The following is a 72,089-nucleotide window of genomic DNA, read 5'->3' on the forward strand; positions in this document are numbered from 1 at the left end:
ATTGTTTCACAGTGAACACGAATTAATTTTCTTTAGAAAATCCTCCCCGAAGGTATTTCTTCCTTTAAGCGAGATAATCCTCAAGTGCTTTTCTAATAATTGATATAAAAAATAAACAATCTTCTTTCTTTTAGAATAAAGAATATTGCCTTAGAATTACATTAAATGTATTTCAAATGAAATTTTTAGGAATTCGAGACATGGAGTATTATTATTACAGATATCCACGGAAGTTCTGTAATCAAATTTCTAGTATCATTATATAAAAATACTTGCATTTGCAGGGGGGGGCAATGTGACAATTTTTAACTGTAAACAATAAGATTCGAATAAACTTCCAAATAATAGTAACAACAATAAATTGTGATAAAATAACAACAAATAGATGAACTACAATACTCTCCCTAAAACTATGAATAAACAAATAACGAATAAGTTGCCTCAAAAATTAAAGATTCACTTTGTAAGGATTTATTTATTTTTAACCAACCAGTTGTTCAATAGCTTTACTGTCATTCTTCTTTTCCGTTTTTCTGCCAGAATGCAAATTTTAGTTCGCGCGTTTCCATGGGAGGTAGAAAGAAACAGTATTTAAAGGAAGGTTTTAGATGATTGAATTAGAGCGTGTTCCGCCTGCTGAAGGCCGCGTTACTAGTTGAATCCATTGATTGCAGTCTGTCTGCGGGGCTGCGTTTTTCTCACCACTAGGTTTGTCACCCTGGTATTAGATTTGAGCCAATTTGTTAGTTATTCATTCTGTGTAGCCTTTGGCTACTTACGACTTAACTTAGCTTTACTTTGAATTCATTACTTTTTAAGTTACGTCATGAATACCTGCTGGTTTGTAAGCATAAGAAGTGCTTTCTGTTAAGTTATCCTGCCACACCCTTCGTACGTCTCTGTCTGTTTACTGGACATAGCGATAAGTCTCTTTTGTGAAGATTTGGTCTCAAGTTTAGTTTATGCTTCCAAAGAAAGTGAGACTTAATTTCATTGATACTTTGTTACGAAAACACTTTTCACAGAAGCGATTAAATGTTCCAGATTCTGTTAGCCACATAAAAGTAAGATGGGCTAATAATCTTCTCATTTTTATGCGTCTGATTATATATGGATAAAATATTTGTATGAATCTGTAGAGTCATTAGGATATTTTGGAGCAGGAGACAATGAAGAATGTGCAATGCTCTCGTCGGGACTCGAACCTGGACCCCTTGAATACGCGCTCAGTGGGCTACCGTTACATCGCAAAGGCATGCAGAAAGGAGGGAGAAAATACCTCATATGCTCCTCCTTTTAAAGGGCGACTGAGGATTAGGTGACGCAATCACGGGTGGTTTAAAATCATCATCCACCACCTTTTAGTTCGGGCGCCACTTCATAGTCATTAGATTATTTTGATGCTGGAGACGTGAAAAATGATCAATGCCCTTGCCGGGACTCGATTGGAGTCGGGACTCGCCGGCGCGTTTGGAATTCTCCAATACGCGCAGAGTACGCTACCGTTACTCCACGAAGTCATGCTGAAAGGAGGGAGAAAATACTTTATAAATGCATAAAAATGTCAGACATATAGAAATGAGAAGAGCAATGCATTTCTATGACTCACCCCGCCCACATCCTATCTATGTGATGTGAGAGTGTGAATGGAAGTAGTTTTAACTAACTACGTTGCAAATTCTGATTTTACTTTTTTTTAAAATAGAAGTTTCAGTTTTTATGAAGTTTTTCTGTAATTGTGAGAATATTTACAGTTATTAGTCCAAAAGAGCTTTGTAAATGTGGGATTACTGCTTTCGTTTTGCATTTTGCGTTGAATCACTATACATGTTCGTTTCACTTTTCAAACTGTTGCCACCAAATATTATAATCCTGCATTATATTTGAAGAAATTAAATAATGAAACATCTGCATAAATGTATGTATATTTCTCGCATTGTGATAAAACAACGGTACCTAGAGCCATCGAATTTTGAATGACGTAAGCCTTCTGCGAATGTGGGCATGTAGAAGCCCAAATTTGAAATTTGGAATTTGTTTTTATGATCGATTTCATATTTTGTAAAACTTTAACGAATTTTTGATTAATAAACTCAAGGATTTCAAAGCAAGCAATGGCAACACTCTACGGGGGGGAGACCTTTCTATCCCTAGCGCGCGGAACTGTGTATCGGAAATTCTAAAATTACACGCTCATTTTAAAAATACTTTGCGACATTGCTATTGAACTGAATTTTATGGTTAAAGTACGAATAACGTGATATTTAATAAATAAAGGTAACACACAAAACGTTAAAAAAACGCCCCTTTGGACGTAATTTAAATTCTAAAGACTTTTTATTTTTTTATTTTTTTATTTATTTATTTATTTTTTATTTATCTTTTTTTTTTATTACAGTTCATTTGCGATAATATGAAGCATGGAATTCCGGAATTCTAACGGAAGGTAGTGTTCTGAGGTCGCTGGTTAGACTGTATACTAAAGACAACTTTACAACAACAACAATCAATTTTATTTCGTGGACTGTAAGGCGCCGTCCCCACTGGAGTTTATATGAGCTAACGGAGTCGGTTCCATGTGTCGACTAGCTCCGCTGTGCCTGGAGCGCCTGGAGTTCAGATTTTTCAACTTGCTGCCCTATAGGAAAAAACTGGTTTTTGAGATGGGTCGACTACGTTAGTTGGGTTCGGTAGCTCAGATAAACCCCAGTGGGAACGGCCCTTAATATAACTAAAAATCTAAATAGAAAATGATAAATTCCAGACCATACGGGATCAAAACAAGTACGCTACGCTAGGAGTTCAAATCTTAACTAACTAAAATTGCGCAGAAACAATGCGCTGTACATAACTTTCATTGCCGCGTAGGAGGCAACATACCACCCGACGTTGCAATATCTATGATATGCAAACTAAATCTAAGCATACGATTCAATATCAAATGCTAACAATTCAGCTATTCATTTTTTAAGCAATAATAAAGACTTAAAGTTAGTAAATCATTTACAGAATGAAATAAACAATTCAGAAAATTCCATAAAGGTTGAACATTTGGCAAATTTTTTTAATAATTATGGTAAGTATATCAACATTTCAAACAGTAAAAAATATTGACATTTTTCATCAAAATTACCAAAATATAAGTATAATAAAGAACAATGTATATTTTATTAACAATGAAACTTAATCCTTGAAGTTATCCTCAATAGGCAATAAAAAAATTTTTCATATTGATCTTTTAATTGGACCAAACTTTGTGTTAATGACTGCTACTCGTATCTTACCATCTTTACGAGGAATTGTCTGATCAATTCTTCCTAGTAACCATTTAAATGGAGGTAAATGATCATCTTTAATAATAAGCATTCTATTTTTCTTTATATTGTCCTTTGAAAAATACCATTTCTTTTGCTGTTGCAAGTGATTAAGATAGTCAGTTATCCATCGTTTCCATAAAATCTGTATCATTTTAGTTAATTTTTGCCATCTTGACAATCTGCTTTCTGACAAATCTAAAATTTGAGGTTCTACAATTGAGTTTATGGGACTACCTATTAAAAAGTGACCTGGTGTCAAGGGTTCGTAATCTGAAGGTTCAGACGATAAAGGAGAAAGAGGTCTCGAATTTAGTATTCCTTCAATTTGATCAATTACGGTTAAAAATTCTTCATAGGTTAGTTTAGCATCGGAAATTGTTATTTTAAGATGAAATTTGAAAGACTTGATTCCGGCCTCCCAAATTCCACCAAAATTGGGGGCACGAGGAGGAATGAATTTCCATGAGATATTTTCAGATGCCAAATACTTGCCCAAAAACTTCAGCAGGAACAGTAACTAAAGAAGCAAGTTCCTTTAACTCTTTGTGAGCTCCTACAAAATTAGTTGCATTGTCACTAAACAGACATGAGCTTTTACCTCCACGCGAGAAAAATCGTTTTAAACATGCAATAAAGGCTTGAGATGTTGAGTCAAATACTATTTCTAAATGAATCGCTTTTGTAACTAAGCAAACAAAGATTGCTATATAAACTTTATGTAAACTACCTTTCCTCTGATTTCTATATTTGATTAGAAAAGGGCCTGCAAAACCTATCCCTGTGTTATGAAAGGTTAGATTTGGATTTACACGTTCAGGATGTAAATCGGCCATTAATTGATCTGAAATGATAGGTTTATGACGAAAACAAATTACACATTCGTGAACTGTTTTTCTAGCTACGTCCTTGCCACCAATGGGCCAAAACCTTTCCCTAACAAAATGTAACAATGCTTGAGGACCAGCATGAAAACTTTTCAGATGATAATGAATAAATATTAGCTTGATAAGCTTATGGTTTTTTGGCAGTAAAATATGTTGTTTAGAGTCATAATTAATTGTGGCATGAGTTAAGCGACCGCCCACACGTAATATATCTTTTCCATCTAAAAAGGGATTTAAAGTTTTTACCTGACTTCTGATTGCTCTCTGATCTTGAAATGATTTAATTTCCTCAGCAAATTCTATTACCTGAACCATTTTTATCAAGTGCATTTCCGCATCTTGAAATTCAGTACTACTAATGGGGCCTGTTTTCTTCACTGGACATTTCAGATTGGACAGAAACCTGAAAATAAGACTTAAAATTCTAATTAGTTTAACATAATTATTTGTTAATTCAAAAATGGTATTCCAAAACAAAATTGCAGTTCAAATTAACGTCTAAAGGTTTTTTAAGTTCATCCTGATAAGCAGAAGAATCTATGAGAGTCTTGTCAAGTTCAAATAAAGAAGCATCACTAAGTTCGTTCTGTTCAAGACCATTGCACCACAAGGAAGATGTCACAAGTTCATGAGAATAAACACCACGAGAAATCAAATCCGCCGGATTATTTGCTGATGATACGTGCTTCCAGTGTCGCGGCTCTACTAGTCTTTGGATTTTGGAGACTCTATTTGCAACAAAGGTCTTTAAAAGATGAGGAGAAGTCTTCAACCATGACAGTGCTATCGTTGAATCAGTGCACAGAATGATGTCATCTAAATGCATCTTCAATGAGTTGCTAACTTTCGAAATGAGCCAATAACAAACATGCACAAAGTTCCAATCTTAGATAAAGTTTTCAATGGAGCTACACGAGATTTGCTGGCTAGTAAATGAGATGACGAGCTTGATCTTCATCGACACAAATCAAGTAGACAACTGCACCATAAGCGGCTTCCGAAACATCTGCATATCCAATAAGTGAAATCTTGCTTACATGATTGGAGAGGATGCAACGATTAATTTTTATGTTTCCAACAGTCTTTAAATTTGAAACTATTTGTTGTCATTCGTGAGCAATAGTTGCAAAAAGTGGTTCATCCCAACTCAGTTTTTGAACCCATAATTTCTGTAAAAAGATCTTGGCTTTGGTAATTACCGGACCAATCAGTCCTAAAGGATCATAAAGTCTGGCAATTGTCGATAAAATGTCTCTTTTGGTATATGATGATTTTTCCTTGATTGAGACTTTAAAGCTGAATTCATCTTTCTGAGAATTCCATGTAATGCCTAAAGCTTTAACCACATTATCACTTTTGGAAGAGAATGAAAGCTCAGAGCTTGTAGAAGGGCTATCCAACAGTTCAGGAGAATTAGAGTTCCATTTGTGCAAAGTCATTCCACAACTATGAAAAAGCTGTATAAGCTGATTTTTCAATTCCCTTGCTGAGTCTAAATTTGATAAACCAGAGATTACATCAACATAACAGTCTGACAAGACAGCTTTGGCAGCTTCAGGATATTTATGCATTTCGTCATATGCAACTTCCTTTATGCATCTAATGGCTAAAAATGGAGCACTTTTAGTACCATAAGTCACCGTTTTGAGTCTAGTATATGTCACAGGTGAGTCGCTAAGGTTTCTCTTCCATAAGATTCGAAGTAAGTCTCTTTGGGATTCATCAAATAAAATTTGCCGGTACATTTTTTGTATATCCACAATAACTGCAACTTGATGTTTTCTAAATCTCACAAGAATATCAAAAGTATCTTCTTGGACTGCTCCCGCTAAAAGTAAATCATTCAAACTTAAGCCATTTGAGCTTGAGGCACTACCATTAAACACAACTCTTAATTTTGTACTTCACTTCTCTGGTCTATATACTCCATGATGGGAGAGGTAATATTCAAGTTCCGGTTTTGAATTATCATCGACCCTTTACATATAGTCCAAATTTTCATATTCTGTTATGAAATCTTGATATAAATGTTGCAATGTAGCGTTTTTGCTAAGATGTTTAACTAATTGATTGAGTGTAATGTTGGCTATGTGCTTTGAATTTCCTAATTGTTCGTCTTTCATAGGCATTTTTACAATAAATCTGCCATCTTCATTTCGTCCGTAAGTGTCTTTGAAATGTTGTTCACAGAATTCTTCTTCTTGGCTAAGCATTGGCTTTTCTTTACCAATATTTTCCACTAACCAAAATTTTTCTACCAATCTATCAATATTATCAACACTACCGAGAAGTCCACAATAATTCTGACAATTTTCAAGGAATGTTTTCAAAGAACCAGTAGCTATATAACCAAACACAGAATTTCTGAAAACGAGTGATTTCGTAGAAGATTTAAATTGTCCATTAATAAAAATGTCATAAAATATTTCTGCTCCTAAAAGCAGATCTATGCTAGATGGAGTTACAAATTCTGGATCAGCCAAACTTGATGTATTAGGAATATCTATATTTTCTATATTTAATTTTGTAGAAGGTACTAAATCTGTGATTTTATTTACAACTAAAAAATTTAATGAAGCAGAGAACGAGTTATTTCCATTAAAAATAGAAGCAAAAGTACGATATTTAATGTTTGAAATTTGCCCATTTAAACTAGAAACAGGAATATTTATTCTTTCCTTTCTTTAAAATTTGCACGCTCACAGAATTCATTAGTAGCAAAATTTGACTGTGATCCTGAATCCAGAACCGCTCTTGCTTTAACGAATTGGCCATAAATATTTCTAACCCAAACAATTGCAGTTGAAAGGAGAACAGTTTTATTTTTCGAAAAAAGACACGCCGATAAGGCTTTTTCTGTTGATTCATTGCTATTCAAAACAGCTTCGGTTTTGCAGTTTTCTAGGAAGGGCGTGGCTTCACTTTGCTTTCCCCCCACTTGTTGCAGACGACATGGAGGTTTCATTCCGATGAAGAAGTGAATTATGTTTTGATTTGCAAACCGAGCAAAAGTGTCTAGACTGACAGGAAGCTACTTTATGATTTGACCGTAAACAATTAATGCACAAAGAAAGCTTTTTAATCATTTCGTATCGTTCCATTGGATTTAATGCTAGAAATGTTTCACATTTAAAAATTGCGTGATTATCTTTGCAAACCGGGCACATATTTATTATGATTATTCGTTTTTGTCACTAGCGATCGAACCTTATGCGGAGGAATGTTTTGTTTTGGTTTTGAAAATACAGTTTTGTTTTGCATATTTTCTAACATCTGGCATCGCTTTTGAAGAGATGTCGTGAAAAATTCCCATTCACATAAATCATTACTATTTAATGACATTACAAATTGCTTACGCGATTCTTTATCTATTTTACTAAGAATAATATTAATCAGCAAAGTTTCGCTTAATTTATCCATATTTAATTCCATAAACTATAATGCTCTTAAATGTTTCTGAACTTTATCAATTAATGAGCGTAAATCATTAGGATTTTCATACACTATTTTTTCAATAGAAAGTAATTCATTGATATGAGAATTTACAACCAGTCTCTTATTATAATATCTTTCTTCAAGTGCCTTAAATAAGGAAGAAAATGTATCACCTATTGTTTGTATCTGCTTTGCATTACCAATTAAACAAGATTGTAAATAAAACAATTTCTGAGAATCTGTAAAATGTCTATTAGATGAAATTAAAGCTACAAATTGGTTTTCAAATAAATTCCAGTCTTCGAAATTACCAAAAAATTTAGGTAATGTTATTTCAGGCAATTTATAATTCAATGAATTACTTCTTGTTTCTGGGATACTATTATTTGCATACTCATTATTTGCATTCTTACTACACAATGAAGTATAAAGACATTTCAGGCTTATCTCAACGTTGATAATATCCATCTTGATTCCTTCAAAAGTAGCTTCGATGTCTGATATTTCTTCATCTCTGCACACTTTGTAATAATTCAAGCGAAGTTCATCAATTTGTTTATTTAACTTGCGCACTTTTTCTTGCAATACTTCTATTTGTTCGAAACCAAAATCATCACTGGCATCGCTTTTTTCCACTGACAGACGACTTTAATTTGGTTATTTGCGCTTTAATACCGCCACGTTTTCTGTTCAACGTAGTTATGTCTTCATTAGCCATTTTTTATTCTATTTAACTCCGGCTCGACGGACCAATGTTCTGAGGTCGCTGGTTAGACTGTATACTAAAGACAACTTTACAACAACAACAAGCAATTTTATTTCGTGGACTGTAATATAACTAAAAATCTAAATAGAAAATGATAAATTCCCGACCATACGGGATAAAAACACGTACGCTACGCTAAGAGTTCAAATCTTAACTAACTGAAATTGCGCAGAAACAATGCGCTGTACATAACTTTGAAGTTGCGCACAAACAATGCGCTGCACATAACTTTTATTGCCGCGTAGGAGGCAACAGGTAGCATACAAATGATTCAAATATGTAAATCTAAAAGTAATAACAAAGATTAAAAATAATCGAGGGGGGGGGAATCCCCAAAGAAAATCTATGAGGGTCAATAATTTATTTGACCCTCGTAGAAAAATTTGATACATATGGAATCTTAGAAAATCTCCTAAAATTCTCAAAAATAATCGCAGAAATTCGCGTCGCTGACTTAATAGCAATTGATACGTGAAAAAACTGGGAAACTTGATAAGTATACGTTCTTGATAGTATATGCGGTAGAAAACTTGTAAGTATTTCTTTTGTGGCTTTACTGGTCGGTCGACATGCATAAAAGCAAAAATCAAATCCTCATCTACTTTGCTTAACATGACTATCCAGGTCTTCCGATGTAACGACATGGCACAACAACAATGGTAGAACTCAGACAAAGCATCAGATGTGTTGAGCGTTGGCTCACTGCTACTTCGATGTGTGTCATGAGACATATATCGAAAATTTGTAATGTATGACAAAAAACTGTTGAGTTCTAGTTCTTTTCGTGTATCAATTATTATTATGGTAAGTATAATACTTTTAAAAATCAATGCTTTGAAATTCTATAAATTATTTTTAGTAGCCTTACATTTTCTGCCTCTTCTTTTTTTCCCCTCCCCCATTTTTTCTGGCATAATTAATTCTACCATAAATTTGATCACAAATTGTAGCCATTTATTGAAAGTGAATGCTTGCGTTGTTAAGTGCTAGAAAAACCAGTCCTTATTCTTCGACTCTTTCACTTCTCCCACTTATATTTTCTGAAATATGGCTAACCTTCGATAAATCCACATCCTTCTTCCCTAGCTTCAACAACAATTTGTTTATTTTGGCATCACTCTAGGGACATACTCCACATTCCGGCAGTGACAACTTTCCCATAATTCACTGCGAGGGACGAAGGGAAAGTTGTCATCACAGGTGCAATGGATCTCTCACTTCCTGGGCAGGAATTTGTTCTCCCCTTTTCGGCTTGCAGCTGTTTTCAGAGTAAGTGTTAGAAATTGTAAGCCACTGCCTAAATGTCGTCAATGAAATAAATAAGAAAAAGAAAAGCACGAGAGAAAAGCAAATGATTCTGGAATGAGATATGTAATTCATAGCGTTAGAAACGTCTTGCATTGTTGAAAATTTCGCTAAAATCGACATAATGATTGTCAATTTAATGTATTATAATTAAAATATATTTAAAATGTCATCTATTGCATGCATTATTACTATTAATATTAAATGTAAAATAATTTCGAACTGAGTTATTATTGCCTTGAAATTCATCAGCTTGTTAATCAATGCAGTTATGATTTGGAAGATAAGTTAAAGATCTTATTTCGTGTCGAATGGCAACGTTCTGCGGATTACACTGTTTGCGATGCTGGGAAGAAGACAAATTAAATGTCTTATATTTCGTGAATTATCGACACTTGGCAAGTTATGTGGATGACAAATGCATGGTAGCGTAACGTAACAGGCAAGGGAAAAAAGTTTGGTCTCTAGGTCTCTAATCCATATATCATGTATATTTGTTACCATCCGTGTATATATGCTATCCATGTATATCAATAGAAATCCATGTATATTTGTTACGATCCAATTTTTTGAAATTGTAGGAAACTATTTTATTTTTAACCGGCCATCAAGCATTTGGTGAAGCAGAAATTTTTTGGGACATACGATTCAATAATAACTGGGCAAATGACCGGTCTCGATATTTCGTAAATATTCTCAATCTAATACCTTTTTCTTATGTAACGATATTTATTTATTTATTTATTTTTTAAACCTTATCACATCGTCGTTCGCTTCTGATCATGTGATCAATTCTGCAAGACAGCGATATTTGGTAAAAGTTTTATTGTCCATCTTATTATAACGGTACATTTTTACAGCAGACAGCTATTTTTAAGCAGCAAACATACTTCTGAATAATATTATTAACATTAACATTAGTAATATTATCAATAAATATCGCTAACTCCTATTGCATTATGTACCATTACTACAAAATTTTACTTACCAGTACAAAATTTCCTTTTTTTCTTTTTTAATTAATGACTGGCAGCATTATTTTATTTACATTTTCACGGCTTTGCTTAAGTAGGGGTAAAATGTGGCATAAAGCATAAAATGTGGCGTTAGAAATTCTTTTATTAATTACAGTAACGCTACAATGCTCATAAATATAGTAGTTCGATATACAGACATTAAATGCATTGCATATTATTATATCAATTTTTTAAATCCGGGTCTCTCATACTTTCGAACTGGGCGATCCATATTCCTATAGTTGAGATTAATGCGAGACACAAGTATATAGTTACTCTGAGGAGGGGAAAAAATAGAGCGATTCAAAACTGTGGTAACGCGAAGAAAAAAGTGTAAAAATAAAATAATTTTAAATAAACATGCTCTACTATTAATAATTCATTAATAATTGTAAATTAATTTCCACTCTTACTGCAACTGCCGCATCTTTAATGTACTACGAATCGCAGTTGATACAGCCCACTTTTTTCTCCTTAAATACTGAAGAGATGCCAGACAAATTTCCAAACTGAATTAATCATGAAATGAAGTAATAATGCCAAATTTTATGTTACTGAACGTGAGAACGTTTGAATCCGCAGATGAAGAAACGTTATGAAATGATGAAGAAATGTAGATAAATATTAAATTAGAGATTCCGCGCACAAATTAATTCATGCTGTCAGACTTGATGAAATAATTCAGAAATTGTTGTAGATACATGTTGAAGCGTGAATGAAGAAGCTTGCATTTGTGTCCCAATTTTAATATTCCTTTTTATTTCTTGTTGACACAATTTTTTATTTTATACCCAATACAAATAAATTAGTACGGTAAAAACACTTGCTCAAGAACTGTTACATTTTTAAAGATAGCTGGAAAAGCAAATGCAACGTAGTCCAGTATGGAAATTTAGTTGAAAATGAATAGTTTTGATTTACAATTTTGAATTATCAGTTCCGAATTAGTTGCGACATCGATGTTATGTATAAGATGAAAAAGGGAAATATCCAGATTAAGTTAGAAAGTTAAAACACTGTCTCAAGTTAAAGTTAGTTTTGATTTGCATATTTATCTCAGACACACATACACATATATACATACAATGATAGAAAAGTAAAAGGTTCTTCAGAACTTTTTATCAGATCGTCTTCCGACTCATGCTTTGGGACCTAATAAAGTAAATGATTAAAAGTACAAAATAAAGTTTAAAATTATTAAGAAGTATGTTCATTGCTTCAAATTGTTTAATTTCAGTGGCGTAGCTAGGGTAGGGCAAGGAGGGACAGCTGGTCCCCGGGCGCAGCATCCAGGGGGCGCCGAATTGATGCTATGAAATTTTAGAATTAAATGTTTTACATTTTTGGTACACAGAAAGAGGCGCAAAATCTTCAGTTGTGCCCGGGCACTGAAAACCCTAGCTACGCTTCTGTTTAATTTGCTGGCAATTACAGATTGCTGAAATTTCAGCAATAAAAAAATTAAAGGACTTTACGAATTAACAAAATTAAACTTTATTTTAGTATTAGATAAATTGAAGAATTTTCCATTCAATAGACCTTGAGAAATCTCGTAGACGATAAATGTAAGGTAACGAACGTAACGTAAAGTTGTAGAGACATTAGATTTTTTGGAAGCAGGAAGAAGTGAAAATTGAGCAACCCCTTCGCCGGGAATCGAATCACGGACCTCTGAAATACACGCCCAGCGTGCAGACCACCATACTACGAAGGCATGCTAAGAAGGCGGGAGAAATACCTTATAAAGTAAGTCTCCAAAAAGTTTGAACAAATTTCATTAAAAATATCATAAATTAATAACAAATTTAATTTTATTTAGCCTGGAACAGACGATATAGATATCGGTTGTGCCTTAAGGTAAATCTTCCGTTTCTGCGCCATTTCGAAAATGTGCCATTTCTGGCATTTCCTATCGTCATGAAGCAAACCTCTCACGGTGTTCCGCGAACTTCGAATATCCGTCTGCGGGTGGGGCGAGTAGTAGAGAACTTCCACATTCCGCGAGATTAGTGGCAGGGATTAAAGTTTCGAGCCTCCTTCTGTTTATGCCGTTCGTTTTTCACGGTCTTTGTAGGAGCAGGTCGAGGGAGGGAGGAATTGAGGAGCGCTCTTTCCATCCTGTCAAATATAAATCCTGTCTATACATGCAGACGGATAGAATTCTGCTCGTGGGTCAGATTACTTATGAGTTTCTTGTGTTTACCGATGCATTTTGAGTGTCACTCAGGATAATAATTATGTGATTAAGATATGCTATAAATTATATCATTATAAACTACACCAATTGAAGAGAGTTTTCATGAGCTAAAATCCAGTTATACATTATTAAGAAGTATGCGCGTTGTTTTTAAATAAATCACTTGCTTAAGCAATATGTAATTTTAATTTGAATGTAAATGAAAAGATCCAGGGTTACGTCGAATAAGACATCTGAAAATTGGCGATCTACAAACCCCCGTGAGTTGTTAATTAGTTGGTTAATTGATTAAATAAAAGCATACGAGGACTATTTGTTTGAAAATATTTTCTTTATGGAGAGCTCTATAATGAAACTTCTTTATGTGCGTTATATGTGCCGAAACCACGAACCGTTCTCCGGAATTTTAATCTGTGCCGAATTACCAGTGTTCAGCATATTTATCCACTTTGCAGATGATCAATGATCAACCCAAGGTTGCACGGGAGATAAATCAATAACTGTATGTCGCAGAGAGTGGCAAAATTTTACCCATTCCTTGGCCCTCATATGCGGATGATATATGTCTTAGTGACATAACATAATGTGACACAGTAAACAGACTTATTTAGCATATATGGTATTTTCTCCCTCCTTTCTGCCTTCCCTTCGTGGCCTAACGGTAGCGCACTCGACGCATATTCGAGGTTCGAATCCCGGTGAGGGCACTGCTCATTTTTCGTGTTTCCTACTTCAAAAATACTAATGGCTCTACAGGCACCAAAAAGAAATTACTGCAAAAACTAATGCTTAATTGACTTACTAGTTTACTCCAAGCGAAGCGCTGTCACTTCAAAATATGCCTTTGGGACGATGTCCGAAGAATATCGAGAGCTCTCTCCATTGCCTTCGAGAATAAAGTCGTGAAGTACTTCCAGGCAAGAGTTTAGATCAAACGATTATCTCTTTATAACATTTAAAGTAAATAAGTTCTCTCCCAAGGAGCGCTGTTCTATTTGAGTGATCAAAATCTAAATTAAATCTTTAGAAGAATATACTAGTAGGATCGTTCATAATGGCTTATATTAAATTCAAATAATTATGCAAAATTTATTTTAAATGGATACTGGCAGTTTAAAAAAGCTCTACGCATTTTGGCATAGAGTTTTTCTCTGCCTTTTCTCATTCAAAAAAGAAAATATATCTACTGCATTTTATTGAAGATATATCGTAAGTTTGTTAGTTTTGCAAGCAAACTTTCATTTTTATTTATTAAGAATTATATATTATTATTAGTGGCAGGGAAGTCGTAAAAGTTCAGATAAATAATAAGTGATAAGTACATGTTTTGAATCAATATCCACTGAAATATACAGAAAATTTTCTTATCAAACTTAATCTGAAGTGTACTTCCACATATGTAATGTGAGTAGGAATTAAACTTTTTTAGAGCGCTTTCCTTATCCATACCCCCAGTTAGGCCAACGCCACCTAGACTACAAAGCCAGAATACTGGTGCGAGAATGAAGCTATGAGTCATCACATTTAGGCTGAGCGCTGAACCAACGCCACCTAGACCAAAGAATCTGTAAGGAAAAGAATGAAAGCTTCCATAGACGCAATGTAAACTTGTTTCGCCTCAGCGCCGCTATATCGAGGAGCCACGGCTATACAGTGAAACAGCAGCGCAGGGTGGAATTTAAATAGCGCAGTCCGAGGAGATAGTAATTTTTTTTTCCTTTGAAATTCCTCAAAATGTTTTATTTTCATACATTTCAGATAAATTGTGTAGCTGATCTTTTATCTTCTAATCTTTAATCGTCTAGATGTTTCGCATAGAACATCCTAAAATTCAATTGCAAAATAAATGAATAAATAAATAAATTTTATTATTTTTATATTCCTTATTTTACCCCTTAACTCTTCTTTCTGTAAACTCACAGAATTGTTATTCTTTTGATATAATATCTAGCATTAATTTATAACTAACATCAGAATTAATAGAAAACAAAATTAACTACTGCCGTGATGTTAGATTTCTAACAAATCTGCAATTAATTACATAAATAACGCTATTTTTCTTTTCATATCAAGCATATTATTAAATATTAAAACAAAGAATAACACATTTGAGGTAAAAAAAATGATTTTTATTGACATTTCTCAAGTTTTAGAATATACATATGCAAAATAATTTTAAGCATCTTCACAAATACCAAGAAATTTTTTAGACAATTATTTGGAATGACCATTATGAAAACAATGAGCAAATTTTGCAGCCAAGAACCAAAAGCATTTCACTTAAATTAACAAATACAAAATTACACTTAAAAGGTCTTTTAAAGAATTTCACATAAATTATTAAAATAAGTGATTTCATTACTTTTTCATAAAATATTCAATACTTCTTACATTTATTAATACAAGATTAAATACTGAACTTGAAAATCAAACCTTCCAGGTGTTATTAAAACCTGGGAAGAAATTTTATAAATAATCCACTGAATCAAATAAATATTGTTGCATCTCATCCTGATGAAGATTATTTCAAATTATGAAATTAGAAATTGATTTTTTTAAATAGCAATTACAAAAATGACTATTTTCCATCTTCACTATACATATAATAATTCTAAAAATGCTGTAGCTTGGATTTTACATAATTTTAATTTTGCAAAAATCTATTTAATCCCGAATTATTCGACCAATGAGTACATTTAATTCTGTAAGCTTCAAAAAGAAGAAACACATACCATATAATTCATAATAAATTTTTATAACTCCATATTTAAAATTTTATGAGCAAAATTTGCATGATAACTAACTGAAACAAAAAAAATAATTAAAAACAATTACAAGTACCCCTAAATAAATTGAAAACACTGAATTCATTATAATTATCTGACCTCAAAAAAAAAAAAAAAAAAAAAAAAAAATTACCAAGAAATTTTAATTATTTGGAATGACTATTATGAAAACAAAGAGTCAAAAGCATTTCACTTAAATTAACAAATACAAGATTACATTTAAAATGTCTTATAAAAGTTGCACAAAAATGATTAAAATAACTAATTTCATTTTCTTGGTCCATAAAATATTCAATACTTCTCACATTTATTAATATAAGATTAAATACTTAACTTGAAAATCAAACCTATAGGTATTAAGAAGTTTTGTAAATAATCCACTGAATCAAATAAATATTGCTGCAGCTCATCCTGATGAAGATTGTTTCAAATTATGAAATTAGAAATTAATTCTTTTAAATAGCAATTGCAAGAAATGCCTATTTTCCACCTTCACTATACATATAATAATTCTAAAAATGCTGTATGCTTGGATTTTACATAATTTTAATTTTGCCAAAAATCAACAGTCAATATTTCGACTAATAACCGTCAATTTTGTTGTACAGCATTCTTTGAGCATAACATGACAGGCGATCCAAACCATCAATTTTGTTGCACAGTATTCTTTGAGCATAACATGACAGGTGATCCACTATTATTGACGAGTTATTTCTTAGATGGCACCATTGTTAAGCATATTGAAATAATAACAGTAAACACTGAAGATACCTGTTTGTTCAAATTTTGTCGGCACTGCACAGGAATGTAAATATCGCATCTTTGGTGAACAGTAATCATGATCTTTGGAGTGTGACGAACATATTAGTGCAATTTTATATAAATTAGTTGGTGATATATTTAACAAGTCTTGATTACTGCATGCGGGAGCCCATTGTTTTGATCTATAAAAATGAAAACATTAATTTTATATTTCAATAAATCCATTTTCAGTGTTAGTAGAAAAATAGCAAACTAAAAACATTCCTTATACATTAGTTACACAATCTCGAGAAGGGTTATATATTTTTTAAGAACAAACATTAAATTATAATTTAAGGAAAAATTCATGTACATAATATGATTTATTACATTTCTGACATATTTATACTAATTCTCTATTATTTTGATCTATGAAAACAAAAAAACAATTTTATTTTCTTTAATTAAAAGAACCTCTTTTCAGTGTTATTAGAAATTTAACCTTGTTAAAAAATTTCTTTTACATTAGTAAAAAATTCTGAAACGATTGCATTTCATCTAATTTTATTTTGATGTACGAAAACCAATAATTTTGCAGATATTGTGTTAAATTGTAGTTACCGGTCATAGTATCTAGTTAAACAATTTAGCATTTCTTTGTACAGTTTTGTTAACAATATGATTAAAAAAGGATAAGGCACCAATAAAAAGTACACATTGTTCGTAAAGTGCATCTTTAAAATGTTTCCTTCCTTATTCACACTAATATGTAGTGGTTCCCTAAAGTGTTCGTACACTTATGTTTCAGTGAAATAGTGCTGTGAGAATTTTTTAATATCTATAAATTTATCTTAGCAAAACTCTATAAAAGTATTATAAGAATACAGTAAAACTTTGGGGGGGAATTAATAATTAAAAAGTAACAAAAAAGTTACCTCACAAAAATCTTCGTGCACTTTAAAGAAATCTGCAGACACTATTACGAAATATTGCAGTTAAATTTCTGTCAGTTTTTGTAGGATATCCTGCAACATTCAAGCTTGTAATACATAAATTACAAAAATTATCTTCTAAAATATTAGAAGAAAAAAATTTTTAAAAAATTTGGTTTTATTCAAAATCACTTCGAGATATGAGAAAATATTGGGCTTTATAATCAAATTCAATTCCAGGCTACAGCGCATTTTTTACAAATTCTTAAAGTGTATGAACACTTTTGGGAGCAACTGTATCACAAGCACAGTTATCTTGAATATTTACAGAAGAACACTGAACTATTTGTCCATGATGAGGAACACTTAATGGAAAAAAACAAGCTATTTATTTAAATTATTCCAAATACATGAAATATTTGCTTCTCTATCAAAAATTGAGATATATATATATTATTAATTATCAAAGCTTAGTTTCTTTTAAACTTAGAAATGATTTACCTAATAGGATCCTTAGGAAATCTGAAAAATTTCCTGTCTGGTGTTTTTCGAGATGTTGTCCCACAAACACTACAGCGATACCAGGATTTGGGTTGTTTGCTAAGTAAAAGATAGATTGAGTTAGTCTGTTATTCACTAAACCACATCAAATATTGAGAGAAATCAAAATTATATTTTTATAATAATGAATATAAAATTTTCAAAAATAATCATAAAATACGAAAAATTGTATATAACTATCAATATACTACATTAAAAATAGTCTTCAGTGGCCACTAATATTAAATAAGTTTATAAATTTTCTCAGATAAATTATTTGGTAATCTATAGCATAAATTTAAAGCTGAAGCATAATACAATTTATTAATAAAATTAATTTATGCAATCATACATGCCATTAGTTGCCGCATTATTATAAATGGCAAATTTATTCCTGATCGCTCGTTTTGTCGTAATATTATTATTAGTTGACTTTAAAGCTTAAAACTCAGTAAAAAAATTTGGAAAGAAATAGCAATATGCCTGCAAAAACTATAGTATTTGTTTGCCATATGATTAATTATATAAATTGAGATTCATATGCTAAAATGCAAAGTTAATATATTAAGAATGAAAATCTAGCTGCTGTGTGATACAATGAGACAAAATATTTTTGGAGCTTGGGAATCAAAATTAATGTACTATACAAAATCAATTTTTAAAATCTATGATAGGTTTTCGAATTAAAAAAGCAAGCTTACCTCACAGAAAGAGAATCGGGTGAATTCCGGTGATCGTCCTTGCGAAACATCCATCTTATGATCAGCTTAAATAACCAGAGAAAAGAACTGAAAAAAACTTTCAATGAACCTCTTCGAACAACGTGGTAAAAGATTGCTAATACGGCTGACGACATGCCGGTTTCTTGCCTGCTATTTCGCACATGCGCAGAAAGGTACGGAGGGTGGATGGATTGCCCCTTTAAAATAAGCTTCAGGGACATACACAGTGTCTCTTCAGTCTGACGGAGCCACATTTGCCTCGGGAAACCTTTACTTCTTCTCCTTACAGATTCTTTGACCTAGACTACAAAGTCAGAAAGCTCCACTTATGAGTCATGCCAGTTAGGCTATCGAAATTACGATAGCGCAACGAGCATATAGTTTCGGAAAGAACTTACAATCTATTTTTTTACTGTTGACGTTTTAATTTAATATATTTATAATTACTTTCCTCCTTTAAAGCACTTTCAATCTTGATTTTTAAATTTAAATCGAATTTTCTTTAAAATAAATACTAATCAAAGTTACATTTCAGCATAGCAAATGTTAAACTATTTTTTTCTAAAAGGTGTTATAATTATTATCAAAATTATATTATATATTTTTAAATAATGTGAGAACTTTTATTTTGATAACACAATTTTTTTTTATTATTCACAAAAACAGAAATACAAACTACTACTCAGAATCGCAAAACTAACAGAAGGATGAATACAGTTTGAAAAAAATAATGCAACATACAATTAGTTTTAAGCAAAGGATCTGATTTAATAAGAAAGATTAAAAATGTGGGATTAAATCAAAATTATTCGATTTGTGGGAATTTACACACATTTTCTACAGTGATCTCATAGGAAGAACAAAAACTGAAAAACATTAAATTACAATTCAAAACATAAATTACAATGATAAAAATAGCTCGTTTTGAAATTTAAAAAAAAATTACAAGAAATAAAGTTTTTGAATTCATATACAAGAGCTGGGGTAAAATATATCTATAAAGAGCTAATTATAATTAAAAATAAATTATAATACAACATATATTGTTATGACGAGTCGAATGATTAAATTAAATTCGGAAGGGATATTGAGTTCTCTATCAATAACACGTTATTTTACAAAATTCACATGGATGTTTTTTAAAGGTAGAATAAAGGCAATAACCAGCTATATAAGTTAATATAGGAACATATGGCTGAGCTTCTATCATGTCATTTTCAGATACTACAATACATTTAGAGATTTGAACTGCTTCAGTGGTTATAAAAATTATTCATTTAATCAGAATTTAGTAGCAATGTCTCTGTTCATAAAACAGACTAATGGTTGAAAGTGAATTATATAAGTTATGACTTAAAAAATTTAGAATGGAAAAAAAAAATCTGTTTTGAAGCTATTAGAAAATTGCAGACATGTCTTTAAAGCTCAGGAAGTTACTACTAAACTTTTATATATTTTTGTTGCATTTTTAGACATTATTATTAAAACAAGTTAGATACTTTTTAAGACTAACTGTAAATTACTTTTTTATTTACTTTATCAAAGTTGATAATTTTCTTTTTTTACAAGCAGGTTTTTTTAAATCGTTTTTTTTTTTTTGTTTACAATAGTTGTTTAACATCGTGTTTGTAGAGGATTTGATTATATTTTCAGCTATGGGATCAAAGGAATGGCCTTTTACACATGGTTCAATATCCAAATCCTCATTTGACATCTAAGCATTCAGAGTTAAATTTACAGCTAAATATCTTTGAGCAGGGTGTTTTAAAAACTTACTTTCAAACTCTTGAGATACAAGTTTTTGTACTGCAATAAAATTATATAAAACAACATTTAAAACATGAGGCATAGGGTACAAAAGGACACCCCTATCTCATTTTCTGATTGAATTAAATTCGGAAGGGATATTGAGTTCTCTATCAATAACCCAAGTTATTTTACAAAATTCTCATGGATGTTTTTTAAAGGTTGTTAATAAATGGTTAATAACATGGATGTTTTTTAAAGGTTGTTAATAACATGGATGTTTTTTAAAGGTTGTAAAGAATAAAGGCAATAACCAGCTATATAAGTTAATATAGGAACTTATGGCTGAGCTTTTATCATCTCATTTTCAGATACTACAAGAGAAAAAGTTTCCACAAGAGATACATCAATGTTTTCCCCCTCACGATCATTCCTTTCATTTATTTCGATAGCAATATTTCCAAAAGTACTTGAATTAAGCTTTAAAGGTAATAAGCTTTGCATTCGTAATTTTGACTCAGATTCATAAACCTGTCTAATGGAAATACAGTATTGCGAACCAGAAAGTTGGCGATACTTGCCAAAACGATCTTCTAACAAATCTGTTTGTATTTAACCAGGTAAAAAAAAAAATTCATGCCTAGCTCTTTAATGCAATACTTGCCCAATTCAATAAGTGCATATGTTGTGTTCCTCAGAGCATCATGAGTTTCTTTTGACAAGCAACCAGTAGTGCATTTTGCATCTTTCCATTTGTCCAACCAATTTACAAAGTTATTTAAATACTCAACATTTGAGTCTACATTTGAGAATGTCAGTGGTTCTTGAAAAGAACTTTTCAGTCGTTTGCCATTAAGAGGTGTTTTGGTATTTACTATACACCACCATTTATAAATTATATCTATATAATTAGCTGTTGATTCAAAACTATCCAAATTGTGTTATTACCTAGTTCTGTTAAGGCTGTGATTACCCAGTTATTAAAGACTTGTAAAACTAATTTAACATTCTACCTTTCACGATTTGAAGGCCATAAAGCTTTAAGACTTAAACCATACCCATATTTAATTAAACTATCAAATTCAAGATCATGTAGTTTTTTTAAAGTATTAAATGAGGCTGCATTAAATTCTTCACTGCCAACAGCATTAAATTTAGGAAAATACATAAACAAGCCATCATTTTTTTGGCCAATCCAATTGTTACGAATACATTTTAACAAATGAACAGAATCAATGACAAAAAAAAGGGGTCTGAGTGGTTCATATGGATTTTGATACATAATTTTAATTTCATCCTTCTCACTAAAGAAGGACATGGCTTTCCTGTTAATGCTATTATTATCACTAACCACACAAACTACCTTAAGACCTATCTTTTCAAGACCTACAATTACATCTCTTAAAATTTCAAACAATTTTTCTGCACTAAATGATTTTATTGGCAGGATGTAAGCAACATCTTTGTAAGATGATAATAAGCTTCTAATCATAAATGTATATGCTGAAGAAGCAGCAAATGCACTGTCATATGCAGAACCAACAATATTGCCACCTTTAAAATGATAAAAAGGTTTTAGATGAATTTCATCCATCATTAATATTACATTGTACTCACATTCTTTTAAAGTTTTAAATTTTTGTTTAATATACCTTAAGAAATGAGAGTGCTGCTGCTCTTCAGACACACTGACATTTAGATTAGAACACATGTTTCGTAGAGTAACAGTGTGAGGCATGATCAGATTTCCAGAATTTCGCATAAATTTATAGACGTGGGGTGAAATCGAATTTAAAATACAGGCAAAAATTAAGAAATGGGGGGAATATCTTAAACGTTGTTTTGGAAGGCACAGCAAATTCAGTTGCTCTTTTGAAAATGTTAAAACACATTTTTTATCATCTAAAACAATGGCATCCAGTTTATCTATAAATATATTAATAAAATTAATTATATTTACAATACTTTCTGGAGCTCCTGCTTCTAGAAGTTCAAGTGCATTTAAAATATTATCAATTTCATGAATACTTTTAACATGCATGGGTAACTTACTATCATTCAACACTTTTAGTTCTGCAGATTGGTGAAATGCTGATAACTGCATACTATTATTGATAGAAATACAGTATTTAAATACTGGAGAAGGACATATTTCAAAAATTCCAATAACAACTGTATTTGATCTCATGACAACAGTAAATTTTTGAGTAAAATTGTTGTAATTTAAACAGTTCTGTAATTCACTGAATGTTGTAAACACTGATTTTGAATCCTCATATTTTTTTGACATAATGCTTTTGGAGATAGCCATTTGTAGTTGTCGGTTTTCAAGGATTGTTTGTCGTTCTTTAACACTTTCTCTTATGGATACATCAGTGGATAAATATGATGGAGCACTAGGAAGTTTTGTTGGAACTGCATCTTTCCTTAGTCTCGGGATTTTTAATGGAGTTGATAATGTTTCACCAGTTTCTTCAAGATACATATACGTCTCCTTTTCAATTTCACAAGGGCTATAAAATGAAGTTCACACACCTGTAAAAAAATTATTTTCACTTAAGAATCTGTTATACATAAACATACAATTTACAAGATTGAAATCCGTTTAAAACCAATTCATAACTGTATTTTAAAACTCATAAAACTGAACTTACAGAATAATTTTCTTTTAATTTGGATGTTAATACTAATTCAATGGTTACAGCCGAAAACATCGCGGCAAAAACATCGCGGACGAAAACGTCGCGGAGAAAACAACGCAAGGCCAAAACGTCGTGCTACAAAACATCGTGGGAGAAAACATCGCAGTTCTAAAACATCGTGGTACAAAACATCGTCGTCGAAAATAAAGCGGTTCAAAAACTTCGCAGTTTAAAAACATCGCCGTCGAAAATATCGTGGTAAAAAATAAAGTATCTACAAATCATCGCATGACGATAACATCGCAGACATGCCTTTTTCAGGCTTTAATAACTGTAAATGGATATTCCCATAATGATTTGTGAGCGCAAGTGATGTAAGGAAGGATAATTTTTACTTTCACATTTTTTTATTAACTAATAAATTTTTGCTGAAAAAATAAGAAGGAAACTTAAGCATAGAAAATTAAATGCAACTTAATAGATTATACTTTTTATGAAAAATTACCTGTAAAAACTTTATAAAAAATGATTTATTAATGGTCTTTGTTAGTTAACTATGTCGGTTTAAAATTCTATTAAGTGCTATAAGTTGCATTAATTTTCTATGCTTCCTTCTTATTTTCTCAGCAAAAATTTAATATTTAATAAAAAATATGAAAGTAAAAATTATCCTCCTTTACATCTTGCGCTCACAAATCATTATGGGAATATCCATTTACAGTTATCAAAGCCTGAAAAAAGCATGTCTGCGATGTTATCGTCATGCGATGATTTGCAGATACTTTATTTTTTACCACGATATTTTCGACGACGATGTTTTTAAACTGCGAAGTTTTTGAACCGCTTTATTTTCGACGACGATGTTTTGTACCACGATGTTTTAGAACTGCGATGTTTTCTCTTTGCGATGTTTTCTCCCACGATGTTTTGTAGCACGACGTTTTCGCCTTGCGTTGTTTTCTCCGCGACGTTTTCGTCCGCGATGTTTTTGCCGCGATGTTATCGGCGGACACCAATTCAATATCTGAATGTAGCCTGTTATGCACAAAACAACCAGATACAATTACAGTTTTAAACCCAGAGAATCAGTTTTTTGCCCAAAGACAAATAGACAAATAGTTTTAGCAAAGAATTAAGGTGATAAAATATTTATGAATTCAAGAAATGAGTTTATAATGCATCACAATTTCTCCTTTCGGAAGAAAAAAGAACCTCACCAAAATGAGAATCGAAGTACATTATAACACAATTTGCAATGTTTGCGTAAACAAAAATAAAATAAAATACGTAATTTCTCTGATAAGTTAAAAATTTTGTTATTTTTGATTATTTTACGTCGTGCTTTGGCTACATATTATGATTTATACATCATGTAATACAACCAATAGTACAATTAGTAAAATTCCGCTAGGAAGGTGAGAGATCCTTTAGAAATACCTTAAATAACGTTTTTAAAAATATACAAGAAAATCGTGTACTATAAGAAATTTAAGCAAATAATGTGACAAAAGTAGTTATTACAGCAGCATATAATTTTACAAAAGAATATCGTTATCTTAAATAGGTAAGTAAGTACTATTAAAAATATTAACATTAGTAATAATGAATATAAATTAACTTACCTTAGAATTTTTGGTTGGCTCAAAATTGTCTCGTTTTATTGAATAAATGCATTTCTTCTTCAATTCATTGAATAAATCCATTTCTTCTTCAATTCAGGATCTCTTGGGAAGGAAAATACGTGGACACGAGGTCCACCATTATAGTTTCCTTTACATAGGGGTACACAACATTTAAACACCATACTGAAGTAATATAAGTGCCTTAAAATATAATAATACTATAAGAATAATTGACGACGATTTTAAAACACGTGCATGTGCAACGGTTATGCCACACATCGACGAATTCACACCTGCAGCTTCGTTCAGCGCTCAGCCTAAGTGCGATGACTCATAGCTTCATTCTCGCACCAGTATTCCTTCTTTGTAATCTAGGTGGCGTTGGTTAGGCAGAGTGATGTGACATTTCCACACAAGTGGCGCTATCTCTAGGAAAACCTGAAATTTTTTTAACATGTATTGTAGAGGCATTAGGTTATTTGGAAAAGCCGGAGAGATGAAAAATGAGCAACGCCTTCGTCAGGAATCGAACCTCTAGAGTACCAGAACCACTACACCACGATGGCACGCTAGAAAGGTGAGAGAAATACTTTAGAGTGTTACTAATTATGAACAGCATGTGGCACTTCCGAACAGCCTATCAGAAACGATTATTGATATGATTTTGCTTAAGCAGTATCCGCTCCTGCTGTGGGTGTTGTTATGAGTATTTTTCATGCATTATTATTCCAAAGGGGCAATTTGCCCTGAAGGACTATTAATTTCATTTTAGCATTCTGCGTTCATTCATTACAAGCGTTGTTTCACTTTTCAAATTGTTGCCGCCAAATATTATTGCCCTGTATTATAGCTAAAGAAATTGTACATTGAAGAATTTGCATAAATGTCTGTATGTTTTTCGCATTGTGATAAAACAACGGTACTTAGAGCCATCCAGTTTTGAATAACGTAATCCTCCTGCGAATATAGGCAGCTGGAAACCCAAATTTGAAATTTGGAATTTGTTTTATCATCGATTTCATATTTTGCAAAACTTTAAAGAAATTTTGATTAACAAACTCAAGGATTTCAAAGCGAGCAATGGCAACGCTGTACAGAAAAAAACATTTTTATCTTCAGCGTGCGAGAATGTGTATTAGAAATTTTAAAGATATGGTCATTTGAAAATTATTTTGCGGTATTGCTATTGAACCGAATTTTATGGTTTAAGTGCGAAGAACAAGATGTTTAATAAATAAAGGTAACACACAAAACGCTAAAAAAAAACGCCCCTTTGGACGTAATTTAAAATCTGAAACCTTTCAGGTTTTTTATTTTATTATTTTTTTCACTTCCTTTTTAGAAAATTTTCTTAAAATAAATTTTAGCCTTACTCAAACATCTGAACATGCGCAGTCTTCAACCACTATCCGAATTGGCAGTGTCGCGTTAATGATAATTCTAAAGAGTATTAAAAGTTTTCTTTGTTCGTGGGCTCAGGATTTTAATAAAGGATTTTACATTTTTGCTTGTAAGAAACAAAATTTAAATTGTAAGATTTCCAAGATGATAAATAAAATCCCTTGATAATGTAGCAGTATTTTTCTGGTATTTTCCGAAACTTAGATAAAGAGTGTGAAAGGAAATTAAAAATGCTTGCAAGACAGATTAAAGGAGGCAGGTACCTTTTAAAGCTTTAACAGATCATAAAACCGATTTTTTAAAATGTTTTTATAATTAAAATTGAATTTCTTACAAGCAAAATTCAGGCAAACAAACCCCATGTCAAAATTCGCTTTACAATTAAAGTCGTGGTACAAAAATAGTTTTAAGCTTTTGCCATTTAAAAGGCCAGACGGCTAGTTTATATTTGCATTTCGGCAAATGCTCCATATTAAACCCGCTGAACTATATACTATGGATAAAAAGCTTCTGTATATCGTTTTATACAAATGTATATTTACACATGATAGGAAAGTTAACTTATTAACATATCTGACTATATATTTATAAATAAATAAAAATAAATAATGTACTTACAGGATTTCAAGGTAATTTCATTTCGTAATTAAGATTTCACAAAAACGAGATTTTCCTGCTTGAGTGTAGGATTTTTCTAAATTGGCTGATAAAAATTTCAAGAAATTATCAATAAAAATTCCAAGAAATTTTTATTGATAATACCCCTTTACTCTGTCTGTATAAAATGGCCAGTAATTGTGCTTCTGACCTGAAACCTTTTAGAAATATAATAAAATTTGAAAACATATGAAAACAACTACACACTTTTCAGTCTTTCAATTAAATTTATGATAATTATATATGCAATGTTGTTTAAATATGCAATTATGCATACTTACAAGTTTTACAAGTACATTTTTATATTTCTTTGCCAAGAAAGAAATACGCATTTACAAGATTTTGAAGGTCTTTGAATATCTTTAAGTCAACATTTCTCGAAACTGTAATTTTCTTATTTGTGTGCCCAATTTCTCCAAAAACTATTGGTCAGAATTGGAAAAAAAAAAAAAAAAATAACAACTGTATAAACTGTAAGGGAGTTTAAAATGAGCAAATACTATGCCTCTCACATGTAAATTTTAGAAATTATCTGTTACGTTAAATTATCTATTATGTTAAAAAATAATCAGTTTTTGACTTTAGAGAAAAAAGTTATTCTTCTTAAAAAATGTTATTCTGTTATTTTTATCATAGGCCATTTTAATTGCATGTTATTATTATTATTTAAAAAAAACAGCTAAAAATAATGATTTGGTTGCACAGAATTCTGCACGCAGTACATATTACAACATTATGGATGGCAAAAAAGGTATTTTATTTTAAATATTTTATTATTTATTATTTACTATGCGGAAGAGAGGGATACCTTCGTGGAGGATTTTCTAAGTGAAACTGGCTCTTATTAACCCGTTACACATATACAGCCAGCCCATTCGTAGGATTCGATCCTGGGACTGAATTACCAGTGTTAAAGGACTTTACACCGCTCGGCCGCTGATGGGCCTATTTTAATATTTGGAATATAAAATAAAGGCAGGAAATACATTATCAAGGATTTAGAAAAAAGTATGCAACATTTCTCGCAGTTAAAGAAGTTGAGTTTTAAAAAGTGTTATATTTTTCGGATATTTTGGAAAAACCTGCCTCCTTAAGGTACTTATTATTCTTTGCATGTTGGCACGTGCATAATATAAACCTTTTGTTAAAATCTATATTTGTGCATTTCAGTAGCTTAAAATTTTATAACGCAAATCAAAGTGAGAGTCAGTATTCTAGGTTATCAAAGGATAATCAAGAAGACGGGGCTTTGTGTGGAAGTGCCACTAAACTATACAAACGTAACTGTTTGTGGGTGTATAGTTTAGTATAAATTATCCATTTAGCTATTATTGTTTCCTGTGCTGAAGTGTCCCTGCTTTTCGATTGGTAAGCAAGTATCGTTTGCGGAAGTGCCAGGAAATCAATGAAATTAAAGAAGTGTCTTAATTTCATTGATACTTTGTTACGAAAACACTTTTCACAGAAGCGATTAAATGTTCCAGATTCTGTTAGCCACATAAAAGTAAGATGGGCTAATAATCTTCTCATTTTTATGCGTCTGATTATATATGGATAAAATATTTGTATGAATCTGTAGAGTCATTAGGATATTTTGGAGCAGGAGACAATGAAGAATGTGCAATGCTCTCGTCGGGACTCGAACCTGGCCCCTTGAATACGCGCTCAGTGGGCTACCGTTACATCGCAAAGGCATGCAGAAAGGAGGGAGAAAATACCTCATATGCTCCTCCTTTTAAAGGGCGACTGAGGATTAGGTGACGCAATCACGGGTGGTTTAAAATCATCATCCACCACCTTTTAGTTCGGGCGCCACTTCATAGTCATTAGATTATTTTGATGCTGGAGACGTGAAAAATGATCAATGCCCTTGCCGGGACTCGATTGGAGTCGGGACTCGCCGGCGCGTTTGGAATTCTCCAATACGCGCAGAGTACGCTACCGTTGTTACTCCACGAAGTCATGCTGAAAGGAGGGAGAAAATACTTTATAAATGCATAAAAATGTCAGACATATAGAAATGAGAAGAGCAATGCATTTCTATGACTCACCCCGCCCACATCCTATCTATGTGATGTGAGAGTGTGAATGGAAGTAGTTTTAACTAACTACGTTGCAAATTCTGATTTTACTTTTTTTTTAAATAGAAGTTTCAGTTTTTTATGAAGTTTTTCTGTAATTGTGAGAATATTTACAGTTATTAGTCCAAAAGAGCTTTGTACCTGAAGGATTACTGCTTTCGTTTTGCATTTTGCGTTGAATCACTATACATGTTCGTTTCATTTTTCAAACTGTTGCCACCAAAAGCTAGAGTCTTGCAATATATTTGTAGAAATTAAGTAATGAAAATTCTGCTTAAACGTATGTATATTTCTCGCATTGTGATAAAACAACAGTCCGTAGAGCCATCAAATTTTGAATGATGTAATTCTACTGCGAATATGGGCATGTGGAAGCCCAAATTTGAAATTTGGAATTTGTTTTATTATCCATTTCATAGTTTGTAAAACTTTGATTAACAAACTCAACGCTTTCAAAGCGAGCAATGCAACGTTGTAAAGAAAAATGCATTTTTATCTCCAACGCGCGAGAATCTGTATCGGAAATTCGAAAGATATGCTCAATTTTTTAAAATTATTTTGCGATACTGCTCTTGAACTGAATTTTATACAAGTGCGAAGAATGTGATATTTAATAAATAAAGGTAACTGACAAAATGTTAGAAAAACGCCCCTTCGGACTTAATTTAAAATCTGAAATTCAGATTTAAAAAAAATAATAGTTTAATAGTTTATTTATTTTAATCTTAAATTAAAAATAAAAATAAAAACAATTTATTCTCACATAAAGATTCAAAACCTTCAAAATTTGAAAATCTCGATTTTTGACTAAGTCAGTTTTATGATGCAAGATTTTTAATAGTTAGTCTAGTTCTAGTTTATTGGAATAACAATTTATCAGATGAAACACGCAAGTATATTGCCAAAGTAGGCGATTGTTACTTGAAGTTGGCAACCCTCTCTACTTGAAATACGTCCACAGGTGCTTCCACCTGCAGTGCAAGGGCCATTGTTGAAATTCCCACGTAACTGCGACCGCATAGCTACGTCGTTTTAAAGAGCACCTGAGTCTTGGCCATATGAAAACATGTGGACCAAGGAAACAATTGCATTAGATACAGCACGTGTTCATTTGGAGTTTTGCTGCTACAAAAAGATGTGTTGATCCCGCCTTCCTAGCATTAAAGCGCAGATGACTGTCGTTTATCTTTCACTGTCACGAAGTTGAATTTTGGAGGCGTGACAAAACGTGGGGAGGGGAGTAGAGCAATTTGGTTTAACACCTGAAAGTGCCCCAGTGAAAGTGATATATCCAAACTCAAAAGAAGCAACTGGCTTAACTGAAATCGATAAGGAAATTTCGATGGATAAGTTTAGGAATAGGTGAAGTTATTTTCTGAATTTAGCCAATAGTGTGCTTATTCGTTATAACGCAGGTTTTTCAGGTGCAAGCGCTCGGATTCGAGATTTGACGAGTCCCAGTGGCTATAGTTTCAAGGACACGATGATTTTCGGAATATGAGAGAGTTCCACTTAACCGAAATCCCCTTCAAATGGCTTTTTCTGATTTTATGACTGGAGAAGAGGAATTTTATTGTATATTTCTAAAGAAATTTCAAATTTATGAATAATGTTACGTACAAGTAAAGTCAGTTTGATTTTCTTCAAATAGATAATTAAATAAAGTGATAAATTAAATAAATAATTAAATAGCTAAATTTTCTCGAGAAATTTATTGATAAAATTAATTATAACTAAATTCAATTTGATTTTGTTTTTTATTTTAAATTGCTTTTTGATGTCTTTATTATTTATTTTTGGAATAAAAATTATTATTATATATTTGTTTAAGCAAAAAATCCGGTTCGATTCCTGCCCATGAGGCGTTTTTCCAGTTGTAACCGGGGCCCACCAGCGGCCGAGCGGTAAAGTCGCTGAACACTGGTAGTTCGGTCCGAGGTTCGAATCCCGCGAACGGGCTGGCTGCATGGGTGTTTTCGTGATCTTCCCCATGTGTGACGTGTATACGAGCCAGTTCCCCTTAGCAAGTCCTCCACGAAGGCATCCCTCCCCTTAGGCAGATAGCCCAGTGTGCTTTGCCATAATTAAATACACACATACACCACCATTTGTAACCTGGTTGCAAACCGGCTTCTTTTAAAACATCTTCCACAAAGGCATCCCTTTCCTTAGGCAGATGACCCTCGCTTTGCGTTTTACTTTTATCTAATAAACCAGACCCTCGCATAGCAATAATATCAACCTGTTTGCCTTGAAAAAAAAGTCCTTCACGAATGCATCTCTTGTCCAAGGCAGATAGCTTATTTTGCTTTATCCAAATAAAGTTAATGCTATTTAAATAAAGAAGAGAGAGAAAAAATGTGCTGGTGGTAAAGAGTTCGCTGTTTGTTTATTTTAATATTATGTACGAAAAAATAAATGAACAAAATTTGTAAGTAAGAAATGTTCAAAATTTTTCTTTAAATTGATTAAGCTCTAAATTCTCTATAAATAAAAAGAATTTTGAATGTTTGTAATACTAAAAATTAATCTAAAACAGATTTATTATATACATATATATGTAAGAAAATAAAGATTATGAAATATGCAAGAAAAATATGTAAAAGATAAATTACAATTTAAATTAGCAGTGTAAATTAATTTCCCCTCTGTGTTCTATAAATAGTAATCTCCCTCTGTACTGCGTCATTTCGAGACTAATCCATGCCATATGCCTCTTATGTAAGAGACACACCACCACACACCAGCTCTGATGACGTAAATGGGACTAAAACCTAAACAACCAATAATAATTTTACAACAGTATTAATTATCCAATCAAAATGCATTGAGAACCGAAACTCAAATATGTGCATGCTGTTTGTGGCCGTAAGATATTTACTGAAATTAAAATGAAGATTTGATCTGCTTTGGATTTCTGTCGATAAAAATATCTGATGTGGACACCACATGATTTCCTCGCACGGCCTATTAAATTATACACATTTTTTTTCCCCTGCAACTTATTTCCCCGAATTTTATTAGAGATATATTGTTCATTTAATCAATTCAGTTCTCACTTCGCGGCAAGGTAAAAATACATAAAAGCTCAAAACAACTTTATGAAAAATTGTAAAATACTGAAAAATCTAAAACACCAAATACAATTGAAAAAACAATATTTACAATTAAAATTAGAGTTTGTAAACAAAAAGAAGCAATTCTGCCAACGGGCAGAAAGACAAATTTTCAGGGCACAAAATTTAAAGTTAACTTTTAGTCCCACTGAGCAAAAATACAATGAAGTTGGTGCACCAGCTGAATTAATTCACTATACTACTAAGAATTTCAGAACTGCCGCCACGTTAGGAATAATCGCCACTTACAATTTTAACTTCTTGAGAATTCTGCAGATATTACATGCAGATTAACTAAACGCATAAAAATCTTAACCGGAACATAAGAACAACGCAATTCAATCACTTTTAAAGCAAAAAAAAAAAAAAAAAAAAAGCCCTATTTATCAACATATAAGATTAAAAACACACAGCTTATTGATTCGGGTAATACGATTGGTATATATTGGTTCGGCAAAACACCTTTTGAATCTATTTTAAATCCATTTTACCATTCATTTGGGAAAAAAATAGTCCTTTATCTGTCCGTAGGTACAGATGTCACGCATAAACCGCTCAGATTGATTCGAGAGTGGTCAAAATGGATATTTTCGTTGAAATATGTTACCCGAAATTTTTCGCGATTTCAGTACTTCCTTTTCTTCGTACAAGGAGATTAAAATAAGGCTTTTAATCAAAAAGCCAAGAAAAAATGACATTAAATCATGGAACCCGTAAACCGTTCATCGCAAAATTGTTTCAAGCCAAACTTATTTCTTAGTTTGTTTCATTCTTTAATGGCATAGTTACATTTATACTTTCTAAGGGAAACAATAATAGTGAGCTGTGAATAAATACATCAGAAGATAACTTCAGACTAAATGTTCATTTATGCAGTGTAAGTACTAAGATCCACTTTCTGCGACAAAATTATTTAGAATTTGGTAAATACATTTCCCATCCTCCTCCATAAAGATTCCAGTAAACTGTAAGCTATAAACTTCAGGTTATAGTCTAACCCGCCAAGAAAATCACTAACATAATCATTAAAAAATGAAGAGAAAAAAAAAAAAAAAAAATCTAAAAGGTTTCAGATTTTAAATTACATCCAAAAGGATGTTTTTTAAACGTTTTGTGTGTTACCTTTATTTATTAAATATCATGTTCTTTGCACTTAAACCATAAAATTCAGTTCAATAGCAATGTCGCAAAATAATTTTAAAATGGGTATATCTTTAAAATTTCCGATACACAGTTCCGCGAGTAGAAAATAAAAAAGTTTTCCCCCCTGTAGACTGTTGCCATTGCTCGCTTTGAAATCGTTGAGTTTGTTACTCAAAAATTCGTTAAAGTTTTAGAAAATATGAATCGATAATAAAACAAATTCCAAATTTCAAATTTGGTTTTCCACATGCCCATATTCGTAGGAGGATTACGTGATTCAAAATTAGATAGCTCTATGTACCGTTGTTTTAGTATAATGCGAGAAATAGACATACATTTATGCAGATGTTTCATTATTTAATTTTTTCAAATATAATGCAGGACTCTAATATTTGGTGGCAACAGTTTGAAAAGTGAAACGGACATTAGTACTCGTAGATAGAGAAGGCCGGTTCTACGTCACAGGGATCAAGGATCCGAGGGATCCCAGAGGGTGGAGCCTCCTGAGGAGCAGAGAGGGGGGAGGAAATTTACGGAGTAGCATGGGAGGGTTGCTACGTCATCAACCACGCGGCTTAACCACATGTTTCATCCTGTTTGTGTAGTAATTCGGTTTCATGCCGGCGCTTATCTATTAACACAAATCCGCCACGAGATTGCAACATGTTAGAATTTCTAGAACATTCTATTTAGTTCAGCAATGGCCTCTAGAGGGCAGTAGTCTTACCCATAGCGCTTTCTGATTGGTTCTCGTGGATCCTGACGAAGTTATTAACCATTATTTTTAATTGATTATACTATTTGACTTAATATACAGTAGTATTTAATGAAAAAAGTTTATGTAAATTTCATGTATTTGTCAATCTATGGCATGCGAAACGTGGACGATAACACAAAGCCGTGCTTTTATCTCTTGAATCCTATTATTTGATTATTTTTGATCGTATCTATCCTCTTTCTTCATCTGACTGTGCAGCGGAAACAAGCATGAGGCTGATGGATTGCACATAGGCAATTCTGTTCCAACTTGCACAGACCTTTGTACATCGTCGATAATGAATGAATTCATAACTTTAAATTTATTTTATTTCTCTTTTAGGTTAAGATATTTTAAATCTCTCATTTCTTTATCTTACAAACATAATTTACGTAATTTTCTTTTCTTCTCGCCGTTAAATTAAATGTACTAATTTTCACAGCATATTTTTTATATACAAACATAGGATTTTCTTTTTTTTCCAGATTTTTAAGTTTTACATTCTTTTCCCTACGTTTAACTTGCAAAAGTAATAGAATATTAAAGTGAAAATATTATAAAAGTAATACGGTTTCACAATTTAATTTTTTTTTTCTCTTTATATTTTACAAAAGGTTTTTTTCCCTTCACTTTAATCTTTCCTTTCCGTGTTTTACATTTTTCACTTTATTTGTTTTACAAAAGCTGTACTTATTTTCATACAATTTTTTTCTTTTCTTTTTTTTTTTTTTTACGAACTCGGTCTTTTTTCCTATATTTTACTTCAAGAATTTTTAATTTTTCTTTTATATAAAAGTATTTTTTTAATTCTTTGAAGAATTTTCTTCTCTCATTCCTTTTTTCTTTCCTTTATTTTCCTGTTAAGGTTTTTATTAATGTTTTAAATACTTATTGATGTTACACCTCCATTTCTCGAAGCCTAATGTTACATATATATTTCTCTGTCTATGAAATTTAAGCTGGAACTTACACCCATATAATTTCCCTCTAGAGCAGGAATGGCAAACTCATAGGTACACTGGGCCAAACAAACAAGGTTTAACTTTAGGCGGGCCGAAAAAAAAAAAAAAAAAAAAAAAAAAGAACAATATTCATAGAAACGTAGATTTATTTCGAATAATACAATAATAAACACACACACACACATATATATATATATATAGAAAAGAACAAGAAAAATTTAATGTTTACGTCCTGATACTTGACATCTCTTCTCTGCTATTATCTTTCCTATTTCGGGAGAAATTTTGTTTGCAGTGATAACTTTCAACGCTGACCCAAGGTGAGCATCAATAATACGGTTTCTAATAGGAGACTTATTACCTTTCATGACTGAAAATAACTCCTCGCACCGATAAGTGCTACCAAACATGGAAATAATTTCATATGCGAATTTTCGAGTATTTTCAAACCTGGCTGGTAAATATTTGTAAAATTCAGGCACGCCCACTTCAATGAATTTTGCTTTCAAATTTGAGTTTCATTGAATCTCGATCACCTCCATTTGCATATGGCTAAGTACTGAGTCAATACTTATTGAGAAAATCGAAGAAAACAAAAAAAAAATTTGTCTTCGAGGGAACTAAAATCATTAAACCTCGTTTCAAATTCAGTTGTTAAATTTGCAATTTTTTCTGCGTATTTTTCATACGAAGAAGTATCATCTAAACTTGATTTATTTATGCTGCACGTCGGGAAGTGCGTCAAACCTTCATTTTAAAGTTGTTTTTCCCAAAGAACTAGTTGACATTTGAATGCTTTAATTATGTCAAACATGTTCGTAATGATATGATCTTTTCCTTGTAAAGATAAATTTAAATCGGTTAAGTGTTTGATTATATCAACCAAGAAAGATAAATCTTGTATCCATATTGGATCGTAAAACAAACTTACGTCTTGATTTTTCGTTTTTAAAAACTGACATATTTCTTCTTCCAAATCCCAGAAGTGTTTGAGAATCTTGGAGCAAGATAACCAACGTACCTCGGTATAGTAGGACAAACCCGAATATTCACTATCTAACTCACTTAAGAAAGCAGTGAATTGACGCTGATTTAAACCTCGAGATCTTATAAAATTTATAACTTTTTTTATATATGACAAAACATTCTCCATATTTAGTACTTTCGTGCATAGAACTTCTTGATGTATAATACTATGCATATGATGAATGTTCGAATCGTGAATTTCACTAAGTTTTTTTCTTAGTAATGCTACGAAGCCCTTGTTTTTCCCGGTCATTGATGGAGCGCCATCTGTAGCTACAGAATTTAATTTTGCCAAAGGTAGATTGTATTTCTGCAGAAGTCCAAAAACACAAGTAAATATATCTTCTCCTGTGGTAGTACCAGGCATCGGTATTAGTTCCAGTAATTCCTCAAAAATGTTAAAATTCTTGTCACAAGAACGAAGAAACACTGCTAATTGAGCTTTGCCACTAATGTCCGCGCTTTCATCACAGGCAATGGAGAAACTTTCGAAACTAGATGATTTTGCTTTGATCTGATCACTTAAATTCGCGGCTAAATCAGTAACTGTTTCCGCAACTGTATTTAAAGACAATGAAATTGATTGAAAAGCCTTCACATTTCCAGGACAAACAATTTCTCCAGCTTTCATTAGGCATTCCTTGATGAATTCACCGTCAGTAAAAGGCTTCGAATGTTTAGCTATCAACTCGGACAAGACGTAGCTTGCACGTACCGCCGTTTCACTTTATTGTAATACTTTACTAAACATGGACTGTTGCTTTTTCACTCCTAACTTGAGCTCTTTCAACTTTTCTTCTCTCGTTAATCCTTCGTAATTGTTATATTTCGATTTGTGTTGTTCGTAATGACGTTTAATAGTATATAACTTTGGTACATTAATAGTATTATTACATATCAAGCAGATTATTTTATCTTTTATTTCACAGCAAAAATATTCTAATTCCCATTTTACTTGGAATATTCTATGTTCGTCAGTGATTTTTCGTTTAATTTTACTACCACTTGGTTTTGATATAGACATACTGAATACAAAGGGCTGGAATAAACACGGTTAAAGGTAAAAAGTTAACAAAAATTTGTTCTTTCCGCAAGAGATAAATCAAAATGCTGAAATATTTCTTCAAAAATATTCTAACACTATCACAAAATGTCAAAAATTTAGCAAAAATCAATTCAAAACAGAGAAACTAATTCTATCTCACAGCGAAATCGCTACAAATCAATCACAGCATTAAGTAAACAAACAGTTCGCTAGAACTACATCTACTACTGAGATGAGTTGTTTGTTCTCGGCTTTTATAAGCTTTATAATTAATTTCTCGAATATACTGGAAACATCTATAAATATCTGGATTTTTGTGGATGGCAACAGCAATTACCAGATATTTATTTATTAGGTATTAAATGCACGCGCTGTTCTATTTTTAACCTTCCAACGCGGCTGTCTTTTCAAAAATCGTCTGCGTTGCTAAGGCAACATGAAGCAAATCTAATTACAATTCTAAATAAAAAAAACTAAATAAATAAATAACTATGAAATCCGTAACAATAGGAATTAAGTAATAATTAATAATAAAGCAAAGTGCCTGCACATGCATGCACCAATATATCGTACAAAACTGTGATTGGAAAACTGAGACCATGAGTTCGGCCACATTCGGCTATCGGGGGATGCGTACAAGTTCTGAGTGCAAGTGTTCCCCAAAAGCCGAAGGTAGCTGAACGCAAGCTACTCATACGCATTTGTAATTTAAGTAGCTCGCTGTGAAATTATCGAATAAATTATCGTTAATTACTTAGCAGTAAACATTTAATTTTTTTCTTCGTCGATAGGTTATTTTATTATTATATATTATTATTTGCCGATATATTGGCCGGGCGGCAAAAATATTTGTTGTGGGCCGCATGCTGCCCGCGGGCCACGAGTTTGACATCCTTGCTCTAGAGGCTTTCATGTATAATATTTTCTGTAAATTTAAACCAATAAGTACCATGTTCCTTCCATATAGCTTACTTAGCATGTTATATTTCTTATTATTTTTTTTACGCTACTAATACTTAAGATATACAAAACTTTCTCTCCTAATGTATTATACCATACTACTAACACTTAACAGGTGATATTTCGAACTTTCTCTTCTAACGTATTATACTAACTTTTCGAAACACTATACAAAAGCGTCGCGGGTTCTCTTTTACACATCTCATTTTTGTTCAAAGGATTCACGAAATGTGTCAAACAAATATAAATGTTTAACTTTCTATTTTCCATTTCGACATTTTGCCTTACATTTCAATTTTATCATGTTTTTAAAACATATCCCTGTTAAAATCTGTGTTTCTTTTTTTTTTTTTTTTTTTTTTTTTTTTTTCTAAAAGTAAATACAGACTTATACGGATTTTTTAAAGATCTACTGACTGTGAATTAAACCTTCTAAATCAGAAATAATAAATTTTCACAACATAAAATCTACTTGAACTAATATATGGACATCTCTAGCCAGTTCAGTTCAAATACATACGAATCAATACGAAATTTCTTATTATTGTCTACCCCAGTTTAATATGTACGAACAGCATTTCATTTCCTATTATTTTACACTATAGACATTTACATGAATATATTCAGAACACTCCTTTTTATCGAACAGGTGGTTTCAGATATATAACAAACACAGATTGACTCTTTGAAATATATTACAAAAATATCTTGGATTTTCTTGTACACATTGTAATTAAATCACCGAACATACGTTAAATTTTGATTTCTATCATGTGAAAACTTCACCCGGATCCTTAAAGGGTTCCCAACATTTACGGAAGACCTTCATAAACACTGCTATATTTGAACTTAACACAGCCATAATTTTTTAACAAGCTGCAGAATTTTTAACTACAGAGAAGAATATGCACATTGTAATGTAATATTTTAAATTCACTAGAGAGCATATGGTATGGTATTGTATAAAACATCTAAAAAGGAAGGATGTCTACAATACACATGGAATTAATGTTCAGTCACGGAAGTGAAACCTTGTCATCTTTTTCTCTACTTAGAATATAAAAATTTCTCAGCTCGAAATATTTTTTCAAAGAGCATGATCATTGTTTTTACAAGTCTAGAAGCTTTTTAATATATTCTTTCTAACTTAAGATATGCATTTCAAATTGACAGACACTGAACTCTTACAGCTTTTTGAGAAGGATTTTTAAGTTATGAGATAAAGCAAATAAAATCCTGTACAACAGGAAATATTGTCATGAATTCCTAATAATCCAACTTAACTTTAATATATTTAATTTAACTGAAGATACGCATTTGAAACTGACATTACTTTACTTTACTTAAAGTTCTTACATATCTTTAAGTACTTCTAATAATTAATTTTTCACAGATATCAAAAACATTTTGCATAAATATCATACAGGACATATACTATTGACATGAACTCCATATCATGGGCCCAACGTTGATAACTTAAACGAAATTTTAATACATTTTAGTATGAGTTAATTTAAAAAAGAAAAATTCCAATTCAAGTATTGAAAGAGAAATGCTTCACAAATTTCAGATAAAATAGTAACGGAATGAACCTAACTGAAAATAGCGGAAAAGCATGCAAAGGACTAGGAAAAGACGCATTCGTGCAAGACATTCTAAAACCCTATTTAGCACATGCGCTGCATTTTTCATTTTTCAGATTAAGCAAACATTCAAGATAATACCTATATATACATAGATATTATTTACACTACCTGGTAATGGGTTATGGGTTATTCAATTACGGCCAAACACAGAAGGGCTATCTGCCTAAAGGGAGGGATGCCTTCGTGGAGGACGTTCTAAGGAAAACTGGCTCGTATACACGTTACACATGGGGAAAACCACGAAAATGCTCATGCATAAACTCCGTTCGCGGGAATCGAACCTCGGGCCGAACTACCAGTGTTCAGCCTCTTTACCGCTCGGCCGCTTGTGAGCCTACCTGGTAATGTAATTTATTAGAACAGTCGCAGACGTATAGGAGAGGTATGCAATATCCACGAAAGAACTTCCTCCCAAGCCAAAGAGCAATAGTGAAATATAACATGTAAGAAAGGGGGGAATGTCAGATTTCCAACAAACTTAGTATCTGAGTATGGAAAATATGAAAAAGAAATGAATATTTTTTCTGAAAATGTTCCGAAGGGGATAAGAACCTTAACCAGTTTCAGGAATAGAGCATGAAAAATAATGAAGTATTTTTAATCTTATTTTTGTCAATTTTACATATATTTATACTAAAATATTCTGTTTGAAGACTATATTCTCCAGATAAATCAGAATGATTTCGTTTTCTGAAGATTCAGGTTCAGAAATATTACAACTGAAAAGCAAAAAGGTTAGAGCGAGAACGAAGTATACCATAACCAATAAAAAATATTTTTCCTCCTAAAAAAAATAAAGTGAAACTTTTCGACCTAAAATAATCTGAATGAATTTTTCTCGACTTTTTAAAATCAAAGTGTAACATTTTCCCCTTACATTTTGAATTTAACATGGGTTTTCCCATAGACAAAATAAAAGTGGAGATTTTTCTCCCTAAAAAAATTAAAGTGAAAATTTTTCGACCTAAACAATTCTAAATAAATTTTTTTCGACTTTTTAAAATAAAAGTGTAACTTTTGCCCCTTACATTTTGAATTTAACATGGACAGTCTGTTAACCCAGCTCATGCAGACTTGGAATATTTTCTCTATGTCACCACGATAACTGGCTTGTATTGTTATAGATTTTCTCGTGAAGTCTATTTCTTTCTTAAAAGAAGTTTATATAGTAATTTTATTAGAAATATGCTCAAGAAAATACCTCACCTTCATAAGAAACATCAGCGCATTGATTTAAATTAGTATTAAAATAAGAATCATTGTTTTGTAAATATGTTTCTCTGTGACTCAAAAGTTTCCTCTTTATCATATTCGAAATGAATAATTAACCGTACATAACTAATATATTGTATTGATGAACCAGAGTTATATTTTCACTTACTACATTATTTCAAGTGAACGTGAATATTGCATATTTTAATAAAATCTCAAAAGCTGAAATGAGTGATTCATTAACTAATTTATGCTTTCTGACTTCATTCTACTGAAACGAAAACATTCATAACTTATTGCGAAGAAATATTTATACATGTTATACTTTTCGATTAATTTTCGTACCACTCTATTTATCTTTGAAAATTTGTTTTTCAGTCCAGTGCTAATATATTTTCGTTCTCTCAATGCATTGCGTATGTGACAAAAACTTAGTTTATAAACTTTGTTTTACTTAACACCTTGTATTGCATTGCTGAACCGGGATCATGCTTTCATTTTTATTACATACCATGCAAATATTAAAAAAAAAAAAAAAAAAAAAACTCATACTGCTACCTTCTGTTAGCACAATTTTAACCAGCATTCCGAGCCTTATTTAGTAACCTACTTCTTCTTTAGTTATTACCGAGCCTTCTTTAGTAAAATCTCAAGGGTTAAACTGAACGTTTCATTAATAATTTTGAAGGTTCTGGATATATTCTACTCAAACCTTCATAACTGATTAGCAAAATAATTTATATATCCACTTCGTTGTGCTCTTGGTTAACTTTTAAATCGTTGTTCATCTATAACACTTGATTTATAGTGAAGTATCGAAATGATTATTTACTTTCTGCTTTTTTCCAAAGAATTTCTTAAACACATACGTTCAGTACAGAAAATTTTCTTAATTTATCAGTATTATTACCAAAATAGAAAACATGTAAAATATTCCTAAAAATTAATATATTGGTTTCTTTACAAACATGTACACGAATACCCACATTTAATTACTTAATGTGTATTTTCCTATATCAGAACTAAATTTTCGAAAGAAAATTTTTAAATAATGCCATGTTCCCTAAAATTGATGTGTTTGTGATGTCATTGTCTTTTCGCAAATGTTTTGAGAATGTGCATTAGGAGGTCTTTTTAGACACTTCGAAACTGCTTCCTCTTTGCTATTTGAAACTATTTTATCTTTGCTGTTGGTGTATGCCAATAAATTTCCGATACTTTTTTTGGTTCATCTTCAGCTTATTTAAATACTTAAAAATATATTTGTAGATCATTTATGTTGACACTTGTGATAGATTTCGTGGATGGGTTTTTGGAAAATGTATTTATTATTCAGAGTATTAGTCAATTATGACAGAATGACGGATTTATTCTCATTATTCAACATTCATATGAACTTCGGTATTCCAAATCTATCGCGTAACTGTAATTTTTCCTATCAGTAATAGGAAGACGAATGGAATAAATGCAGGTTATGCAGACATGAGATAAAAACTTGGAAGTAAAAAAAAAAAAAAAAAAATTTCAGATCTAAGAAATTCAGTATAATGTGCAAATATTCATCCTATTCGAAGCGTATTTTTGAAATTACATAGCATTATCAGGTTCAATGTTCCGTCTTACTTTCTTTGGGAACATGCAAAGACCCTGACTCGGAACAGGGAGCTTACTAAAGCTATGTTCAATAAATGTGGGAAGTAGACAGGATACACAGGAAGCGTATACAAAACCCTTTATTTTTCACTCTTTACAATAATTTCCGTACTTCGGAATACAGAGACCAACTACTTGTGGTCTGAACGTAAGAATATAAAAATATAACTAAACTCTACCTTAAATTTGGAATAATAAACAAGGAAGATTGGCCGTATATTAACAGGAAGCCGTATGTAGTACAGAGAACTGTTAACACTACAATACGTTTAAAATTATCACGAGGCTTAAACCTCTGGCCTGGAAGGCAACCAGCAACCGAGCAAAACTTCTAAGGCAAGCGGCCTGTTTCGACTAACTCCTTCCTCTCTCTCGCTTGGCAAAAAGCCACAACTTAAGTACTTGGCGTTCGCCAGACAAATTTTGCATAAATAAGTTAACGCTTTTAATACTGGCCGGAAGTAGAAAATAAGAAGTGATAGTAAAGATTTAAAATAAAATAAACGTTAGTAAAACTTAAGATCCTTACAGCATATATAATGTAAATTTACTAAAAAGAGATATTATGAAGATCATGTACTCTGCAAAATCTAGGTGGAAATTATACAAAACTAGAAATTTATCGAAACGTCCATATAACTAGTTTTGTATAATTACCGTCTAGATTCTGCAGAGTACTTGATCTTCATTATATCTCTTTTTAGTAAATTTACATTATATCTGCTATGTAATTCCAAAAATAAGCTTCGAATAGGATGAATATTTGCACATTCTACTGAATTTCTTAGATCTGAAGATTTTTTTTTTTTTTTTTTTTTTTTTTAACTTCCAAATTTTTATCTTATGTCTGCATAACCTGCATTTATTCCATTTGTCTTCCTATTACTCATAGGAAAAATTACAGTTACGTGAGAGATTTGGAATACCGAAGTTCATATGAATGTTGAATAATGAGAATAAATCCAGCATTCTGTCATAATTGACTAATACTCTGAATAATAAATACATTTTCCAAAAAAAAACCATCCACGAAATCTATCACAAGTGTCAACATAAATAATCTACAAATATATTTTAAGTATTTAAACAACACATAAGCTGAAGATGAACTAAAAAAAGCATCGGGAATTTAATGGCATACACCAACAGCAAAGATAAAATAGCTTCAAATAGCTAAGAGGAAGCAGTTTCGAAGTGTCTAAAAAGACCACCTAGAGCACGTTCTCAAAACATTTGCGAAAAGACAATGACATAACAAACACATCAATTTTAGGGAACATGGCATTATTTAAAAATTTTCGTTCGAAATTTTAGTTCTGATGTAGGAAAATACACATTAAGTAATTAAATGTGGGTATTCGTGTACATGTTTGTAAAGAAACCAATATATAAATTTTTAGGAAAATTTCGCATATTTTCCATTTTGGTAATAATACTGGTAAGTTAAGAAAATTTTCTGTGCTGAACGTATGTGTCTACAAAATTCTTCGGAAAAAGTGGAAAGTAAATAATTATTTCGATACTTCACTATAAATCAAGTGTTATAGATGAACAACGATTTAAAAGTTAACCAAGAGCACAACGAAGTGGATATATAAATTATTTTGCTAATCAGTTATGAAGCTTTGAGTAGAATATACCCAGAATTTTCAAAATTATTAATGAAACGTTCAGTTTAACCCTTGAGATTTTACTAAAGAAGGCTCGGTAATAACTAAAGAAAAAGAAGTAGGTTACTAAAGAAGGCTCGGAATGCTGGTTAAAATTGTGCTAACAGAAGGTAACAGAATGCGTTTTTAAAAAAATATTCGCATGGTATGTAATAAAAATGAAAGCATGGTCCCGGTTCAGCAATGGAATACAAGGTGTTAAGTAAAAGAAAGTTTTTAAACTAAGTTTTTGTCCATAACGTAATGCATTGAAAGAGCAAAAATATATTAGCACTGGACTAGGAAACAAATTTTCAAAGATAAATACAGTGGTACGAAAATTAATCGAAAAGTATAACATGTATAAATATTTCTTCGCAATAAGTTATGAATGTTTTCGTTTCAGTAGAATAAAGTCAGAAAGCATAAATTAGTTAATGATTTCAGCTTTTGAGATTTTATTAAAATATGCAATATTCACGTTCACTTGAAATAATGTAGTAAGTGAAAATATAACTCTGGTTCATCAATACAATATATTAGTTATGTACGGTTAATTATTCATTTCGAATATGATAAAGAAGAAACTTTTGAGTCAAAGAGAAACATATTTACAAAACAATGATTCTTATTTTGATACTAATTTAAATCATTGCGCTGATGTTTCTTATGAAGGTGAGGTATTTTCTTGGGCATGTTTCTAATAAAATTACTATATAAACTTCTTTTAAGAAAGAAATAGACTTAAAAACAGACTTTTAAGAAAAATAAAATTGAAATAGACTTTTAAGAAAGAAATAGACGAGAAAATCTATGACAATGCAAGCCAGTTATCGTGGTGACTTAGAGAAAATATTCCAAGTCTGCATGAGCTGGGTTAAAAGTCTCTCCATGTTAAATTCAAAATGTAAGGGACAAAAGTTACACTTTTATTTTAAAAAGTCGAAAAAATTGTATTTAGAATTGTTTAGGTCGAAAGATTTTTACTTTAATTTTTTTAGGGAGAAAAATCTCCTTTATTTTGTCTATGGGAAAACCCATGTTATATTCAAAATATAAGGGGAAAATGTTACACTTTGATTTTAAAAAGTAGAAATAAATTCATTTATATTTTTTTAAATCGAAAAATTTTCACTTTAATGTTTTTAGGGAGAAAAATCTCCACTTTTATTTTGTCTTTGGGAACACCCATGTTAAATTCAAAATGTAAGGGGAAAATGTTACGCTTTGATTTAAAAAAGTCGAAATAAATTCATATAGAATATTTTAGGTCGAAAAAGTTTCACTTTATTTTTTTTTAGGAGGAAAAACATTTTTTATTGGTTACGGTATACTTCGTTCTCGCTCTAACCTTTTTGCTTTTGAGTTGTAATATTTCTGAACCCGAATCTTCAGAAAACAAGTTCATTCTGATTTATCAAATTCCTTCTAAATGGATAATACAGTCTTCAAACAGAATATTTTGGTATAAATATATGTATTATTGACAAAAATAAGATTAAAAATACTTCATTATTTTTCATGCTCTATTCCTGAAACTGGTTAAGTTTCTTATCCCATTCGGAACATTTTCAGAAAAAATATTCATTTCTTGTTCGTGATTTCCATACTCGTTACGAAGTTTGTTGGAAATCTGACATTCCCCCCCCCCTTCTTACGTGTTATATTTCACTATTGCTCTTTGGCTTGGGAGGAAGTTTTTCCGTGGATATTGCATACCTCTCCTATACGTCTGCGGTGTGGTGTATTTAATTATGGCAAAGCACACTAGGGCTATCTGCCTAAGGGGAGGGATGTCTTTCGTGGAGGACTTTCTAAGGGAAACTGGCTCGTATACACGTTACACATGGGGAAAACCACGAAAACGCCCAGAATACGTCTGCGACTATTCTAATAAATTACATTACCAGTTAGTGTAAATAATATCTATGGATATATAGGTATTATCTTGAATGTTTGCTTAATCTGAAAAATGAAAAATGCAGCCCATATGCTAAATAGGGTTTTAGAATGTCTTGCACGAATGCGTCTTTTCCTAGTCCTTTTCATGCTTTTCCGTTATTTTCAATTAGGTTCATTCCGTTCCTATTTTATCTGAAATTTCTGAAGCATTTCTCTTTCAATACTTGAATTGGAATTTTTCCTTTTTAAATTAACTCATACTAAAATGTATTAAAATTTCGTTTGAGTTATCGATGTTGGACCCATGAAATGGAGTTCATGTCAGGATTATATGTCCTGTATGATATTTATGCAAAATGCTTTTGATATCTGTGAAAAATTAATTATTAGAAGTACTTAAAGATCTGTAAGAACTTTAAATAAAGTAAAGTAATTTCAGTTTGAAATGTGTATCTTCAGTTAAATTGAATATATTAAAGTTAAGTTGGATTATTAGGAATTCATGACAATATTTCCTGTTGTACAGGATTTTATTTGCTATATCTCATAACTTAAAAATCCTTCTCAAAAAGGTGTAAGAGTTCAGTTTCTGTCAATTTGAAATGCATATCTTAAGTTAGAAGGAATATATTAAAAAGCTTCCTGACTTGTAAAAACAATGATCATACTCTTTGAAAAAATATTCCGAGCTGAGAAATTTTTATGTTCTAAGTTTGCAAAAAGATGACAAAGTTTCACTTCCGTGACTGAACATTAATTCCATGTGTATTGTAGACATCCTTTCTTTTTAGATGTTTTATACAAATATGGCTCTCTAGTGAATTTAAAATATTACATTAAAATATGCATATTCATCTCTGTAGTTAAAAATTCTGCAGCTTGTAAAAAAATTATGGCTGTGTTAAGTTCAAATATAGCAGCGTTTATGAAGGTCTTCGGTAAATGTTGGGAACCCTTTAAGGATCCGGGTGAAGTTTTCACATGATAGAAATCAAAATTTAACGTATGTTCGGTGATTTAATTACAATGTGTACAAGAAAATCCAAGATATTTTTGTAATATATTTCAAAGCATCAATCTGTGTTTGTAATATATCTGAAACCACTTTTTCGATAAAAAGGAGTGTTCTGAATATATTCATGTAAATGTCTATAGTGTAAAATAATAGGAAATGAAATGCTGTTCGTACATATTAAACTGGGGTAGACAATAATAAGAAATTTCGTATTGTTTCGTGTGTATTTGAACTAAACTGGCTAGAGATGTCCATATATTAGTTCAAGTAGATTTTATGTTGTGAAAATTTATTGTTTCTGATTTAGAAGGTTTAATTCACAGTCAGTAGATCTTTAAAAAATCCGTATAAGTCTGTATTTATTTTTAGGAAAAAAAAAAAAAGAAAGAAACACAAATTTTAACAGGGATATGTTTTAAAAACATGATAAAAGTTAAATGTAAGGCAAAATGTCGAACGAAATGGAAAATAGAAAGTTAAACATTTATATTTGTTTGACACATTTCGTGAATCCCTTGAACAAAAATTAGATGTGTAAAAGAGAACCCGCGACGCTTTTGTATAGTGTTTCGAAAAGTTAGTATAATACGTTAGAAGAGAAAGTTCGAAATATCACCTGTTAAGTGTTAGTAGTATGGTATAATACATTAGGAGAGATAGTTTTGTATATCTTAAGTATTAGTAGCGTAAAAAAAATAATAAGAAATATAACATGCTAAGTAAGCTATATGAAAGGAATATCGTACGTATTGGTTTAAATTTACAGAAAATATTATACATGAAAGCCTCTAGAGGGAAATTATATGGGTGTAAGTTCCAGCTTAAATTTCATAGACAGAGAAATATATATGTAACATTAGGCTTCGAGAAATGGAGGTGTAACATCAATAAGTATTTAAAACATTAAGAAAAACCTTAACAGGAAAATAAAAGAAAGAAAATTCTTCAAAGAATTAAAAAAAAATACTTTTATATAAAAGAAAAATTGAAAATTACTTCTTGAAGTAAAATATAGGAAAAAAAGACCGAATTCGTAAAAAAAAAAAAAAAAAAAAAAAATCGTATGAAAATTAGTACAGCTTTTGTAAAACAAATAAAGTGAAAAATGTAAAACACGGAAAGGAAAGATTAAAGTGAAGGGAAAAAAAAAAAACCTTTTGTAAAGGAAAAAAATATTTTTTTTAATTGTGAAACCGTATTACTTTTATAATATTTTAACTTTAATATTCTATTGCTTTTGCAAGTTAAACGTAGGGAAAAAGAATGTCCAAATCCGCAACTTAAAAATGTGGGGGAAAAAAATCCTATGTTTGTATATAAAAAATATGGAGTGAAAATTAGTACATTTAATTTAACGGCGAGAAGAAAAGAAAATTACGTAAATTATGTTTGTAAGATAAAGAAATGAGAGATTTAAAATATCTTAACCTAAAATAGAAATAAAATAAATTTAAAGTTAGGAATTCATTCATTATCGACGATGTACAAAGGTCTGCGCAAGTTGGAACAGAATTGCCTATGTGCAATCCATCAGCCTCATGCTTGTTTCCGCTGCACAAAGTCAGATGAACAAAGAGGATAGATACGATCAAAAATAATCATATAATAGGATTCAAGAGATAAAAGCACAGCTTTGTGTTATCGTCCACGTTTCGCATGCCTTATATTGACAAATACATGAAATTTACATGAACCTTTTTCATTAAATACTCCTATATATTAAGTCAAATAGTATAATCAATTAAAAATAATGGTTAATAACGATCCACGAGAACCAATCAGAAAGCGCTATGGGTGAGACTACTGCCCTCTAGGGGCCATTGCTGAACTAAACAGATTGTTCTAGAAATTCTAACATGTTGCAATCACGTTGCGGATTTGGTTAATAGATAAGCGCCGGCATGAAACCGGATTACAACACAAACAGGATGAAACATGTGGTTAACCCGCGTGGTTGATGACGTGACAACCCTCCCGTGCTACTAAGTAAATTTCCTCCCCGCCCCTCTGCGCATGGAGGTAAGAAAGGGAGGAGGGGCCATTCCGCGCTAGAAGTGAAGCACTGCTTTGAAGCTTGGGTCACCAGACGGGGTGTTCTTTGTTTACATTCAGAAGCTCGCTTGACAAGATTCTGATAGTATTTCGACACACGACAGTTCCATAGAAATCGAAAAAGGGACACTCTCGCATGAAAGAAACATTCATAGTGTAATGGATAATAGCAATTTGTATAGTTTACTGACATTTACGCAAAAATCACATCTTGGTTATTTTTCGATAACTAACAACAGCGATTGTGATTATGAATTTGTTTTATAAAATTCTAAGCTGTTGCACTACAAAAATATAGATTTTAAGAAAATTGCTAAAAGAGATCTGCCAAAATTTATTTTCTAGAAGATTTGAAAAGTTTGAAACTTGATGGCTAAATGTAAATATAAAATTATGTATGTTAAAATATTTGTAATTAGGCACATAGGTCAGATTAAGTTTTTATTAAATAGAGTAACGCATGCAAGGGCAATTTGCCTAAAGAGAGAGATGCCATCGTGGAGGAATTTTGAAGAAAAACTGACCTTTGAGTGGGTATTAAAAATAATACTTATAATTTTCATTCAAATTATATTCATATATATTTTTTATGTAAAACTTTCGGGTGTATGCTAAATTAGTGTAAATTACTTTACACGAAAAATATAGTGAATGCACAGAAATTAAAGATTTGCACATGCCGGAAATGATAAATAGGAAATATGTATGGGTATTTATGCATGTGCTTGCAAAAAGCACGTATCTGCCTTTGACAAAATACTTAAATATTCATTAAATTATTTATAAATGTATTTGAAATGAAGAATTTATTCACTTATAAACAACTGTGAAATTACTGTGAAGAAATCTAATGATTAAATGTATCTAATTTATAATGATTATAAATGTTATCTAAATATATAATAACCATAATATTGAATTGTAAACATAAATTGAAATCCTGTTGACAAATATGTTATAAAACTATTTAAGCAAGAATTGTTCGTATTGGAAAGCAATCTGTTAAAAGGTATTGTAAAGCAAATGCTATGAGATGCGCACTTAAGAACGTAATAAAGAGTTTTGGAATATGTATTGTTGAAATGAAGGGTAAAAAAAAAAAATCTGATAAGTATAATTAAAAGAATTATTCCCTTTACATTTTATAATAACTCAGTTACAAGTTTTAAATAATACTTAAAAAAAAAAACTTATTTTATTCCCTTTCAGAAATGTTCAGAGAGAGTCAAATACTATTTAATTCCTAATAATTCTCTAATTTAAAATGAACCGAATAGAGCATTAATTATAAATTGACTTACATTTTTCGATTTAAAAGAAGCCAAAAAATCATGTCATATTTAAGAAAGTATTTTAGGAAGAAGCTCTATAAATAGAAAAGAAATAATGCATAATTTTAATATTAATAATACAATAAACTTTGATCTTAATTTTTGTACCTTAACCGAATAAAACCGAATTACCTTAATTTTTTTTTCTAATGTAATTAACGAAAACTTGTGAAAATATTTCATTCAAATTAAACCATTCTGAGAAAACTGTCCTGTGAAAAGTATAGCATTTAATTCCGTTCAGAATGAAATGTTGTTTAAAAATATGTTGTTTTCACATACTTAGGACTCTGAAGTGTTGTAGAAAAAGAAAATATATACATTTATATGTATATTTGCGACGTAATTACAAAATATTTACACCCGAACGCGTCAAATCCCATAGAACTCAATGGTAAATGACCCAATGTTTTGGTCACCACGTAGGGATCGCCGGTGCTTAAGAGCAGGGTACGGAGAAACTTGTTTAGGGCGACTCCTTCTTACTTCCCTCCATGCCTCTGCGCCTCAGGAGACTCCGCCCTCTGGGATCCCTCGGAGCCCTGATTCCTGGGGCGTAGAACCGGCCTTCTCTATCTACTGACCTTTATTAGTGATTCAACGCAAAATAGCAAAACGAAAACAATAATCCTTCAGGGACAAAGCCCTTTTCTACTAAAAATCATTTTAAATGAAAAAAATTAAAGAAAATCATTAAAAAATTAGTTTTGTTTAATATTAAATAAATTATTTTAAATTTTTTGTTCACTGTTAAAGAAAATGAATAAAATATTTTTTTTTTAAATTAAAAAATCGTATTTCTTTCTATTTATTCTGAAATGTTTCAGGAGAGGGCTCTGTGATGGATAAAAGCACAGAATTCTTTTCATAACAGCTAAAATGTTATTTTAAGAGCCCAAATAATTGATTTAGCATTTTTAAAACCTGATTTCCAGCTTCGATTAAAAAAAAAAAAAGCAGTGTAGTATATGATGTGCGCATTGCTATCAATCAACTATGCATTAGATCTTTCATTTATGCTAAGTCAGCTATTTCAAAGTCACTTGAGCTACATTCCTGCTATGAGTACTCCGGAAAAAATGCTTTTTTATACCGTAGATGTCATACGTATAAGTATCTCACACCTAACTTCGATTGCATAACTGTGTTTCCTGTACACACTATCCTCTATCGTCCATATATAAATAAAATAGAATGATTAAGTTGAAAATTTATAGTAACATGTAGATTTTAAAAAAAAAAAAAAGAAATTTTAATTAATTAGTAGTATTTTTTAATATTTTGATATATTCCTCTTTAAAAGATTTTCCGTTAAAAAAAAAAAAAAAAACTGAAAGATTTCAGATTTTAAATTACGTCCAAAGGGGTGGTTTTTTTTTTTTTTTTTTTTTTACCGTTTTGTGTGTTACCTTTATTTATTAAATATCATGTTCTTTGCACTTAAACCATAAAATTCAGTTCAACAGCAATGTCTCAAAACAATTTTAAAATGAGCATATCTTCAGAATTTCCGATACACAGTTCCGCGCGCTAAAGATAAAAAGGTCCCCCTCCCCCGTAGAGTGTTGCCATTGCTCGCTTTTTAATCGCTGAGTTTGTTAATCAAAAATTCGTTAAATTTTTACAAAATATGAAATCGATAATAAAAGAGATTTCAAATTTGAGCTTTCAGATGCCCATATTCGCAGTAGGATTACGTCATTCAAAATTGGATGGCTCTAGGTACCGTTGTTTTATCACAATGCAAGAAACGAAACATGCATACATTCATGCAGATTTTTCATTATTGAATTTCATCAAATATAATACAGGGCGACAGTATTTGGTGGCAATGTGATACAGTCTTTTAAAGTTTTCAATGCAAAATTGCGAAATGAAAACAATAGTCCTTCAGGGACAAAGTCCCTTAGGACTAAAAAGTGAAAAAACGAAAGCTGGAGTGTTTATAAAACTGAAATTTTCTTTGAATTGACTTTTTATTATGTTTATTGCCACATCCACGGTATTGCGGTCTGCCGAAAGAAGGTGCTTCTATTATTCATAAAACTCTGAAAATAGTTTACTTCTACTTTTAAGTAGTTTTTATGATTTTATTTCAGCGATGTGGCAATATGCGATTATTATTATTATGGACGTTCAGTTGTGTTTGGAATTCTTGCGTGTTGGAGCAATGTAAAATGAACATACATTTCTAGTGTCTTAGCATGTATTTGTGTGGAATTTTATTCCCATTTTCCTGTATAAAGACGTGAACAACCTTCAACATTAAAAATTTAGTTTTTCTGAATGGCAACAGTAAATGTTATTTTAATTGAAGAAGAGAAAATATTCATACGTATATAACCTTTTTAATTTTTCAGTTTTTCCTCCCTTTTTTTCCCCCTCTTTTCTTCCTTCTTTCCTTCCTTCCCCCTTTTTTTTTCTTTTTCTCTTTTTTGAAACATTACTAGCTCTAAAAATTTTAAACATTAAATTCTTCTTTGAAGCATCAGATTCTAACCCGAAGTTGCCAGATTTTAAGCTCTGATGTTAGAAACCTCCTTAGCAAAATCTTCCGAAATTTCTGCAATTAAATTATGGTATCATTCAGTTATCGTTCTCGCTTCTAGGCAAGTGATATCGTAAATGTGTTTTAAAAAGTGATTTTTAATTTTCTTTTCAAGCAGTAGCGGTTCGCAAAGCCAATTTTCAGAATGTTAACATTCGGGGATTATAAGATCTTTAATTTAAAATTCTAATGCAGTTTTTAAAACTACCACGATAAAGTGATTATTCAGTTAAACCTCTATTTAGCGAGCACTCTGTTTCACGAATTCCTCTATTTAGCAAAGGTTCATGCGAGATTCTATACTAAGTATGAATTTGCTTGTATAAAAAATTCCGAATAGAAGTTTCGCTAAGTTTCTCTTTGTTTCACGAAGTTCTGTCAATTTCACGAAATTTTTAAATGGATGATTTTCCGAGACTTTTTTTTCTTCTTTACAAGTTTCAAGGCTATTGATACTGAAAAAAGCTACGAAGTTTTCATAAACTTCAAAAAGTGAATTTTTTGCAAGCACCGGGTGGCTGGAGAAATTCGAAAAAAAAAAAAAAAAAAAAAAAAAGACATGGAGTTGATGCAAAATTCATGTGGCCAAAGAAAAGATGTTAATAATTTTAGTTCCGAAGACATTCACCTTTTCTAAAAAATACTATATAGATTGTAGTATGAAAAATGAGAGAAACTCATTTAGTTTTTTTCATTCTCATTTTTCATACTACATTATTCTCATTTTTCATACTACATTAAAGGTAGTATGAAAAAAAAAATGCAAAATGCGAGAAACTCATTTACTTAGAATTAAAAAAAAAAAAAAAAAGAGGGAATTTTAAACACATGTTGATGATTTCATTGATGATAAATATGAAATAATTAAAAATTACCAAATAGAATGAGTTAAATGGTCAAAAGTTTAATTATTAAACAATTAAAAGACCCAAGTATGCGAATATCAAAATAATAGAAGGAAGATAAAAATTAAAATAAGGTACAAATCAATCACAGGGGGTTAACAGTATAAGAAGAAATAATGGAAATAATCTAGCATTTCTCTCTACAGGTCATTTTGGCATTTACGGCAACAAATCACAGCATGCACAGATTGTAGCCCTCTAGCAACAGTTATTGAACTAAAGCATGCTCGAAGGAGCATGCAACCGCATGTTGCAATCTGGTGTAACATTCTGACGTTACACCAGTGTTATAATGACGTAGGAACCTCCTTTCGGACATGCGGATTTGGCAAGTCCCGTAACAGGTGTTCTGCGGCATCACAGCATGCATCTGTGTGTTGTAATCCGGGATGGCATCACAACAGAGGGCTTATGCTAGCGTTAGTAGTGACTTCGCAATAACAAATGATCTAAAGCACGTGGTTGTCTGCGAACGTTTCAGCAGGCCTCGCCACTGCACGCCACAGCACCATGTGGCGCAAAACCAACTACTGAAGTGCAAGAAGGCTCATACAGTTGCATACAGAAGAACAACAGAAGAATTGTTAGAATACAGAAGAATTGTTAAACTTGTGTGCGTTAGAAATGGTAATAACTGTTCTGAAAAAAGAAGCCTCAAATAAGCATAAGTTAGTGCCGTTATCGAATAATGTTATTCAGAGCCGAATTAGTGATTTTAGAAGGTTCTTCTCTCGCTTTCCTAGCGTGCCTTCGTTTTGTAGTGGTCAGCACACTGAGCCGTTTTTCAGAGGTCCGTGGTTCGATTCCCGGCGAAAACAGTTGCTCATTTTTCCTCTCTCTTGCTTTCAAAAATCCTAATGTCCCTACAACTTGAATTTGGAAATTATGGCTGTTGCTGCTATTAGAAACATGAAGGGAATAATTCCTTAAAAACTCTTTGCAGCTGGATGAAACACCTGATGTTGCAAACTGCAATCAACACATTGCATTTAGAATATTGCCGTAATGGAGGAATTCCTATTCTGTAAAGACATGAAAACAACCACAAAAGGAAGAAGCGTCTTTGGATATGTAAGCAATTTCTTTGCAAAGTATGACTTGGGTATGTAAATTATTGGTTCTGTGTGGGCTAATGGTGCCTCTGTTATGTTAGAAAATAAATCAGGTTTTTTTACACTGATGAAGCAAGATATTCCGCAATGAAACAAGGTATTCCAGCATTTAGAAGGCTCCCATTGTTTTCTTTATCGTCATGCTCTGGCATGAAAAACATTGACTCCAAAGATGAAAAAAGTTCTTCAGTGAAGACCATCAACTGGATTAGGTTTCGCGCTCTGAACCCCCGCCTCTTCTGTGATAAATCTGGAAGTGAACATTCGATTTTGGTATTCCACACAGAAGCCCCCTGGCTATCAGGTGATAATGCTTTAATGCCCTTTTTTCAGCTGCGAGAGCAAGAAAAAATATTTGGAAGACTGTGATCTGGTTGGAAAAATATAATCACAAGAATTCAACCAAATATTAGCCCATGTGTATAGTTTGACTCGTAACAATGACTTGATTGTATCTATCCAAGGGGAAAATGCAAACATATTGACATATTGCGAGAAGTCAAATGGCTTCAAAGGAAAGTTACAAAATTGGTGTCGACGAGTTAGAAATGGGAATCTTTCTACTAGTTTCCCAGCCGTCGAAGGAACAGTTAGTAATAATAAATATCTAATTCTAAAATATGTAAATTGTGGATCATTTGGAAATTGAAATAATTTGGAAACCATCAAATTATTTTGATGACTATGAGTATCTTAATCCTTTAATTGACAAATCTCCCATAAGAACCAATGAAAACACATGTTGCTTCTGAGCAGCCGTGCCAATTAAAGGAGGAGAACTGTAAACTTCGGAAACATTGTTTGGAAATCCCTCATACTTATTTTATTTGAATAATAGGTCGGATGATGAAGAACTGAAGGAAGATCTTTTAGAACTGCGCACAAATTGTGTTCTTGAAATGCAGTTTGAAAGCAATGCTGAAACAATATTGGTATTCTGTAATAAATATGTTCTTAAAAACTTAGTGAAAAGTCATTAACTGTGCTCATTTGTGATGGCATACTTAATGCGAGTCTGAATTTAGTGCATTTTTTGAATGAAAACAAAATTCAGAAATTCCTTGGATGTACAAGCAGATATGCGAATTGCTATTGACAACAAATTGTCGTGATTTGAAAACTCTTATCAAATGTGCTTCACTCTTCTTGATTTATATAAATATCTTTTATACAGTCACCAATAGCCGTAACAGGCTTAATGCAATGTGTTTTCACCTAGTATACTGACCTGCTTGCTAGCGGCGTCTGTAAATTAATCCAAGGGCCGGGATGTCAACATATTCTTCAGAGTAATAAAGAACCAGAGGGTATGAGTGAACCTCGAAACCCCCCCCCCCGATGAGTCCCAATGCAGTCTGGTAGTGAGTACTGAGTGCCACAATCATGGAGGTAGGAAGTAAGTTTCCTACTTTCATGGCCACAATGGTTCGCGTAGCAGTTAACTAACATTCGGCACTCAGTTAACTAAGTTTAATAAAGAACTGGAGTGTATTAGTGAACCTCGGACTCACGATGGGTTCCATTGCAGTCTGGTGGTGAGTACTGCGTGCCACAATGGTTCGCGTAGCACATGGGGTCTGCTGGTGTTGGATTTACTAGCACAGTGCTGCGATGAGGGAATACCTGCGAAATTCTGATGTGCGGCTCACTTCTCCCTTTTCCTGTAAGCTGAGCGAATGAAAATCAACGCACTCCTTTACATTTTCTTTTTTTTTTAATAATGCATCTGAGTGATATAATTTAAAATACACTTAATTACATAATACATCAAGTAAAAATACATTAAAATACATCAAATTGTTAATTTTTATGAAATCTTTCAACGTTATTGTAATTAATATTGAAAAGAGTTTCTAAACTCATGCGTAGTCCGCGTAGTGAGTTTTTTTTTTTTTTTTTTTTTTCCTCCTCCTGGTTTTTCTTTAATTTCCGTTGTACCTGAAACCAACAAAAGTCGTAAATTTTTTACTAAAACTTCTTCGGATACTGACAAGCAACTCTGTAGATCTTTTCTTTCGTTTCAAGGACACTAAATCAATCTTTTTATCTTATTACAGCCATTTAGATAAATCCATCGCAGTATATTTCTATTTGCCTCTAGCTAAATGATTTTGATGAACAGTTCTACAACGTGTTCTGCGTTCAGTTATATTTCTTAGGTAGAAAGCGATGAACATTGTGTTTTTTAGATTTTGAACACTCTAATCCTTGTTTATCGCATTGTTTACTTCCAGAGATGTTGTTTGAATTGCCGGATTTCTCATCTGAAATCAGGTGTTTTTCATTTGATAATAATCTAAAAGCACACATTTTGCTGGGCTAGTTTTTTGTTGCTTAACTTTTCGTGTTTTATATTAAAAAAAAAAAAAAAAAAATCTTAGTCATTTGCCACCTTTGTTTTTACCCATTTTATTTATTCAGCTTTTGCCGCCCAGACGGTATAGGGATTAGGGGAGCCTGACTGCGATACCAAAGGGCCCGGATTCGAATTCCGGAGAAGGCGTGGATGTAAAATTGTCTATTCCTTCATAGGAGGTAGCAGTGGCCGCCTGTTAGATGCTCCACAATAAAACGGCCAAGTGTCCGCCATTGGGAGAAAAAAAAAAAAAAAAAAAAAATGCTTAGTTATATTTTTTAATTAAAATTCTTTTTGAGTCGAATTTTCATTTTATTGAACATTAACGATTGAAGTTTATTAGCAGGCAACAGTTCTGCTATTTTTATTGAAGAAGCATAAATATTCATAGCAAATACGATTTTTACATACATATATTTAATTAAAAAATTTAAAGGTAAATGCTTTTTTTGAGAACATTGACTTATTTGTAAGCGTCATTTTTAAGGAAGATGGCAGGATGTTTGAAATGTTACGGAGCCGTTCCAATAAACATCGTTACTTTACGTTTCGCTGGCATGCCATTTGCCATACGATCCGATTAAAAATTTTTAATTTATATTTGAATTTCAGCTGTATGGCTCAACTGAGAAGTTAAATGGGAAAAGACGAAAACTTTTAAATTATTTTAATCGTCATTTTATTTCTTTTAAATTCATTTAACTACTCTAATTTAAAATACATTGCGACTTAAGTTTATGATATACTAAATTGATAATTTTTATTATATATTTGTACTATTATTGTATTTAATGAAAAATATTTATAATGCCATATGGTACGAGTGTTGGCACAGGCATCCTTTAGTTCTTAACATTCGTAATAGTTTGATTTTTAACTTTAGGCCATAATTTAGCTTTCAAGTTCCTGACAATTATTCTTTTAGAATGTTTCAAATTTTCCTATGCCCATCATTAAAACCATCTTAAAAAACTGTGAGTAGTATTTGGACGTGTTTTTATGGAGCACATGCGTAATATCAGAAATTACCATATATTGAGCTACATTATAACCCCATGATAATTTGTTCGCCATTCTCATAACCAGTCATGAACATCATTTGGGATTAGTTCCGTGAATAAAAACTATGGTGCACATTTCACTCAACTGGACGAGCAAACTCTCGAACGAGAATCACTCATAAAATAGAAGACTAGAACGTAATCAATTACTTTAACCGGTTCTGCAATATTTTGAATGACACCAACCAGCAAACAACAACGAACCTATCCTGATCAACTCGCACGCTGGGTTCCAACGACCCTTGACAACGGACGATAAAACAAAAAAACAAAAAAAGAAACCTTTTCCCGATCATGGAAGAAATCTTCTTCTCTTCTGCCACGTTCTAGACAAAGATCTCACAATCAGACAATGAAGAAGCGATGGGAAATCAAGATAATCGACGAACAACGTTGCAACTTTCACGTCCAGAGCGCCACGGGGCTGAAAAAAACAAACAACAAAAAGGCACGCGGGGAAAGGATCGAAATAAAGAAAGAAACAACAAACAAACAAGCTCAAAAAATGTTTGAATTCTTGAGCAATTTTCCTCCTGCAAGAACCTGGATTGGACACCTGATTATGAATGGCTGACGTGGGCATCGAGGGCCTTCGGTGTTTATTATTTCTGCCTACCTGGCATGGGGTCGAGACTAGGCATGTACCCCCTTAGCACTTGTATTTTAACTGCCAAACGAGAACTTCGACAGATTTACCGCATCCCATTAAAGATACTCACAATAGTCGCGACAGGCAATAGCTTTAAATTTGGTAGAAATTTTTCTCTTTTTTGTTTATCGCTTTGTGTCAGGAGGTGTTTCTTTTTCTCTCTTTCTCTTTTATTTTATTTTATTTTGTTTTTTATTCGCTTTTCTGAACAGTAGGTGTTCTTACGTTCTTGAATCTGCTTAATATCCCATGGCTTCCGTTTTCTGATCACTTGCGTAACAAGCAGCTTAAAGGAATTCTATTCAGCTACCATACGTTCAGAGGTATAAAAATTTAATGCACTTTTTGCTGAGTTTGTTATTCTATGCACTGATGAATTGAGAGAAGAATTAAAGATCTGATATCATGCGTAATCGCAATACTCAGGGAAATGTTAATTTGCGAGGATTTGTCGAAAGAAAATTAAAGATCTTGTCACAAATAGTAAACACTTGTCGTGCTACCATAACATAATAACAGCACCCAAAAACTTTGAAAAGTTGTCGTCAGAGATGACTCCATTTTCAAAACGAAACGATTCCACATGGAACTACGTAATATATGACGCTAGAAAAGCTTTATCATTTATTAACTATATAAGGCAGGGCTGGCCAACAAGTCGATCGCGAGGTAATTTTGCTCGCAATGACTGGAGTGGAATTCCGTGTACGATGGACTTTGAAGTTATTGTAGAAGACAAAATCTTTTAGCAGTAATTTAATGCATTCTGGGAATTTGTCGAGGTCATAAATTCCTAGAATTCTGACAGCCTGGATCTCCGCCTGTCCAGCAATACATTTTGACTTATGTTTTACACTTGTCGTTGGACGCGCAATACGTGCACGCAACTATTAGGGCTCGCCTCATCGAAGAACACAGTTAGCTTGAATATTTGGTAGTGTGATACTGTAGCTTCCTTTCTTTTGCATTAACAATGTTATTATTAATCAATATTATTTATCCTCAGTGACCACTTTGGGTTTCAATTTTTCTTCTGTTTAAAATGTAAGTACCTGTTCTTTGTTTTAAATCAAATCGCTTTTCTTATATATCTATTTACTTTACAAGTGAGCATTCTCGGCAATAGATCTCTAAAGTGTGCTGACCACTACACCACCAAGGCACGCTAGGAAGGGGGAAGAATTACTTTATAATGTAATGTAATGTTGGAGCCTATATGACCCCGCTCATACTGTGATCGTATAAGAGGTCATTACGCATAATTAAAAATTAGAAAATTCATGCTTACAGGGGCGTAGTTACCTAATTTTCATGTCTCCAGCACCGAAAAGGCTAATTTCTACAATGTGCAGTTTCGAATTTTTTGAAAATTTTTTATTCGAGAAGTTTTTAACGTAACTATTTGTTATCTTGTTCATATTATTACACACCGTCTGTCTATTTTTGAAGTTAGTTCCAACAAAAATGCAGGGCGGTTGAATATTCCAATAATTTTTCAGCGATACTTTAGCTTGTTTGATGATTACTAAATTGTAAACATATTGTACTTCTTTATTGTAATGCAATTTTGCTTCCTTTGCTTGTTAGCAGAAATCCTTCGGCTATGCCCGAATCCCCCAGAAGACTTCTGTGATGAATCTTAGCCAACGTTATGGTCAAAAGCCGTCTAAATAACCAAAGGGGTTTGGACGTTTCCAAAGACTGGTTAAACAAGTAAGTGTCTGGTAATAGGTAACTTTACTTATCTAACTCTCCATAATCATAATTACTGCTCACCCCTCAATTTTATTATTGTAAAATAAATATTCGGATTGATATATGATCACGGCTCATTCGGATAAATAATGGTTCTGACTTTTCCTGCAGATATGTGTTTATTCTGTTGTAAGTGATAGTAATTTATGTCTCCTTTCGCCCTATTTTATTTCAACATAAATTAAATAGTTGTCAAAAATAAAATACTTTTATTTTTGCAAAACGTATTGTAAACTGAGCGATGGAATTATTCTGTTATTTTCCTAAGTGAACAATTTTTTTCTGTTTCTCCTAATATAAAGCCATGAAATTATTAATATTTATGAACGTGAGTTCTAAAACTAAAAGCACTATTGGTTTTCATTTCTGTTGAGCTAAAATTGAACAGAAAAATTATTTTTTACTTGCGTTAAATATTTGGTTACGGCAAAGCACACGAGGGCTGTCTGCCTAAGAGAAGGGATGCCTTTCTGAAGGACTTTCTAAGGATAACTGACTCATATACACGTTACACATGCGGAAAACCTCGAAACCTCCCATGCAGCCGTCCCGTTCGCCGGCATTCGAACCCCGGGACCGAAATACTAGTGTTTAGTGACTTTGCCGTTTATGGGCCTGCGTTCAATTTTGTGTAAAACATATTTGTGTTTAACTAATATTAATCTGAATTCTTTAGTTTAGTTAACATGATAATTTTATATTAGTTCGTTTCCTTGTGATTTCTTTCGTTAGCCTTCAATAGAATGCAATGAGTATGTATAAAACACAGATTTGGAGCCATGTGGCGATGTTGCGCTGGGACTGTGTGGTGCACGGGGGGGGGGGAATTTACAGAGGGCCACCAGCTGGTTGCTACGTCACCAATTACGGACGCGTCGCATCCTGTTCGTGACGTCACCACAGACATCAGTCGCAAGTATGTTTGTGTTGTAATCCGGTTTCATGTATATGTTTATCGATTGACGTAAAACTTCCCGCCGCTCTGATGTCATACTAAATCCGCAACCTGATTGCAGCATGCAGATACATGTTAGAATTTCTAGAACAGTCTATTTAGTTCAGCAATGGGCGCTAGAGGGCAATAGTGTCCCCTTGCCGCTTTTTGATTGTTTCTCGTGGATCCTGAACAAGTTATTAATCATTATTTTTAATTGATTATACTATTTGACTTAATAATTAATATATTTAATGAAAAAAGTTCATCTATTTATATGTAAATTTCAATTATTTGTCCATCTATGGCAGGGGAAACGCGGACGATAACACAAAGCTGTGCTTTTATCTCGTGAATCATATTATTTGATCTTATCTATCCGATCGCATCTATCCTCATTGTTCATCTTTGTGCAGCGGAAACCAGCATGAGGCTGATGGATTGCACATAGAGAATTCTGTTCCAACTTGCTCAGACCTTTGTACATCCTCGATAATGAATGAATTCATAACTTTAAATTTATTTTGTTTCTATTTTAGGTTAAGATATTTTTAATTTCTCATTTCTTTATCTTACAAACATAATTTACGTATTTTTCTTTTCTTCTCGCCGTTAAATTAAATGTACTAATTTTCACACCATATTTTTTATATACAAACATAAGATTTTCTTTCTTTCCCCCCATTTTTAAGTTTTACAGCCTTTTCCCCCTGCGTTTAACTAACAAAAGTAATAGATTTTATAAAAGTAATATGTTTTCGCAATTTTAATTTTTGTTCCTCTTTTTATTTTACAAAAGGTTTTATCCTCTTCAGTTTAATCTTTCCTTTCCGTGTTTTACATTCTTCACTTTATTTGTTTTACAAAAGCTGTACTTATTTTCATACGATTTTTTCTTTCTTTTTTACGAACTCGGTCTTTTTTCCTATATTTTACTTCAAGAAGTAATTTTTAATTTTTCTTTTATATAAAAGTATTTTTTTAATTATTTGATGAATTTTCTTCTCTCATTTCTTTACTCTTTCTTTTATTTTCCTCTTAAGGTTTTTCTTAATGTTTTAAATACTTATTGATGCTACACCTCCATTTCTCGAAGCGTAAACTTACATATATATTTCTCTGTCTATGAAGTTTAAGCTGGAACTAACACGCATATAATTTCCCTACAGAGGCTTTCATGGATAATATTTTCTGCAAATTTAAACCAATAAGTACGATGTTCCTTCCATATAGTTTAACTTAGCATATTATATTTCTTCTCATTTTTTTTTACGCTACTAATACTTAAGATATACAAAACTTTCTCTTCTAACGTATTATACTAACTTTCTGAAACACTATACTAAAACGTCGCGAATTCTCTTTGACACATCTCATTCCTGTTAAAAGGATTCACCAAATGTGTCAAAAAATGTTAACTTTCTATTTTCCACTTACACATTTTGCCTTACATTTAACCTTTATCATGTTTTTAAAACATATCCCTGTTAATATTTCTGATTCTTTTTTTTTTCCTAAAAATAAATACAGACTTATACGGATTTTTTAAAGGTCTACTGACTTTGAATTAAACCTTCTAATTCAGAAATAGTAAATTTTCACAACATAAAATCTGCTTGAACTAATATATGGACATCTCTAGCCAGTTTAGTTCAAATACATATGAAACAATATGAAATTTCTTATTATTGTTTACCCAAGTTTAATACGTACCAACAGCATTTCATTTCTTATTATTTTACACTACAGACATTTACATGAATATATTCAGAACACTCCTTTTTATTGAGCAGGAGGTTTCAGATATATTACGAACACAGATTGACTTTTTGAAATATTTTACAAAAATATCTTGGATTTTCTTGTACACATTTTATTTAAATCACCGAACATACGTTAAATTTTGATTTCTATCACGTGAAAACTTCACCCGGATTCTTAATGTGATCCCACCATTTACCGCAGACCTTCAAAAACACTGCTATATTTGAACTTAACACAGCCTTATTTTTTTAACAAGCTACAGAATTTTTAACTACAGAGAAGAATATCCACATTGTAATGTAATATTTTAAATTCACTATAGAGCCATATTTGTGTAAAACATCTAAAACGAAAGGATGTCTGGACATGGAATTAATGTTCAGTCACGGAAGCGAAACTTTGTCATCTTTTTCTCTACTTAGAATATAAAAATTTCTCAGCTCGGAATATTTTTTTCAAAGAGTATGATCATTATTTTTACAAGTCTCAAAGCTTTTTAATATATTCCTTCTAACTTAAGATATGCATTTCAAATTGACAAACACTGAACTCTTACAGTTCTTTGAGGATGATTTTTAAGTTATGATACATAGCAAATAAAATTCTACATAACAGGGAATATTGACATGAATTTCCAAATAATAATACAACGTAACTTCAATATATTCAATTTAACTGAAGATACGCATTTCAAAGTGACATTACGTTACTTAAGCTCTTTAAGTACATCCGATATTTAATTTTTCACAGATATGAGAAACATTTTTGCATAAATACCATACAAAACACATAATATTGATATGAACTCCATATTATGGTTAAAGATTGGTAACTTAAATGAACCTTTAATAAATTTTAGTGTGAATTAATCTTAAAAAGAAAAATTCAAATGCAAGTATTCAAACAGAAATGCTTCACAAATTTACATATTAAGCAAACATTCAAGAGAATACCTATATATCTAGAGATATTATTTACACTAGTTGGTAATGTAATTTATTAGAACAATCGCAGAAGTATAGGAGAGGTATGCAATATCCATGAAAAATCTTCCTACCAAGCCAAAGAGCAATAGTGAAATAGAACATATAAGAAGGGGAAAAAATGTCTAAATATGGAAAACATGAACTAGGAATGAATATTTTTTCTGAAAATGTCCCCGAATGGGATAAGTCAGGGGTAAGAACCTTAACCAGTTTCAGGAATAGGGCCTGAAAACTAATGAAGTATTTTTAATCATATTTTAGTCTATAATGCATTTATTAATACTAAAATATTCTGTTTGAAGACTATATTCTACACTTAGAAGGAATTTGATAAATCAGAATGATTTCATTTTCTGAAGATTCAGGTTCAGAAATCTTACAACTCAAAAGAAAAAAAAAAAAAAAGGTTAGAGCGAGAAGGAAGTATACCGTAACCAATAAAATTTTTTTTTCTTCCTAAAAAAATTAAAGTGAAACTTTTTCCACCTAAAAATCTAAATGAATTTTTTTCAACTTTTCAAAATAAAAGTGAAGATTTTTCCTCTTAAAAAAATTAAAGTGAAAATGTTTCGACCTAAAAAAATCTAAATGAATTTTTTTCGACTTTTTAAAATTAAAGTGTAATTTCCCCCCTTACATTTTACAATTAACATGGGTTTTACCACAGACGAAATAACAGTGGTGATGTTTCGTCTTAAAAATTAAAATGAAATTTTTCCAACTCAGAAAAGCAAACTTCTTCATTTGAGCCCTAACGGAAACTGCAGTGAGCATTTTTCGCCTTAAAAAAAAAAACAAACCTATTCAGATATTATCATCAAGGTTTTCTACTCAGATATATTGTTCTGCTTTTCATACCATTACATTTCCAATGAAATTTGATTCATTGCCGGAGAGTTAAATGTTTGTGATTTTTTTTTCGCATCCGAATGCATTTCATGTCTCACATATGCTCATTGCAATCAAGTTAGAAGTTAAGTGAATACTTCCTGAAATTTCGATGGAAGTTATTTACGGATGACTATAGTGTTATCGTGTTTCCATAAAACTTTGAGTATTACCAATTTTTAACGTTACGGCCCTGCAAATCATTGAATTTTCAAATATTTTCTTATTTATCTTTTACATTGCCTTGTAAAGATTTTGGAATAAATTTTTATTAAATATTTATATTGTTTGATTTAATAACGTTTCGCATGTTTGGAAGATTTTACTTCAGTAACACTACCACGCTGAACCAGAAAATTAAGAAAGGAAATGTAATTTTTCATCTTAGTATACTATGGGAATAGAGTTTGTTAACTCACCTCATACAGAATATTTTCTCGAAGTTACCAAGAATCACTGACATGCACTGTCATAGATTTTTCTCATGAAGTCTATTTCTTTCCTAAAAGAAGTTTATATACTAATTTCATTAGAAACATTTCTAAGAAAATATCTGACATTCATGTGAAACATCAGCACCTTGATTTAAATGACTAGGAAACTAAGAAGCATTGTTTTGTAAATATGTTTCTCTTTGACTCAAAAGTTTCTTCTTTATCATATTCTAAATGAACAACTAACCGTATATAAGTAATATATTGTATTGATGAACCAATGTTATATTTTAACTTATTAAGTGACTACGAGAAGAAAGTCATGTTTTGCCCTAAATGCTCATTTTCAAATAGAATTTTACTAACGCACACATGTGTTTATTGCACTTTTTGATAAAATCTAAAAGGCTGAAATGAGTGTTTCATTACCAAATTTGTACTTTCCGTCTTCATTTTACTGAAACGGGAACATTCATAAGTTATTGCAAAGAAACATTTGTACATGTGCTTTTTGATTAATTTTCATACCACCTGATTATTTTTGAAAATTTGTTTCCTAGTCCAGTGCTAATATATTGCTAATTTTCGCTTTTTCAGTATCCTTCGTATGTGACAAAAACTCAGTTTACAACCTTTTCTTACTTAACACCTTGCATTGTATTGCTGAACCTGGGCCATGCTTTCATTTTAATTACATTTCATGCAAATATTATAAAAAAGGCACTTTTTTTCCTTTTGTTAGCACAATTTGAACGAACATTTTACTATTACAGAGACTTAACAGTTGAGATTTAGTAAAATCTCAACGTTAAACTGAATGTTTCATTACTAATTTTGGAGATTCTGGATATATCCTACTTAAACGTTCATAACTGGTTAGCAAAATTGTTTATACATGTACTCCCTTGTATACTCTTGGTTAATTTTAAATTGTTTTTCATCTATAACACTTTATTTCTAATGAAGCATCGAAATGATTATTAACTATCTGCTTTTTGCAAAGAATTTCGTAGACACATGTGTTCAATACAGAAAAATTTTCTAACTTATCAGTATTATTATACCAAAATAGAATGCAAAATTTCCCCTAAAAATGTATACATTTATTTCTTTAAAAACACGTACAGAATACCCACATTTAATAATTTAATGAGTATTTTCCTATATCAGAACGAAAATTTTTAAATAATGTCCTGTTCCATAAAATTTATGAATTTGTGATGTCGTTGGCTTTTTGCAAACGCTTTGAGAGAGTGTGCTCTCGATACTCTTTTAAACACTTGGAAACTGTTTTATCTTTGTTATTGGAAACTATTTTATCTTTGTTGTTGATATATGCCAATGGATTCTCGATACTTTTTTTCTTGGTTTATCTTCAGCTTATGAGTTATTTAAATACTTAAAAATATATTTGTATATCATTTATGTTGACACTTGTGATAAAACTTTAAGTGAGCACCTGATCTTTGCTCTTACAAAAGTTAAGTAGAATTGTAGATTCTACGTAAGAGCGAAGATCAAAGGCCCATTTAGAGTTTCAGGAGATTGCTGGCATGTTTTCTTCGCTGGAACTACTTTATGGAAATCTTCCATACAGCTAGTTTTGTATAATTATCGCCCAGATTTTGCAGAATACTTGATCTTCATTACATCTGTTTTCACTAAATTTACATTTTTATGCTATGTAATTCCAAAAATAAGCTTCGAATACGATGAATATTTGCACATTCTACTGAATTGCCTAGATCTGAAGAATTTCTTTTACTTCCAGATTTTTACCTTATGTCTGCGTAACTTGCATTTATTCCATTCGTCTTCTTATTATTGATAGGAAAAATTAAAGTTACGTGAGAGATTTAGAATACCAAAGTTCATATGAATGTTGAATACTGGGAACAAATCCGGCATTCTGTCATAATTGAGTAATACTCTGAACAATAAAACTTTAAGAAAACATCAGTTTCATTCACGTGAATAAAATAAATACATTTTCCAAAAACACATCCAAGAAATCTATCACTAGTATCAACCTAAATGATATACAAATATATTTTTAAGTAATTAAATAACTCATAAGCTGAACATAAACCAAGAGAAAAAGTATCGAGAATTCTTTGGCATATTTCAACAGCAAAGATAAAATAGTTTCCAATAGCAAAGAGAAAACAGTTTCGAGGTGTTTAAAAGAGTACCGAAAGCACACTCTCTCAAAGCGTTTGCAAAAAGGCATTAACATCACAAATTCATAAATTTTATGGAACATGACATTATTTAAAAATTTTCGTTCTGATACAAAAAAATACTCATTAAATTATTAAATGTGGGTATTCTGTACGTGTTTTTAAAGAAATATATGTATACATTTTTAGGGAGATTTAGCATTCTATTTTGGTAATAATACTGATAAGTTAGAAAATTTTTCTGTATTCAACACGTGTCTACGAAATTCTTTGCAAAAAACAGATAGTTTATAATCATTTCGATACTTCATTAGAAATCAAGTGCTATAGCTGAAAAGCAATTTAAAATTAACCAAGAGTAGAGCGGAGTACATGTATAAACTATTTTGCTAACCAGTTATGAACGTTTAAGTAGGATATATCCAGAATCTTCAAATTTAGTAATGAAACGTTCAGTTTAACGTTGAGATTTTACGAAAGAAGTCTCTGTAATAGTAAAATGCTTGTTCAAATTGTGCTAACAGAAGGAAAAAATGTGTCCTTTTCGCATGATATGTAATAAAAATGAAAGCATGGCCCCGGTTCAGCAATACAATGCAAGGTGTTAAGTAAGAAAAGGTTGTAAACTGAGTTTTTGTCACATACGAAGGATGCTGAAAAGCGAAAATTAGCAATATATTAGCACTAGACTAGGAAACAAATTTTCAAAGATAATCATGTGGTATAAAAATTAATCAAAAAGTACAACATGTACAAATGTTTCTTCCCAATAACTTATGAATATTTTCGTTTCAGTAGAATGAAGTCGGAGAGTACAAATTTGGTAATGAATCACTCATTTCAGCCTTTGAGATTTTATTCAAAGATGGAATATACACGTTCACTTGAAATGTAATGCAGTAAGTGAAAATATAACTAACATCAATACAATATATTAGTTATGTACAATTAATTATTCATTTCGAAGCTTTTGAGTCAAAGAGAAACATATTTACAAAACGATGGTTCTTATTTTAATACTAATTTAAATCAAAGCGTTGATGCTTCTCATGAATGTCAGATAGTTTCTTAGACATGTTTCTAATGAAATTACTATATAAACTTCTTTTAAGAAAGAAATGGACTTCATGAGAAAAATCTATGACAATGCAAGTCAATGATTCTTGGTAACTTCGAGCAAATATTCAGTATGAGCTGGGTTAACAGTCTCTATTCCCATAGTGTACTAAGATAAAATTTCTAGTTCTTTTCTTAATTTCTGATTCGGTGTGGTAGTGTTATTGAAGTTAAATCTTCCAAATGTGCAAAACGTTATTAAATCAAATAATATAACTATTTAATAAAAATTTGTTCTCAAGACTTTAGGAGGCATTGTAAACGATAAATAAGAAAATATTTGAAAATCCAATGATTTGCAGTGGCCGTAACGTTAAAAATTGGTAATACTCAAAGTTTTCAAAAGGTTTATGGAAACACGATAACATCATAGTCACCCTCAAATAACTTCCATCGAAACTGAACACTTTATGCACAAAATTTACTTGGAATCAAGAAAAAAGAAACATTAGAGGATTCAAAATGAAGATACTTTCCGGAATGAAATGTACAGTATTTCAGGAAGTATTCACTTAACTTCTAACTTGGTTGTAATGAGCATATGCGAGACACGAAATGCATTCGGATGCGGGAAAAAAAAAAAAAAAAAAAACCTTTAACCATCTGGCAGTGAATCAAATTTCATTGGAAATGTAATGGCATAAAAAGCAGAAAAATATATCTAAGTAGAATATCTTGATGATAATATCTCAATAGGTTTGTTTTTTTAAGGCGAAAAATATTCACTGCAGTTCAGTTTCCGTTAGGGCTCAAATGAAGCAGTTTGCTTTTCTGAGTTGGAAAAATTTTACTTTAAATTTTTAAGACGAAACATCGCCACTGTTATTTCGTCTGTGGTAAAACACGTGTTCATTTTAAAATGTAAGGAGGAAAAAGTTACACTTTAATTTTAAAAAGTCGAAAAAAATTCATTTAGATTTTTTTAGGTCGAAACATTTTCACTTTAATTTTTTTAGGGGGAAAAATCTCCACTTTTATTTTGTCTATGGGAAAACCCATGTTAAATTCAAAATGTGAGGGGAAAAAGTTACCTTTTGATTTTAAAAAGTCGAAAAAATTCAATTAGATTTTTTTAGGTCGGAAAATATTCACTTTAATTTTTTTAGGGAGAAAAATCTCCACTTTGATTTTGAAAAGTCGAAAAAAATTCATTTAGATTTTTTTAGGTCGGAAAATCTTTCACTTTAATTTTTTTAGGGAGAAAAATCTCCACTTTTATTTTGTCTACGGGAAAACCCATGTTAAATTCAAAATGTAAGGGGAAAAATTTACACTTTGATTTTAAAAAGTCGAAAAAAATTCATTTAGATTTTTTTAGGTCGGAAAATATTCACTTTAACTTTTTTAGGGAGAAAAATCTCCACTTTAATTTTGAAAAGTTGAAAAAAATTCATTGAGATTTTTAGGTGGAAAAAGTTTCACTTTAATTTTTTTAGGAAGAAAAAAAATTTTTATTGGTTACGGTATACTTCCTTCTCGCTTTAACCTTTTTTTTTTTTTTTTTTTTTCTTTTGAGTTGTAAGATTTCTGAACCTGAATCTTCAGAAAATGAAATCGTTCTGATTTATCAAATTCCTTCTAAGTGTAGAATATAGTCTTCAAACAGAATATTTTAGTATTAATAAATGCATTATAGACTAAAATATGATTAAAAATACTTCATTAGTTTTCAGGCCCTATTCCTGAAACTGGTTAAGGTTCTTACCCCTGACTTATCCCATTCGGGGACATTTTCAGAAAAAATATTCATTCCTAGTTCATGTTTTCCATATTTAGACATTTTTTCCCCTTCTTATATGTTCTATTTCACTATTGCTCTTTGGCTTGGTAGGAAGATTTTTCATGGATATTGCATACCTCTCCTATACGTCTGCGATTGTTCTAATAAATTACATTACCAACTAGTGTAAATAATATCTCTAGATATATAGGTATTCTCTTGAATGTTTGCTTAATATGTAAATTTGTGAAGCATTTCTGTTTGAATACTTGCATTTGAATTTTTCTTTTTAAGATTAATTCACACTAAAATTTATTAAAGGTTCATTTAAGTTACCAATCTTTAACCATAATATGGAGTTCATATCAATATTATGTGTTTTGTATGGTATTTATGCAAAAATGTTTCTCATATCTGTGAAAAATTAAATATCGGATGTACTTAAAGAGCTTAAGTAACGTAATGTCACTTTGAAATGCGTATCTTCAGTTAAATTGAATATATTGAAGTTACGTTGTATTATTATTTGGAAATTCATGTCAATATTCCCTGTTATGTAGAATTTTATTTGCTATGTATCATAACTTAAAAATCATCCTCAAAGAACTGTAAGAGTTCAGTGTTTGTCAATTTGAAATGCATATCTTAAGTTAGAAGGAATATATTAAAAAGCTTTGAGACTTGTAAAAATAATGATCATACTCTTTGAAAAAAATATTCCGAGCTGAGAAATTTTTATATTCTAAGTAGAGAAAAAGATGACAAAGTTTCGCTTCCGTGACTGAACATTAATTCCATGTCCAGACATCCTTTCGTTTTAGATGTTTTACACAAATATGGCTCTATAGTGAATTTAAAATATTACATTACAATGTGGATATTCTTCTCTGTAGTTAAAAATTCTGTAGCTTGTTAAAAAAATAAGGCTGTGTTAAGTTCAAATATAGCAGTGTTTTTGAAGGTCTGCGGTAAATGGTGGGATCACATTAAGAATCCGGGTGAAGTTTTCACGTGATAGAAATCAAAATTTAACGTATGTTCGGTGATTTAAATAAAATGTGTACAAGAAAATCCAAGATATTTTTGTAAAATATTTCAAAAAGTCAATCTGTGTTCGTAATATATCTGAAACCTCCTGCTCAATAAAAAGGAGTGTTCTGAATATATTCATGTAAATGTCTGTAGTGTAAAATAATAAGAAATGAAATGCTGTTGGTACGTATTAAACTTGGGTAAACAATAATAAGAAATTTCATATTGTTTCATATGTATTTGAACTAAACTGGCTAGAGATGTCCATATATTAGTTCAAGCAGATTTTATGTTGTGAAAATTTACTATTTCTGAATTAGAAGGTTTAATTCAAAGTCAGTAGACCTTTAAAAAATCCGTATAAGTCTGTATTTATTTTTAGGAAAAAAA

The 72,089-nt window shown here is 31.5% G+C and overlaps 1 protein-coding gene across 1 annotated transcript; it reads right to left on the bottom strand.

Annotated features, from left to right (window-relative positions):
• Positions 1 to 15,848: 15,848 nt before the first annotated feature.
• On the bottom strand, positions 15,849 to 18,753 carry LOC118196886 (52 kDa repressor of the inhibitor of the protein kinase-like). The gene is made up of 3 exons (XM_085811525.1): positions 18,621 to 18,753; positions 17,881 to 17,979; positions 15,849 to 16,650 (listed from the first exon to the last, which is right to left on the bottom strand). Exons 1-3 carry the CDS (start codon positions 18,668 to 18,670, stop codon positions 16,422 to 16,424), a joined length of 378 nt encoding a protein of 125 aa, XP_085667651.1. The 5' UTR covers positions 18,671 to 18,753; the 3' UTR covers positions 15,849 to 16,421.
• Between the last annotated feature and the right edge of the window lie 53,336 nt (positions 18,754 to 72,089).

Source organism: Stegodyphus dumicola, chromosome 1 (genome assembly GCF_044657685.1).
Source record: "Stegodyphus dumicola isolate Sdum_Otavi_A_Nest chromosome 1, ASM4465768v1".
Taxonomy (NCBI): domain Eukaryota; kingdom Metazoa; phylum Arthropoda; class Arachnida; order Araneae; family Eresidae; genus Stegodyphus; species Stegodyphus dumicola.

Bases quoted from the DNA above. Each gene is read 5' to 3' on its own strand.
- LOC118196886 (XM_085811525.1), bottom strand. From the start codon at position 18,670: ATGTTTCGCAAGGACGATCACCGGAATTCACCCGATTCTCTTTCTGTG. The intron at 17,980-18,620 runs GTAAGCTTGCTT...TCTTTTACTTAG, and splicing joins CCCGATTCTCTTTCTGTGAG to CAAACAACCCAAATCCTGGT. The intron at 16,651-17,880 runs GTAAATCATTTC...TCATTTTTATAG, and splicing joins TTTCCTAAGGATCCTATTAG to ATCAAAACAATGGGCTCCCG.